Consider the following 72,089-nt stretch of genomic DNA (forward strand, 5'->3'; position numbering starts at 1 on the left):
GCTCTCCAGCTTGTATAAATACCACATAATGGAATGAAGCCCACACTCTTTGGGGCATTGTGTTGAGTTCTACTTTGGTATTCCAAGCAATTGTCTCAAGTGTCCATGCTTCCTTGCACTCCACTTCCAAAAGCATGTCCTAACCTTGCAACTCCTCCTCCCCTCTCCTCCAACCTTGCAATCCATATCCTCTCCTCCTCCCTCCTCCTCCTCCCTTCTCCTCCTCCCTCTTCCTTCTCCTCCTCCCTCCTCCTCCTCCTCCTCTCTCCTCCTCCCTTCTCCTCCTCCTCCTCTCTCCTCCTCCCTCCTCCTCCTTGCCGTCCTCCTCCCTCCTCTCTCTTCTTTTTGCCATGCTCTTACACCTTCTTCCTCTCCCACTCCTATGCTCCCCCTAAATCCTTTGTTCCTCAACCCTTAAACTCCATGATCTACGAGGGAGACAAGTTCTCCACCATGTAGTCTACCCTAAACCTTGGAACTCCTTCTAACCCTGGAACCTCATTCTAAACCCTGGAACCTCCTCCTAAACCTTTGAACTCCTTCTAACCCTGGAACCTCCTTCTAAACCCTGGAACCTCCTTCTAACCTTGGAACCTCCTTCTAACCTTGGAACCTCCTTCGAACCCTTAAACTCCTCCTAAACCCTAATGAAGGCGAAAGCCTTCATTATCTCAATCATGATGATACACGTTCCTTTTACACATGCATGCACTTTGTTTGCTTACCACACTTAAGCCTACGCTCTCACCGAAACATGACTCGAGGTCCTAAGCTACACATATACTACAACCAACAACACCGATATATTTATAGGTGACAAAAAGCTTCGAAACCCTGCATACTGAGTATACCCTGCTCTTCCTACGAAAGCTGTAGGAAAAAACAATAGTGCCATCTTGATAGAGAGTGCCAATGTCTCAAAAATGTTATGCATAAATGTTCCCACATCTATTTTGATCTTCCCTATTTGTATGGCACTGTTGCCAATCTACTTAACACGGACATAGACATAGAATGAGAGTGGTAAACTAATTGAGATTGTGGAGATTGGCACCAGTGCCATTCTCCACAAACTCTCATGGATTAGGATAGCTCCCAGGGTCCAAGGTAAAATAATTCTTATGCATCCTGCTTAAGGTCATTCTGATAGAGAATGGCACTAGTGTGATTCTAATAGAGAGTTCCATCTTGATAGAGAGTGCTATCCTAATAGAGAATGCCAATGTCTCAAAAATTTAATGCATAAATGTTCACACATGTTTCCATCTTCCCTATTAGCATGGCACTGCTGCCAATCTACTTAACACTGACATAAACATAGAATGAGAGTGGCAAACTAATTGAGATTGTGGAGATTGGCACCAGTGCCATTCTTCACAAACTCTCATGGATTAGGATGGCTCCCAGGGTCCAAGGTAAAATAATTCCTATGCATCCCATTACCAAAGCTCAAGGTCTAGTAGTTATGTTATAAATCCTAAAACAAAGGACAGGACTAGTTACAAAATAACAAGGAGGTACATTAACAATTATATCAATTACCACTGTCAATCTCCATTTTAATATAGATCATAGCCAGTCTCACTAGTGCCATTCTTTCAGTTTAGCATGGCGGTGTTGCCAATCTACTCTTGCAATGTTTTAATCCAAAATATTTGATTACATTTAAAAAAAAAAAATAAGTGACAACTTGTCACATGATTTCTCCTTGCAATCTCCATTTCAATATATATCATAACCAACTTGTCACATGAGAGGGAAAAGAAAATGAGAGGTGAGGAGTTCTCTCATTTAGATGAGGTGAGGAGTTCTCTCATGTGTGCGTGACATGTTTCTTTAAGAATCGATTAGCTATTCTAATATGTGTTTAGCTATACATTCTAATTGTTCCATATCCTAGCACTAGGGAACAAATTTAAATCAACAGACCTTGATAAGAATAATGCACCATGGTAATGAGTGCTTCTATGTGCAGTTGCTAAAGTAGATGAAAGCAAATTTCAAAGACATCCCTATAGTTTCATTTAACTATTTCTTTTTATATTTTTATAAAATTTTATATTTTCATATATATATATGTGTGTGTGTGTGTGTGTGTGTGTGTGTGTGTACATATGTATATATATATATATATATATATATACATATATACATGTATATATATATATATATATATACATATATATATGTATATATATATTTTTTCTTTTATCGATAATCATTAAATTCAAACAACATCAATTAAATTTAAAAACACACACACACACATGTATATATATATATATTTTATTTTTATTTATGAATATATATTCATATTATTTTTTTTACACATACAAATATTCATATTTTTAAACATACATATATTTCTATTTTTATATATATACTTTAAAATTCTAAAATTTAAAAATTTTGAATTTTGAAATTTGAAATTTGAAGCAAAGTACAAAAAGAAATTCTAATTTAAAATCTGAAAGCCATTGAGAAAGAGAGGGAGAGGGGGAGAGAGAGAGAGAGAGAGAGAGAGAGAGAGAGAGAGAGGCACCTCGTTAGTGAAGAGAGAGAGAGACAGAGGCACCTAGTTCTTAGGTTCATGCAACAATTCGTGGCACGGGCCACATGACAGATGGGGACCTATGGTTCACTGTAGAGAGGGCACGGTCATGATCATGACGATTGCTCATGGCCCACGGCATGGCAACAGAGGGTGCAGGGCATGACAGCATAGGCTCAGGAGTCAATGAGGCATGGCACCAGAGGCTGCAAGGCACAACAGCAGAGGTTGCAAAGCTCAAGGAAAAATGGCAATGGCGATGGTGATTTGAAGGGGCATGGTCTTTGCGCAAGGTTCTAATTTCCTAAGTTCATGCAGAGGTCCAACGGGAGGTCCAAGGTATCCAAAGCTCTATTGTTCCACAGATTGCGAGGTGGCATGGTGGACGAAGCAAATAATGGAACCAGATTGCGAGGTCCTGAGGTGGCACAGTGGAGTATGCAAGAAGGAAAAGGAGCATAGGTCTACCATCTGCGATGCTGCATGAGGGCTTCCAAGAAGAGGGCTCCAAGTAGGGTTTCTTTTTGGCTATTAGTTTATTAGTTCCTAGTTTAGGATTAGTCTATGAGTTCCTAGTTTAGGATTAGTCGATTAGATCCTAGTTTAGGATTAATCTACTAGTTTAGGATTAGTCTATTAGATCCGATTAGTCTATTACTCTAGTATTAATCTATTAGATCCGATTAGTCTATTAGTTTAGGATTAGTCTATTAGTTTAGGATTAGTCTATTATTTTAGGAGTAGTCTATTAGATCCTAGTTTAGGATAATTCTACTAGTTTAGGATTAGTCTACCAGTTTAGGATTGGTTTGTTAGTTTAGGATTATTCTATTAGATCCTAGTTTAGGATTAGTCTACTAGTTTAGGATTAGTCATGTTTAGGATTAGTCTATTAGATCCTAGTTTAGGATTAGTGTATTAGATCCTAGTTTAGGATTAGTCTATAAGATCCTAGTTTAGGATTAGTGTATTAGATCCTAGTTTAGGATTAGTCTATTAGATCCTAATTTAGGATTAGTCTATTAGTCTATTAAATCCTAGTTTAACATTAGTCTTTATCTATTAAATCCTAGTCTAGGTAGGGTTAGATCTAGCCCACTATTATCATTGTCACATGGTGCTAGTCATTCAAAATATATGACTAATGTGTGGGGTCTATAGATCGAAAAATACTAGCTAGATCTAGCCCAATATTGTCATTGACACATGGTAGTAGTCATCCAAAATATTTGACTAATGTGTGGGAGCATTGACACATGGCAGTAGTCATCCAAAATATTTGACTAATGTATGGGATCTATAGATCTAAACCCTAGAATTAGGACTTTAAAATGAGTGCATGTAGGGCTTATAATAAAAAAATGAAAAAATGTCCCCAAGATAGGATTATTTGAATCTAGGCCCTTGGCCAAAGAATTTGAATCTAGTATCTAGATTGAATAGATCTAAAATAGTCCAAAAAAGCATTACTTGGACATGGATCCTTGAACTAAGGATCTCAATCTAGTATTTGGATTATATGAATATACAACTCTTAATGATAAGATCAAGATTTGTATCAAAAACTTATAGCTCTCAAACCCTAGATAAGTAAAGCTTGGAACATGATACATAATGCTTTCATGCTTTCAATCCCCATACAATTGACTAGCATATGAGATCTATAGATCTAGCACCTCGAGCGTGACTGTAAAAAGAAGTGCTCTAGAGCCTAAAATGGATACCACTTAAAAATTGGATTTTAAAAACCCTCATCGAAGGATTAATTGGACTAGAAGCACACATATGTAGGATATGTGCTACTTGGATCAAGGTCTAACATCTAGAATAGACCAACTGAAAACCTAGTCAATCATACATCCACAATCTAGAACCCAAAGCAAATAGCTAAAACTACAATAAACATTGATAATTCCAAATAAATACACTAGAAACCTAAAGCACATAGTTGAAACAACCGTAAACATTGATAATTCAAAATAAATACACTAGAAACCCAAAACCATTTAGAATAGGGTACCTCACATTATGTGCCAGTACTATTGGTATGGTCTCCCCACTATAATTTATGGGTACTACGTCTCTCTCTCTCTCTCTCTCTCTCTTCTATAACAAAAGATAATCCATCGGCCATAATCTTTTATTTTTTATTTTTTCCCAAATTACCAAAAATTTTAGAAAAATGATTTCAGGGAAATTTTATCTAGCCTATTCTCTCCATGAGGATTCTGGAGATGGGCACCAGTGCCATGCTCCAAAATCCCATATGCCAAGGAGTAGCTACTATGACATTGTCACCACCCTCACCTTTGGCCTACATCCAAAAGGTAAAGCAAGGGAAGAGTATTGATAATGGGAGAGTACATGTCCCATGAATTCTCTGATTCTTTGGCAAGTCCGGGTATTATTCATCAGTGCACTATGCTTTGTAGTCCACAACAAATGTTGGCTTATGATCATGTGCCATCTCAGTTGAGGACAAATCTTGAAGACAAAGTTATAAAATGCATATTGATTGGTTATGTCACAGAGAGCAAGGGATACAGGTTGTATCAGCCCAACACGGGCAAGGTAATTATTAGTAGGGATGTTATATTTGTTGAAAATGTGCCTTCCTTAGTTGGAATGCAAAAGATACCCTATTGTTCTCCAGAATGTCTCTTATTGCATGGGAGGTTTCCTTGAAAATCATTATAAAATTTTAGAAAACTAATTTTATGTAAATTCTGTCTAGATTCGTTCCCCACAAGGTTTTTGGAGATTCCACATGGATTTATGGAGAATGGCACCAGTGCCATTCTTCACAACCCCACATGGAGAATGGAACTGGTGCCAATCTACATGTGGGTCTAGCAAATTTGATCCTAACCTAACAATTGGATTGCTCTCAATTTGGTTTCCAAATTACCTACCTATTCTCCACGAGGATTCTGAAGATTGGCACAAGTGCCATTCTCCACAATCCCATATGGAGATTGTCATCATTGCTAATCTACTTGGTTGTGAGATTGTGGAGCATGGCAATGGTGCCAATCTCCATGGGTTTTTTGAGCATGGCACTGGTGCCAATCTCCAGAATGTCTCTTATTGCATGGGAGGTTTCTATGAAAATCATTAGCATGGGAGGTTTCCTTCAAAATCATTAGAAAATTTTAGAAAAATAATTTCATGTAAATTTTGTCTAGATCCATTCCCCACAAGGTTTTTGGAGATTCCACGTGGATTTATGGAGAATGGCACCAGTGCCATTCTTCACAACCCCACATGGAGAATGGCACTGGTGCCAATCTCCATGTGGGTCTAGCAAATTTTAAATTTCCCTATGTGGAATAGCTTTGGTGCCACTCTCCAATGTTGGTTTATGGATATCGGCACCAATGCCATGCTCCACAAACCCAAAGCCATTCCGCATGGGGAGATTTAAAATTTGCTAGACTCACATGGAGATTGGCAATAGTGCCATTCTCCATGTGGGATTGTGGAGAATGGCACTGGTGCCAATCTCTATGTTTGGAATTTAGAGAAAGATTTATCAAATTGCTAAATTTTATAGGGAAATAATTCATGCTTTCATGGAAATTTTGATTAGACCCATTCATGGATTCTAGAGATTGGCACCAGTGCCATTCTCCAAAAACCCACATGGAGATTGGCACCAGTGCCATTCTCCGTAAGAAATCTAGGCTCACAAGGAGAATGGCACTAGCTCTATTCTCCACAATCCCACATGTAGAATGGCACTGGTGCCATTCTTCCCATTGCAAGGACACACTGGCACAATTCTTTGTTGGTCTTATGAAATTCTTTGGTTGTAATTTTTTCAAAATCTCATTTCTTGTAATCATAATGGCAGGGGATGACTACCAGATGTGGGGACAAGATCATGATGGTGGGGAATGGTGGTTGCAATTGGTGCAGTGTGTGTAATAGATCCAAAGGGCTACTGTAGTGGTGTGAATATTGGGCCAGAAAATGTATCGATGATAGTGGAGACGTCTATCAACAGTGACATTCTCTTGCCATTTCCCACTATGGATGCAATGCTTATTGGTGATGCACTTTGGAGCATTGTCAAGTGGCCTAAGGCCTCTCTAAAACATGTTGGTGATTCTTTAAATGATGCGGTAACTCAAGAAGCCACACCAAGTGAGCCTGAGCAATCTTATGTTGAGGCAATACTAGTTTCTTGATTGGAAACTAACAATTGCATTTGTGAATCTTGGAAAGAAAAAGGTTGTCTTGTGGGATGACAACAAAACAAAGACCATGGGGGAAGGTGTGATCTTGTATGTTTTCCCAAGTGACTCTATAAACTTTGATTTATTGGGTAGCGATTGCATTGGTGTGGGTATTAAAAAGAAATAAAAAATTATAGGAAGTGACTTAGGGTCTTCTATGCAAGTTGTCGGATCTCTCAGCCTAGTTAGTGGCCCATCAAGCAGATTACCTTACTTGATGGAAGCCCATTGCAACAATATGTGCCAATGAGCTAGGTTGGTGGCACAGATGAAGTGATCAACAATTGAATGTAGGATGCTCCACCTTCAAAGAAAAGAAGGTAAACTTTCATTAGCAGGGTGCCTAAGCAAAGGGAGCCTCCAATGCCAATGTACAAAATGTCACTAGAGTTGGTGCAGCAAGTTTCATCCATCGATAATTATGGCAGTAGGTGCTTCCAACATGCTGAGCAAGACCTCTTAATGTCTATAAGGAAGAATTTTTGGGGCATGTCCTTAGAGTCTGGTACAAACTTTGTATACGATGTGTTGTCAAGGGCTTGGCATCGTGACTGTGCTAGGAGGATACACTACAACTTTAGGGTAAATGGTCTCGAGGTGTGTGTTCTAGAGCATGGTACGAGATTCATGGAATCCCAAGGACATCATTTTATTGATACAGGGAGCAATTTGAGACTGGTGTGCAATGATATGTGCATGGGAATTTAATGATTGTGAGGAGGAGCAAGGTGCACACATGTATGGGGAGGACTCTCATTCAACACTTTGTTGGATAATAGCACAGAGCATATGCCTCACAAGAGTAGAACCATGCAAGATGGTTCTAGAGAGACACATCAAGTGATACCTGAAGTGTATAAGAAGATAGATGTTATGCGTGAGGTCAACACTTCGATTAATCAACGTGGTTATCAAAGCCTATCCACATCCACATTTGGCAGGATTTGGAAATCAGACTTAAAAAATGTAACCCTTGCTAAGACAAGTGAATTCTCTAAATGTAGCTTGTGCAGTCAGGGACCAAGGCTCAATTGGCAACCACAAAAATTCAAGATGAGTGCAATTCATCGATGGAGGAGAGAAAGATGCATATGATATAGCAACTGAGTTGCAAAAACTTGTACTATGCATGGTGTAGGTACTCAGAGATGGATCCAAAAAATTATGTATGCATAATCCATGATAAGATGGACCAAAAAAAGACTTCAGGTGAGGTCCAAGGACACCGATTCTGCATGGCAATTACAACTTTCACTCATTGGAATGATTACCCATAGGCATACCATTGCGAGGGATGCAGACACATGTAGGAATCTGTTGCCATCAGCTACTCATGAAAATTCACCGTCTTCAGATGGATGTGTTTCTATTGAGCCAACATACCAAAAGTTGCCAAAGAACTTACTACTCCAGCTAGATAATTGTGGGTTTGAGAACAAAAATAGATACTTGTTTGCGTACCTTTCTCTTCTTGTAGTAGCAAGGGGCATTTTCAAGATAGTTCAATCTTCTTGATGGTAGGGCACACACATGAGGACATTGATGCAATGTTTAGTAGGTTCTCTGAGAGTTTGCGAGTCAGAAAAACATTCACTTTCCCTCATCTGATGGTTACATTCAGAAAATTTACATCAGCTTCTCTAGCACCATTTCTTCTTACACAGGTTCCTAACTTGAAGGATTATGTGGATGGCTACCTATGTGATGGGGGCAAGAAATCTTGGTTGGTCATGCAAAGCCATTACAATTTCAATTTTTCATGCAAGGTGAGAGACCTATGATGCAGTACAAGGTGCACCCAAAATCACCGAACTAGATGCCCATTGAAGGGGGAATTGAGTTGTGGAAGAAAGATAGTGAGGGTCGACCATTATTGCCTATAGGTTGCCTGGATATACTGCCAATGGCTGCATTTGTGAGAGATCACTTGCAAGTAATATCAGGGATAAAGAATTACATTAAGTTTTGGGAGAGATGTGCAAGTGGAAAGAATTCATCATATGAGTTCTACATGAAGCCAGTGATAAACTACTGGAAAACCAAGGTCGGTGTGAGCTTGAACAGGAAAACATATCAGAGATAGGAGTGTACAAAGATTTTTGGCCAAGAACACAATCGCTTGATGAGGAGGACGATATAGATGCTTGCATTAATGAGTTCCAAGGCTATGAGTAATGGAATGATCACTATTGCAAGCCTCTAAAAGGTAAGCCAAGGGAAGAGTTTAGACCAATGGTGGATGTTAAGGGCTGATAGGGAAGATGGAAACAGATGTGGCACATTTATGCATAACATTTTTGAGACATTGGTATCCACAAACTTTCATTGATTAGAATGGCACTGGTGCCAATCTCATTTGTGTTAGTCACATAGAGAATCAGATTAGTGCCCACTCAAGTTAGATTGTAGAGAATTTTCCATGTGAGTTTGTACAGAATGGGAGTTGTGCCAATCTCATGCAATTCATATACCTCCTTCTTATTCTATCACTAGTCTAGTCCTTTGTTTTAGGATTTAGAACATAACTATTAGACCTTGCACTTTGGTAATGGGATGCATAGGAATTATTTTACCTTGAACCATGGGAGCCATCCAAATCCATGAGACTTTGTTGAGAATGGTACTGGTGCTAATCTCCACGATCTCAATTAGTTTGCCTCTCTCATTCTACATCTATGTTAGTGTTAAGTAGAATGGCAGCAATGCCATGCTAATAGGGAAGATGGAAACAGATGTGGGAACATTTATGCATAACATTTTTGACACATAAGCACTCTCTATTATGGAACTCTTTATCAAAATGACATTGGTGCCATTCTCTATGATAATGACCTTGAGCTTTGGTAATGGGATGCATAGGAATTATTTTGCCTTGGATTGTGAGAGCCATCGTAATCCATGAGAGTTTGTGGAGAATGGCACTAGTGCCAATCTCCACAAATTCAATTAGTTTGCCACTCTCATTCTATGTCTATGTTAGTGTTAAGTAGATTGGCAGCAGTGCCATGCTAACAGGGAAGATGGAAACAGATGTGGGAACATTTATGCATAACATTTTTGAGACATTGGCAACTCTCTATTAGGATGGCACTCTCTATCAGAATGGCACTGGTGCCATTCTCTATCAGAATGACCTTGAGCTAGGATGCATACGAATTATTTTACCTTGGACCCTAGGAGCCATCCCAATCCATGGGTATTTGTGGAGAATGGTACTGGTGCCAATCTCCATAGTCTCAATTAGTTTGCCACTCTCATTGTATGTCTATGTTAGTGTTAAGTAGATTGGTAGTAGTGCCATGCTAACAGGGAAGATGGAAACAGATGTGGGAACATTTATGTCTAACATTTTTGAGAAATTGGAACTCTCTATTAGGATGGCACTCTCTATCAGAATGGCACTGGTGCCACTCTCATTCTATGTCTATGTCAGTGTCAAGTAGATTGGCAGTAGTGCCATGCTGATAGGAAAGATGGAAATAGATATGGGACATTTATGCGTACCATTTATGAGACATTGGAATGTGCCACTATCCACAAACTCTCATGGATTAGAATGCTATTGGTGCCAATCTCAGTGTCAGTCACAAAGAGAATCAAATCGGTGCTGTGACATGAAGTTGGGGGTAATAAACTTCACGCACCTCTTCACTTCCTGTTGCTTTCGAACTGACTGACAAAGATATTCATGATTGAGAAAAGGACATTAAAAAGAAGCTTTTATGCCAAGATACCACACCATACTTTCCTCCCTCAGATGAGAATGAAGATGGTAACATCCCAGGTGATGTTGTATTGAAGCATAGGGAGAAGGAAAGGATCAGCAGAGGCCATAATCTCAGCAAGCCGATGTGCACCAAAGAGAAGAGCGATATGTTGTTGAAAGAAGATCTTGCAGCTCAACATGATAGGAATTGATATATATCAAGGAGTTTGAAGAGGCTGATTGGGTTCAATGGGTAGGTTCTGAGGAAACACTGCACCTCCTTCATAGACACCTTTACACTTAGCTCAAAACACTCTTTAAAATATCATTAGACACAGAGTCCTATAACTTGTAGTAGAGATATGATATCAAAGATTGAAACACATAAAGAGATGCCTTGAGATAGGCTTCACGCTGATATACATTTCGTAAGAAACAAAGAAGCGGCTAAAAAGTTATGGGCAGTTTACTAGACGGGGGTAAAAACTATCATGAAAATAGACTGTCAGACATAGAGACCCATAACCTTTTGCAAAGATATTTGATTCAAGATCTAAGAAGACATAAACATGCGCCTTGAAGAGAGCTTTGTGCTAATTTATGTTTTGTAAGAAACAGAGAAGCGGTTAGAAAGTTATGGGTAGTTTACTAGATAGGGGTAAAAACTATCATGAAAATAGACTATTAAACACAGAGACTGATAAATTTTTACAGCAGTATTTGATTCAAGATCTAAGAATATACAGACATGCATCTTGAAGAGAGCTTTGCGATGATATATGTTTCGTAAGAAAGGGAGAAGTAGCCAAAAAGTTATGGGTAGTTTACTAGATGGGAGTAAAAACTATCATAAAAACAGACTATCAAACACAGACTCATAAATTTTTGCAACAGTATTTGATTCAAGATCTAAGAATTTAGAGAAATGCGCCTTGAAGAGAGCCTTGCGTTGACATAAGTTTCATGAAAATCGGACTACCGAGTAGAAAGTTATGAGCCAAATACTAACAGGGGGTCAAACTGTCATAAAAACTGCCCTCCACCCATGCTAATTTTGCTTGAGCAGGATGCTCCCTCAAGACTCCACCTTCATCAATGATCCACCACTCATAGATTTTGCCTAGAAGAGAGTAGGTAATTCCCTTGGTGGCTCGGGAAATGGACATGAGAGAGAACTTGAAGTGACCTTCATTACCAACAGAGTGAGACTCCACTCCAATGCAACTCAAACCCTTTGCTTCATCAATCCTAACTAAGGCCATCTTTACTTCGAGATCCATGTGATCTATGCACTAAGAATAAATGCAAAAATCATCCAAAAACACCCTTATGAACTTTCCTAAGTAAGGCTCAAGGACTTGACTCATGAACCTTTGAAATGTAGCTGGTACATTGGCCAACCCAAAAGGCATCACTCTATATGCAAAAACTCCCCAAGGTGTGACAAATGATGTTTTCTTTTGATCTTCCTCCCGAATATGGATTTGAAAGTACCCAGAATACCCATCACATACAGAATACATCTCATGCCCTGCTACTAGGTCTAGTATTTCATCTTGGGATGGCAAAGGAAAATGATCCCTCTTAGTGCATGCATTCAAAGGATGAAAGTCCACACAAACCCGCCACTTATTTCCTTTCTTTGGTGTGATAACTATAGGGGATATCCATTCTGAATCATCAATAGGAAAGATGAATCCTGCCTCAAGTAGTTGTGTTACCTCTTTCTTTAGTGCCTCAGCTTGGATCACCCCCAATCGCCTTAAGTGTTGCACAACTGGCTTGCTTTCTGGCTTCAACTCAATCTTGTGCTCCATAAGAGAGACTGGTTGAACCTGTGAATAGCGTGTTGCAAAGAGACATGGAAGTTCATCTAACATATCTCACTACTTGATAGAAAATCACAAGAAGCTCTTCATTGCATTGGTGTCGTTTAGTGTGCTCCACATCCTCCACATGAAGTGTCTCTACAGGATCAACTTGTACCACCACCTTGCACCAAGACAAAGACAAAAGGCCACTCCTTCTACCTCACCCTCTAAGCTGGACTCCTCAGAGCTACACCCTAGCTCTTCTTCTTCATCGATTAAGTCAGAGCTCGAACTCTCTGATGTTGAAGACTCCTCCTTAACAACTTCCTTTTTGCGGCTTCTGATGTTGTAGCACACCTTCTTATCATTTCCCTGCAAAATCAATTATCCAGTATCCCACTTTTGAATAGCTTTCACCTTGTGTAGCCAATGCCTTCCCAAAATCAATGGATAGGCATGTGCATCTGGCTTGGTAGGGATCACGTGAAAAGTAGTTGGCATAGAAATTCCACATACATCCACTTCTAGATTCTTCACAACTCCCAAGGTCTTAACCCTAGTGTTGTCAGCCAATTTGATGCGATAGGGAGAGATAGTACTAGAGTATTTTAAATCAGCATCTATCATGGTCTTCTCACTCATGACATTGATTGATGCACCTCCATCAATGTACACATTAGAAATCACTTGACCATCAATGATGACATCAACCATAGGTACATCATCACCAACATCTATATCTACCTTTTGAACAATAGGGATGGAACTTTTCTTCTTTTTCTTCTTTGACACTCGTGCTTGCTAGCTTTCCCCATTCTTTCTGTAGTTTTGGAGACAAAGCAAGTAATTGACCAAAGGTGATATGAGCTTCCTTTTCTTTAATGTCAGACAACAAGTCATAGCTTCCAATGCTTTGTTCTAAAGGAAAGTCTGACTAGCTAATTCTCCTTCTAGATGCCTTCTTTTTCTTACTACGGTGTTCCTCTTCTTGATGTTCCTCATCTACTTCTTCCTTGCTTTCTTCTTCTTCTTTTGCTTCACCACCCCCATTTAGCCATCATTACCTCTCTTTCCTCATCCTCTGAAGAAGTTTCTAACAAGAATACTTGTTTTTCTTCTTTCTTTCTCAATCTAGCACACTCAGGTTTATAGTGACCTTTTTCATTACATTCGTAGCAAGTGACACCACTCTTATCTCGAGGCCTATCTTCACTCTTTGGTGCTATAGTTTGTCGTGCATTGACCAAATGCAATTTCAAATTAGCAAACTCTCCCATCAATTGGGAGATATTATGATTTAACTCAGAGGACTTTGGTACTTGAGGAGTGCCCGTTACCTCCACCTTAGAAGTTGAAGCTATTGAAGACACAAAAGAGGATTCGACCTTTAGAGAAGCTTCTTTCTTGGTTGCAATGCGAAGTGCCTCCACGTATGTTGTTGGATCTTTACTCATTACTTTTGAGCGAAGACGAGGCTCCAAAGCCATAACAAATTTGCTCATCTTTAAGTGCTCCATCCTTGAGAGACTTTGAGGGGTCGATGATGCAGATGCCACAGCTCGCAAGGCTGCCCTTTCATACTTTGTCCATAATGTTTCATATCGGATTGCCAACGCAGAGACCATCTCACCCTCTCCTTGATAGAACCGGTCTAATTGCAACATCAAAGCATTTGGCGACTCCACTGCCCCAAATCTCTGCTTCATTACTGCCACCACTTGGTCCCAGTCCTCCTTGGTAGAGTCCGGCAAGGCCTCATGCCAACCCAAGGCTACACCTTCAAGAAAATCAGGCAAAATCTCCACTTGAGCTTTCATGGACCATCCAGAAATCCGGCATCCTCGAACAAAATCCCAAAGATAAGACTCCGGGTCTTCCCCTTGGGTCCCTCGAAACACTGGAATCTTCAATATGATGAAACATAAAAAGGAAATACCAAGATCCAAATAATATCCCAAACAACATCCAAACAAGATCACATAGAGCCTTAGGATACCAAGACCAACTGATTATGCATAACCACTTGTTGAAAACCCTCCACAATGTGATCCTCAACAAAATCTTAAAAAATAGTGACCAACCAGCACCATGAAAACATTGTGTATACATGCATTCAAGAATCATCTTTCTCACAATTGGAAGTGCACATAACAGTTTCAAGATATTGTACTCTTCATCATTTGCATAGCAAAAGAAGTTGAAAGCATTGAGAATCACCACTCCACTGTTATAGTTAAAAACTACCCAAAGACTCAACTCTTCTTCACACCAAGCTACCAGTGCATGAAACAATCCCCAATCTATCATTGTGCATGCTGACGGCGTTTTTGCTTCACCAACATATTCAAGAGTTCAAATATAAAGGATATGATCATGATGACCATGCGAATAGCTTGAGCATCACCTTCAGAATCTTGTAGTTCTCTTAAATGGGCCACAATCTCTTCTAACGGAGTTCTTCTAGGCATCTTCTTTATCACATCAAAAAACACATGCCTCTTCTAGGCATAACATGCAATCAAGTACTCCCGAGACCACCGTTTAGTAAGGCAAGATGAATCCAATACCCAACGTACTCGGCGTCTCCACCAAAAGATGTGACATGAAGTTGGGGGTAATAAACTTCACGCACCTCTTCACTTCCTGTAGTTTTTGAACTGACTGACAAAGATATTTATTGAGAAAAGGACATTAAAAAGAAGCTTTTATGCCAAGATACCACACCATACTTTCCTCCCTCAGATGAGAATGAAGATGGTAACATCCCAAGTGATGTTGTACTCAAGCGTACGGAGAAGGAAAGGATCAGTAGAGGCCATAATCTCAGCGAGCCGATCTACACCAAAGAGAAGAGTGATATGTTGTTGAAAGAAGATCTTGCAGCTCAACACGATATGAATTGATATATATCGAGGAGTTTGAAGGGGTTGATTGGGTCAGATGGGTAGGTTTTGAGGAAACATTGCACCTCCTTCATAGACACATTTACACTTAGCTTAGAATACTCTTCAAACTATCATTAGACATAGAGGCCTATAAATTTTAAGAGAGATATGATATCAAAGATTCAAACACATAAAGAGATGCATGTTGAGATAATCTTCGGGTTAATATACATTTCATAAGAAATAAAAGAAGCAACTAAAAAGTTATGGGCAGTTTACTAAACGGGGATAAAAACTATCATAAAAATAGACTTTCAGACATAGAGACCCATAAATTTTTGCAACAATATCTGATTTAAGATCTAAGAACACATAAACATGTGCCTTGAAGAGAGCTTCGCATTGATATATGTTTCATAAGAAACAAAGAAGCGGCCAGAGAGTTATGGGCAGTTTACTAGACGAGGGTAAAAACTATTATGAAAATAGACTGTCAAACACAGAGAGGCATAACTTTTTGCAGCAGTATTTGATTTAAGATCTAAGAATATAGACATGCTTCTTGAAAAGAGCTTCGCATTGATATATGTTTCGTAAGAAATAGAGAAGCGACCAAAAAGTTATGGGCAGTTTACTAGACGGGGGTAAAAACTATGATAAAAACAGATTATCAAGCATAGAAACTCATAACTTTTTGCAGCAGTATTTGATTCAAGACATAATAATATATAGTTGTGCGGCTTGAAGAGAGCTTTGCATTGATATAAGTTTTATCAAAATTGGACTATCGAGCAGAAAGTTATGTGCAAAATACTAACAGGGGGTCAAACTATCATAAAAACTACCTTCCACCCATGCTAATTTCACATGAGTAGGATGCTCCCTCAAGAATCCACTTTCTTCAATGACCCATCACTCATAGATTTTGCCTAGAAGAGAGTAAGTAATTCCCTCGGTGGCTCAAGAAATGGATGGACCATGTGTGTGTAATGAGCGGCCGAATAGAAAGAACTTTTAAGGCTTTGAAAGAAAGAAAAGGGAAGAGACACTCATGAGAGTGAACCTGAAGTGACCTTCATTACCAATAGAGTGAGACTCCACTCCAATGCAACTCAAAACTCTACAAATACAAGGGAGAAGAAGAGGGTTGATACATACAAGAGGGAGCAGAAGCTCCAAGACTACTCATAGAGAGAGAACGTTAAGAGTCTACATAAGAGAATATCTACAAGAGGGAGATAAGGCTCATGGAAGAGGCTTGAGGAGACTAGAGCTACAGTTTCATGAGGCCTAATGGTGGAGAGATTGACGAAAAAGGGAGAGGAGGGCTCCTTTTTTTATCACCCTCCTTCACCCATTTACAATTGCTGCATGTAGATTCCTTTCCCCATCAATCGCATAAGCCCATATGTCACCATCCATGTCATTTTTGGCTACTCTTGCCATGTGTTCTATCAAAAGATGCTCAAAACTCTTAAAATATTGAGAAATTCAAGAGTCTTTCCACATGGAGCCCATAGGGACCCTCTCTTTTCCATATGTCCACATCCTCCTTATTCCACATAGGAATTTCAAAAGGATTCCTCTTGACTCCACACTCCTCCACATGCCTTCCACACGCTTGGCATGTGGCCTCTCTTATATTATTGGAACACGTGGACATGAGCCCACCTCTTTATATGACTCACTCTTCCTATTTTCTAAAAACCCCATAATATCCCATACACAAATAACTCTTACCCCATACCAAGGTCTTTATAATTCATACCTATGGTATTTACAATGATCCATTCCACTCATCCTCTCAATCCCATACAATATCTTAGAAAATAGAAATAAGTGAGAGCTGCTAGGCTATCACTTGCTACTCAAACTCTTATCAAACATAGAAGAAAACAATACCAATGCCAAATAAAAAATATCAATTTTTGGTGTCACAGTGCCCACTGAAGTTAGATTGTAGAGAATTCTCCATGTGAGTTTGTACAGAATGGCACTTGTGCCAATCTCATGCAATTCATGTACCTCCTTCTTATTTTGTCACTAGTCTAGTGCTTTGTTTTAGGATTTATAACATAACTACTAGATCTGAGCTTTGGTAATGGGATGCATATGAATTATTTTACCTTGTACCCTTGGAGCCATTTTAATCCATGAGAGTTTGAAGAATGGCACTGGTGCCAATATCCACAATCTCAACTAGTTTGCCACTCTAATTCTATGTCTATGTTAGTGTTAAGTAGATTGGAAGTAGTGCCATGCTAACAGGGAAGATGGAAACAGATGTGGGAACATTTAATGCAGTAAATTTTGAAAAATTGGCACGCTCTATTAGAATGAGCACTCTCTATTAGGATGGCACTCTCTATCAGAAGCATAGGAATTATTTTATCTTGGACCTTGGGAGCATCCTAATCCATGAGAGTTTGTACTCGTGCCAATCTCCATAATCTCAATTAGTTTGCCACTCTCATTCTATGTCTATGTCAGTGTCAAGTAGATTTGCAGTAGTACCATGCTAATAGGGAAGATGGAAACAGATGTGGGATCATTTATGCATTAAAATTTTGAGACATTGGCAGTCTCTATCAGGGTGGCACTTTCTATCAGGATGGCACCCTCTATTAGAATGGCATTGGTGCCATTCTCTATTAGAATGGCACTAATGCCACTCTCATTCTATGTCTATGCCAGTGTTAAGTAGATTGGCAGTAGTGTTATGCTGTTAGGGAAGATGGAAAGAGATGTGGGACATTTATGCATAATATTTTTGAGACATTGGCATAGTGCCACTATCCACAAACTCTCATGGATTAGAATGGCACTCTCTATTAGAATGGCATTAGTGCCAATCTCATTTGTGTCAGTCACAAAGAGAATCACATCAGTGCCCCCACTGAAGTTAGATTGTAGAGAATTCTCCATGTGAGTTTGTACAAAAGGGCACTTGTGCTAATCTCATGCAATTCATGTACCTCCTTCGTATTTTGTCACTAGTCTAGTTGTTTATTTTAGGATTTATAAAACAACTACTAGACCTTGAGCTTTGGTAATGGGGGGATGCATAGGAATTATTTTACCTTAGAGCTTGGGAGCCATCCTAATCCATGAGAGTTTGTCGAGAATGGCACTGGTGCCAATCTCCACAATCTCAATTAGTTTGCCACTCTCATTGTATGTCTATGTCAGTTTTAAGTAGATTGGCAGTAGTGCCATGCTAACAGGGAAGATGGGAACAAATGTGGGAACATTTATGCATAACATTTTTGAGACATTGGCACTCTCTATCAGGATGGTACTGGTGCCACTCTCATTATATGTCTATGTCAGTGTAAAGTAGATTGGCAGCAGTGCCATACTGATAGGGAAGATGGAAATAGATGTGGGACATTTATGCATAACATTTTTGAGACATTCGCACATTGCCACTGTCCACAAATTATCATGGATTGGAATGGCACTCTCTATTAGAATGGTAGTACTGGTAATCTCATTTGTGTCAGTCACAAAGAGAATCAGATAAGTGCCCACTCAAGTTATATTGTAGAGAATTCTTCATGTGAGTTTGTACAGAATGGCACCTGTGCCAATCTCATGCAATTCATGTACCTCCTTATTTTATCACTAGTCCAGTCCTTTGTTTTAGGATTTATAACATAACTACTAGACCTTGAGCTTTGGTAATGGAATACATAGGAATTATTTTACCTTAGACCCTGGGAGCCATCCTAATCCATGAGAGTTTGTGTAGAGTGGCATTGGTGCTATGACGCCAAAAATTGATATTTTTAACTTGGCATTGATATTGTTTTTCTCTATGTTTGATAAAGGTTGGAGTATCAAGTGATAGCCTAGCGGCTCTCACTTATTTCTATTTTGTATGACATTGTATGGGATGGAGAGGATGAGTGGAATGGCTCATTGTAAATACCATAGGTATGAATTATAAATACCTTGGTATGGGGTGAGAGTTATTTGTGTATGGGATATTATGAGTTTTCTAGAAAATAGGAAGAGTGAGTCATATAAAGAGGTGGGCTCATGTCCATGTGTTCCAATAATATAAGAGAGGCCACATGCCAAGCGTGTGGAAGGCATGTGGAGGAGTGTGAAGTCAAGAGGAATCCTTCTAGAACTCCTATGTGGAACAAGGAGGATGTGGACATGTGGAAAAGAGAGGGTCCCTATGGGCTCCATGTGAGGAGACTCTTGACTTTCTCAATATTTTAAGAGTCTTGAGCATCTTTTGATGGGACACATGGCAAGAGTAGCCAAAAAGGACATGGATGGTGACATACGTGCTTATGTGATTGATGGGGAAAGGAATCTACAGGCAACAATTGTAAATGGGTGAAGGAGGGTAACAAAATCTCTATAAAAGGAGCCCTCCTCTCCCTTGTTCATGAGAATCTCTTCCACCATTAGGCCTCATGTTGCTGTAGCTCTAGTCTCCCCAAGCCTCTTCCATGAGCCTTCTCTTCCTCTTGTAGATATTCTCTTATGTAGACTATTGAGTCCTTCTCTCTCTAGTTTATTCTCTCTCTATGAGTAGTCTTGGAGCTTCCGCTCCCTCTTGTATGTATGAAACCTCTTCTTCTCCCTTGTGTTTGTAGTGTTGAGGTGGATTCTCACTCTATTTGTAATGGTGGTCACTTCAGGTTTTCTCTCTCTCTTGAGTATCTCTTCCCTTTTCTTTCTTTCAAAGCCTTAAAACTTCTTTCTATTCGGCTGCTCACTGTGCATACATGGTCTATTTGTTTCTCGAGCTACCATGCAAACTTCTTCCCCTCTTCTAGGCGAAATCTATGAGGGCTGGATCGTTGATGAAAGTGGAGTCTTGAGGGAGCATCCTGCTCAGGCGAAATTAGCCTGGGTGGAGAATAGTTTTCATAATAGTTTGACCCCCTGTTAGTGTTTTGGTCATAACTTTCTGCTCGATAGTCCGATTGTAATGAAATTTATATCAGCGCGAAGCTCTCTTCAAGGCGCATGTTTCCATGTTATCAGATCTTGAATCAGATATTGTTGCAAAAAGTTATGAGTCTTTGTGTTTGATAGTCTATTTTCATGACAGTTTTTACCCCCGTCTAGTAAACTGTCCATAACTTTTTGGCCACTTCTCTGTTTCTTACGAAACATATATCAGCACGAAGCTCTCTTTAAGGCGCATGTCTTAATATACTTAGATCTTGAATAAGATACTGCTGCAAAATGTTATGAGTCTCTGTGTTTGATAGTCTGTTTTCATGACAGTTTTTACCCCCGTCTGGTAAACTGTCCATAACTTTTTGGCCACTTCTCTGTTTCTTACGAAACATATATCAGCGCGAAGCTCTCTTTAAGGTGCATGTCTTCATATACTTAGATCTTGAATAAGATACTGCTGCAAAATGTTATGAGTCTCTGTGTTTGATAGTCTGTTTTCATGATAGTTTTTACCCCCTTCCAGTAAACTATCCATATCTCTTCAACCGTCTGTCTGTTTTCAATGAAACTTATATCAGCGCGAAGCCCATCTCAAGGCGCATATCTTTATGTGCTTGATTCCCTGATATCTCTATTGAAAGTTATAGGCCTCTGTGTCTAATGACAGTTCGTAGAGTGTTTTGAGCTAAGTGTAAAGGTGTCTATGAAGGAGGTGCAATGTTTCCTCGGAATCTACCCATCCGACCTAATCAGCCCCTTCAAACTCCTCGATATATATCAGTTCATGTCATGTTGAGCCGCAAGATCTTCTTTCAACAACGTATCGCTCTTCTCTTTGGTGCAGACCAGCTCGCTGAGATTATGGCCTCTACTGATCCTTTCCTTCTCCCTATGCTTGACTACAACATCACTTGGGATGTTACCATCTTCATTCTCATCTAAGGGAGGAAAGTATGGTGTGGTATCTTGGCATAAAAGCTTCTTTCTAATGTCTCATTCTCAATGATAAGTATCTTTGGCAGTCAGTCCGAATGCTGCAGGAAGTGAAGAGGTGCGTGAAGTTTATTACCCCCAACTTCATGTCACATCTTTTAGTGGAGACGCCGGGTACGTTTGGTATTGGATTCATCCCACCTTACTAAACGGTCTCGGGTGTACTTGATTGCATGTTATGCCTAGAAGAGGCATGTGTTTTTATGAGATAAAGAAGATGCCTGGAAGAACTCCGTTAGAAGAGATTGCAACCCGTTTAAGAGAACTTGAAGATTGTGAAGGTGATGCTCAAGCTATTCGCACCTTCACCATGATCATATCCTTTATGTTTGCATTGTTGAATATGTTGGTAAAGGAAATAAGTGGCGAGTTTGTGTGGACTTTCGTCCTTTGAATGCATGCACTAAGAGGGATCATTTTCCTTTGCCATTCCAAGATGAAATACTAGACCAAGTAGCAGGGCATGAGATGTATTCTGTATGTGATGGGTATTCTGGGTACTTTCAAATTCGTATTCGGGAGGAAGATCAAAAGAAAACATCATTTGTCACACCGTGGGGAGTTTTTGCTTACAGAGTGATGCCTTTTGGGTTGACCAATGCACCAGCTACATTTCAAAGGTTCATGAGTCAAGTCCTAGAGCCTTACTTGGGAAAGCTCATACGGGTGTTTTTGGATGATTTTTGCATTTATTCTCGGTGCATAGATCACATGGAGAAGTTAAAGATGGCCTTAGCTAGGATTGCTGAAGCAAAAGGGTGTCTAAATCCTAGCAAGTGTCATTTGGCTCAAACAAAAGTAGTCTTGTTGGGGCATATTGTGTCTCAAGAAGGCTTGCAAATGGATCCTGACAAGGTTCAAGCAATCATGGCATTGCCAAGTCCTGAGAGTGTCACTGGTGTTCGCAGAATTCTAGGAAAGAGCAAGTATTATCAACGCTTTTGTGATGATTTCACATAGATAGTGCATCCCATGAACTTGTTGACAAGAAAAGGAGTTTCTTTCCAATGGGATATGGAGCAACAAGAGTCTTTCCAGCAACTTAAGGAGGCCATGAGTAAGGGACCAATATTGAAGCCCCCTGATTGGTCTCAAGACTTTTATGTAAATCCAAGTGTATCTTTGCATTCAGTTGGTGCTGTATTGCTACAAAAAGGAGAGGCAGGTAGAATGCAACCCATCTATTATGCCAGCCGACAGCTTACAGATGTGGAAACAAGGTATGAAGAAATGGAGCAGCAAGCTCTCTCTTTGGTGTTTTTCGTCAGAAAGTTTCGCTCCTATTTATTACCTCGACTATTTTTCTTCCTTACCTCTCAGTCTGTATTAGCATATCTAGTTCGCAAGCCTAATCTTGGGGGGAGATTTGCAAAATGGTTGTCAGAGCTTCAAGAGTTCTCTTTCTCTTTTATCACTAAAAATACCACTAGGTCCATTATGGCAGATTTGCTCACAGGGCGGGAGGATCTAGGAGAAGAAAAGAAATGTAAGGAGAACATTAAAGATGAAAGGGATACACCACCAATAGCTTTTGTCTTGTATTTTGATGGGGCTTTTAGTCCTTCATGCCAACAAGGAGCCGGGGGGATAGTCTTGACGAATCCTGAAGGTCAAGAGGTATGGGCAAGAGGACAAGAGCTTCCAGGTATCACAACTAACAAGGTAGCTGAGTATAATGCTTTGATTCTTGGTTTGGAGGGTTGTCTTCAAAGTCAAGTTAAAGAATTGGAAGTAAGAGGAGATTCTCAGCTTATTATAAAGCAAATGCAAGGGCATTACAAGACAAGAAGTCCTCATTTAAAGGAGCTTAATCCAAAAGGCTATGGCACAATGTAGTCGGTTTGGTTTTTGCAGGTTTGTTCATATAAACAAAAAAGAAAATCAAAGGGCAGATGAGTTAGCTAAAGCCATTGTAGTGCCAGACCGGGGGGTGGTTTTTTGGGTAGACACTGGATGGCCAAAACTACAAGATGTTCAGGAATATGTGAAAGAAGGCATGTTGCCTCGAGGGTTAACTCCACAACAGAAGTAGAGATTGGTTACTTTTGGCCACGCCTTCATAAGGATGTATATGAATGTCACAAATGGAACCTATCAGCTTGAGGATGTTGATGGCATGGTGATACCCGGATGCACCAATGAGTATCGCCTTAAATTCTTCTATGCTCGACCACCTTGAGGGCCAGCAGACCCTCTCTGTACTAGAGAGGATCTGCTGGGGGGGGAAAGATGTGACGCCAAAAATTGATATTTTGAACTTGGCATTGATATTGTTTTTCTCTATGTTTGATAAGGGTTTGAGTATCAAGTGATAGCCTAGCGGCTCTCACTTATTTCTATTTTGTATGATATTGTATGGGATGGAGAGGATGAGTGGAATGGCTCATTGTAAATACCATAGGTATGAATTATAAATACCTTGGTATGGGGTGAGAGTTATTTGTGTATGGGATATTATGAGTTTTCTAGAAAATAGGAAGAGTGAGTCATATAAAGAGATAGGCTCATGTCCATGTGTTCCAATAATATAAGAGAGGCCACATGCAAGCGTGTGGAAGGCATGTGGAAGAGTGTGAAGTCAAGAGGAATCCTTCTAGAACTCCTATGTGGAACAAGGAGGATGTGGACATGTGGAAAAGAGAGGGTCCCTATGGGCTCCATGTGAGGAGACTCTTGACTTTCTCAATATTTTAAGAGTCTTGAGCATCTTTTGATGGGACACATGGCAAGAGTAGCCAAAAAGGACATGGATGGTGACATACGTGCTTATGTGATTGATGGGGAAAGGAATCTACAGGCAGCAATTGTAAATGGGTGAAAGAGGGTGACAAAATCTCTATAAAAGGAGCCCTCCTCTCCCTTGTTCATGAGAATCTCTTCCACCATTAGGCCTCATGTTGCTGTAGCTCTAGTCTCCCTAAGCCTCTTCCATGAGCCTTCTCTTCCTCTTGTAGATATTCTCTTATGTAGACTCTTGAGTCCTTCTCTCTCTAGTTTATTCTCTCTCTATGAGTAGTCTTGGAGCTTCCGCTCCCTCTTGTATGCATGAAACCTCTTCTTCTCCCTTGTGTTTGTAGTGTTGAGGTGGATTCTCACTCTATTTGTAATGAAGGTCACTTCAGGTTCTCTCTCTCTCTTGAGTGTCTCTTCCCTTTTCTTTCTTTCAAAGCCTTAAAACTTCTTTCTATTCGGCTGCTCACTATGCATACATGGTCTATTTGTTTCTCGAGCCACCATGAAAACTTCTTCCCCTCTTCTGGGCAAAATCTATGAGGGCTGGATCGTTGATGAAGGTGGAGTCTTGAGGGAGCATCCTGCTCAGGCGAAATTAGCCTGGGTGGAGGGTAGTTTTCATGATAGTTTGACCCCCTGTTAGTGTTTTGCTCATAACTTTCTGCTCGGTAGTCCGATTGTAATGAAATTTATATCAACGCAAATCTCTCTTCAAGGCGCATGTTTCTATGTATCAGATCTTGAATCAGATATTGTTGCAAAAAGTTATGAGTCTCTGTGTTTGACAGTCTGTTTTCATAACAGTTTTTACCCCCGTCTAGTAAACTGTCCATAACTTTTTGGCCACTTCTCTGTTTCTTACGAAACATATATCAGCACGAAGCTCTCTTAAGGCGCATGTCTTTATATACTTAGATCTTGAATCAGATACTGCTGCAAAATGTTATGAGTCTCTGTGTTTGACAGTCTATTTTCATGATAGTTTTTACCCCCTTCCAGTAAACTATCCATATCTCTTCAACTGTCTGTCTGTTTTCAATGAAACTTATATCAGCGCAAAGCCCATCTCAAGGCGCATATCTTTATATGATTGATTCCCTGATATCTCTACTGAAAGTTATAGGCCTCTGTGTCTAATGACAGTTCGTAGAGTGTTTTGAGCTAAGTGTAAAGGTGTCTATGAAGGAGGTGCAATGTTTCCTCGGAATCTACCCATCCGACCTAATCAGCCCCTTCAAACTCCTCGATATATATCAGTTCATCTCATGTTGAGCCGCAAGATCTTCTTTCAACAACGTATCGCTCTTCTCTTTGGTGCAGACCGGCTCGCTGAGATTATGGCCTCTACTGATCCTTTCCTTCTCCCTATGCTTGAGTACAACATCACTTGGGATGTTACCATCTTCATTCTCATCTAAGGGAGGAAAGTATGGTTTGGTATCTTGGCATAAAAGCTTCTTTCTAATGTCTCATTCTCAATGATAAGTATCTTTGGCAGTCAGTGCGAATGCTGCAGGAAGTGAAGATGTGCGTGAAGTTTATTACCCCCAACTTCATGTCACAGTGCCAATCTCCATAATCTCAAAATTAGTTTGCCACTTTCATTCTATGTCTATGTTAGTGTTAAGTAGATTGGCAGGAGTGCCATGCTAACAGGGAAGATGGAAACAGATGTGGGAACATTGATGCATCCAAAGTGACATTCTCCTTTACTTCATAGGGAGAATGGCGCTAGTACCATTCTCCATATTCTTAGAGGGAGAATGCCATGAAAATTACATTTTATATAATGAATGCATTTCTTGGAATTATACTCCACAAGAATTATCGATGCATGGAAGGAGAGAGGGACAAACACTACAAATAAAGACATGACACCAAAATGTGTACATTGTTGGAAGTGGTATCAGGAGAGAGCAACTTTGAGGTCGATAAGGATGTTTTAATGAATGATGCAAGGAAGGAGAAAGAGATAATTAATACACAAGAGAACATGCCATTGGAAATGGGGACAACTACAAGCAACCCCATTGGCAATATATTTTTGGAAGTGGTGTCAAGAGCTAGCGAGTGTGACGTTCAACTCAGATCTTGGTGATGTTGGAATCGGTGATGTTTTGAAGAAAATAGAGACAACTAGTAGACAAGAAAACATGCTATCATAATTGTGGACAACTGCAAGCAACCTCAATAGCAATGCACTTTTGGAAGTGGTGTCAAGAGCTAGCAAATATGAGGTAAAATCGCATCTTCGTGATGTGCCAAACATAAGTAAACACAGTGCACAAGGGAGCTTGGAGGAGTCAAGGTGTAGAAACTTTGCGGATAGTCTAGATGTAATCCTTCCAATTCCATCATCCTGGGATAAGCCAAGGATGTCTGCAATATTGGACTTGAATGGCTTACTATTAACACGTTATGTTGAGAGTTCACGCTCAGCATCATGTGATCATGTGTGCATAGCACCATCAGGTGATCATATGTGCATAGCACTAACCTTATAGAGTGCTATAAAGGAAAGGGCTAGATCCCCTAACCCTAACCCTAAATGGGTTTGTATATATTCTATTTTTTCAACTAAATCTAGTGTACAGTTAGTCATTTGTGGTGTGCTCTCTAGCTGTGCCCTCTCTCCTCATCTCCACTCTTCTCCTCTCCCCTCTTCATATTTTGTCATGGTATCAGAGCACCCTTGCCTTCCATTGAGGCATTGTGATCCACGTGAGAGAGAGTGATAGATCGAGATTGATTGAGAGTGATTGAGTAAGCATCCTTTCATTCTGTTGATGAAAGAGAGAATTCCGTCCATTTGAGTAATTTCCATCCATAGGATTTCTGCTCATTTGAAAGAAGAATTTCCGTTCATTCTTCTTCCTTTATGTGAGAAAGAGAGACTTTGATTGTGTGAGTGAGAGTCCTTGTTCTTGGTTTGTGTTAAAAATTCCCATTGTGAGAGAGTCTTAGAGTTGTGAGAATTTCTTGAGAACTTTGTGAGTGTTTGAGAGAGAGGAACCACTTTAGTCCTTTTCTAGACTCTATTTTAGAGAAAAAGAGAGAGGGATTGTACCCAAAACCCCATGCAAGCTTGCTGAAGAGACTCCAATTGAAAGCAACATCTACTACAAGCTTACGGCCTAAAGTCCTATACTCATTATCGCCAAGAAGCAAAGCACATGGGCTCCTTTCCTCCATGGGCTCATGCTGCAGATTTTGACTACTAACAAACCTGAGCCTGGCAACGCCTCCCTATATGGTTGCTTCTCACAATGACCTGAGATCTTTAAAGCATTGCATTGACTGGCTTCTTCAACCAGCCGGCTCGAGCCTCCACGCCTCCAAGCTAAGGCTCCAAGCTAAGGCTTCTTTCCTTCAAGGTGAAGATCAGGAACCGACTTCACCTATGGCCTTCAGATCATAGGTAGACAAAGGCATCAACAGTTCGCAACAAGGACGGACTATGAGCTTCCACCCTAGTAGACAACAATCGGCTCAGTGCCACAACCTACAGTGGCTCTGCACTGCAACCTCCAGGCGGTAGCCCTCCAACAACGAACTCTGCCTGAGATTGCAGTAAGTGCTCTAGCGATGCAACCTCTCCAGTGAAGCTCCATCAACGGGCTCACAAGTACTACATCCAGACTGCATCCTCGCGGAGCATAGAGCCTTCTACTCCAGCCTTAATAGTGAGGAACGCCTTGACTACCAGGCTCCTATGACTACCTTCAGCCATGACCAACTGGCTTAGGTCTTCACAACTCATCATCCACCACCGATAAGTGCTCCAACGCCTACATTTAATGAACTATGCAAATGACTCATAGCCAAGCGCATCTCCCATCGACAGATCCAGTAGTAGCTCCTAGTCTTCACGGCCTTGACGGACACGAAGACATAATCTTCATAGATTCCATCAAAATCTTCAAAAGATTCTATCAAGTGACATTACGACATGTGGCAACCCTATCTGAGGGTAACCACTCAACTCAGGAGTGGTCAACGATTTGACACGTGGCAGATAATTTGATGCATCAACAAGCACGCTTATCTGCCACATCATCACTCCACTCAGCTTGCCATGTCAGCAGTCTCCCGTGCTTACCACATGGCAACTTATCCATTGCCACATCAGCAAGTGCCACGACAACCTTATCTGATGCATTAGTAGCCTCGTGAGGTTGCCATGTCACCTGTGCCATGCCAGCATAGACACATCATCTGCCACGTCAGTAGTCCATGTCACTTGTGCCATGTTAGTAGTCCACGTCACCTACTACGTCATCAGTGCCATGTCATCATTGCCATGTCACCTTACTAACATCATCATTTGTGCCACCTCAGCTGTCCAGTCAACACTGACCCCTGCAGGCATAGTTACCTCTTCACAATCATTGAATGTGACCACTCCTGCCACCTCAGCACAAGGCTCCATTGGCACACCTCTTGCTAGGCACAGTGCCACATCATCATTGCATGTGAGCCACAATGGCACCATCATTGAGTACCATTTTCACTCCTTTTGACCCTCCACCTAGATCAAGTCATATCTCTTGATTCAGGAAGAATTTGAGGGCGCTCCAAAAAGGAAAGTCACTCGTTTTTTTGTGCTCTACGTGCTCGTTACATCATGCGCACATTTTGGCGCAAGTTAAACTCATATTTGAGCCTCGCCAATAAAACCACTTCCTTCATGCACATTTGCCTCTACATCGACGCATCTGACCCAGCACTTAAAAAGAACAAAAGAAAAGGAATTATTTACTGTTCTTTCATCGATCAATGGTTGGTATAGATCTAGATTAGAGTAGACTAGATCGCCATAGAGGGGACGCTTTGAATTTCCCCAAGTTGCCAATCTAAGCCATGCCCGAAATTCTCGACTAGTACCTACTCGGAGTCAGTCCATATGCTCACATATGGTTTCACATCATTACATTACCTGAAACCTTATGTTCATCAGTTCAGTGAGCAGACTTCAGCGTTCAAAGGCATTGCAGATTGTTTCAGTGGGTAGATAGCATTTGATTTCACACACACATGCCACCATTGTAAAGCCTATTCGGCTATCTCATAGCATTGTGCACATCATTTCAGCCTTGTAAAGCCTCTTGTCTATTCTCGGCATCATTGCCTTAAGCCTTGTAGTATAGATCAGATTTTATATATTATAGTTCTATCTTCACCGACAGTTTGGAGATTTCACTTGGCATAGACAATGTATTTGTAGTTGATTCATACAAATATTTTCACGACACTTTTGAGTACATTTCTTGCATCATGTTGACTAGCAACCTCAATCTGGAGCTCGGGGGGTCCACCTTACATAAGCCAGCTATACAACGTGCGTTCGAAAGGTATTTAAAAAACCCCTCTGTAACCACATTTTATCTATTTATATACCCCTACTATGAATTTTTGGATCAATAATTATATCCCTTCCATAAATTCAAAATTTAAGAAGCCTATATTTTTTGCCCTCCTCTTGTACATTTCAGTGTAAGTTGAAACAAACGCTACTTCTGAGAAATTGTATTGTATAATTAAATAAAACCATTTAAATTGTATGTCGCTGAGATGCATGCTTTACATCCATACTAGTACCTAATAGAACGTATTTTCAACTTTTGATCTTTTCAATTCTCAAATTCTCATGTATTTACTTGACCTTATCCAATTTTGTTTCCCTTGCATGGTCCCAAACTGTCACCACCTACTAGAGATTTGCATGAAGTAACTTGAATTGAACAATTAATAAAATGGCACAAACTTATAAGAAGATGGCTTAAACTTTAACCTTGTGTTAATCTATTGTATAATTGAATAAAACCATTTTAATTGTATGTCACCTAGATGCATGCTTTACATCCATACTAGTACCTAATAGAACGTATTTTCAACTTTTGATCTTTTCAATTCTCAAATTCTCATGTATTTACTCCACCTTATCCAATTTTGTTTCTCTTGCATGCTCCAAAATTGTCACTACCTACTAGAGATTTGCATGAAGTTACTTGAATTGAACTATGAATAAAATGGCACAAACTTATAAGAAGATGGCTTAAACTTTAACCTTGTGTTAATCTAATGGGAGTTTTTATATTAAATATGATGCATGTAGTAGCATTATGTTGATGTAGTGCAAGCTATAGCCAAATTTCATCAAAAGTACCAAATGAAAAGGTAGAGTTGAATCCAAAGTACAAGCATATTGATATCTAAAAATAGATACAAGTTACAACCAAGACTTGTCATCAAGAGTTTAATCAAAACCTTAAACTTAGACGTGGCAAAAAATCAGCTAGAGATAGCTAGACTAAAGGTTGTTACACAGACTTCTCCTCCTCATCGATGGATCCTTGAATGACCTCAGCTGGATAACACGGAGGATGTGGAATTGTCTTGTTTATAGTGTAAAGATTATAGCCAAGGGAGGGCCCTAAAACAGGCCACTTGGCTTCCAAATTCGACCCTCCATCCAGTATTGCCCTGTTTATTCACCAATAAGAATCAAGAATTTTGCATGATTAATGTTAGATATAGCTAGAAAACGTTTGCACTCAAGTTTATCTAAATTACTTGACTTACAAAAAATATAGAATTATATCTGAAGAAAAGTTTGTATTCAAGTTTATCTTAAGGTATTTGACTTACAAAAAAATGTAGAATTTTGCCTCAAGAACTAGCCAACTCCTTATGCGATACATGTGACATATCATTATCTGAAACCAAAATTAGCCAAGGATGATCCTTAGATGATGTAGCTCATTATAAAACATTATGGAAAGTTTTACCTTGCATGAAAAATGCAAAGTAAACTTACCTAGCACTTTTCAAAAAGTCATTAAAAACTTTGTAGTCATTCTCATCTAGTTGGTACTTGTCTGTTCTTACAATATATGTCAAATTTGCTAATGCAATAATTGTTTCAATGTCCACCATGTTTAAGTCTGTCAAATCATAAGTAAACATTTGTGCTCCTTTTGCCCTTTGATACCATCCAAGCTAAACTTCCAAACCTTGGGGCCTATCTGCTAAATCAAAGCCATGCTTATAATCCACGTACCTCCCTCCGACTTTCTTCCTCATCTTTTGAACTCTTCCTAAGTACCATGTACCATGAGTTGCATCCATCTTCCTCGTGTTTGTAGCTTTGCCATTTCTTTTCATGTGTTGATTTCCTTGTCCTTTTGTGTCATCATGAAAGTATACAGCACAGTCACAACCTATGCCAAATAAATTTCCATTTGATGATTGTGCTTTTGCTTCATGGTTGAAGTAAACACCTTGCTTTACCCTTGTGAGTCTATCTTTTGACAAGGTTGGACATCCATTGAGTTGGCTCACCAATGTTGACTTGAAAATAAACTTTCCGTCCACCTCTACAATGGGGCTAATGTTTTTCTTAGGGGGCATGTTTCTTGTTTCCTTCAAAATGTCATCAATTTCATGTCTAATCTCACTAAGTGCAATAACCTCTTCACTTTCATTGCTATTCTCGTCCATAGATTCTTCTTCACCACATGGCTCCACAAAGTCATCATTCTCATCAGCTTCTCCCATTTCAGCATCTAGCTTACACCATGTAGACCCTGCATCCAGCCAAGGTTGAAACCACCATTTCAAGTCTTCAGCCTTGCTAGGTTTCAAATCCAAAGACTCGCATAGTATGTGAGCTTGTTGTAAGCCCTCCTTCAATGCATCAATCATCTTTTCATCAGAAGAAACACTCTCATAGTCACCTAGATTTTCTTCAATCATCCCTTCTTGTTTATTCAAATGTTTCCATATATGCTCTTGCTTTTTATGAGCCCTAGAGAAAGTTAGACCATTTTGAGCACACTCATGCATGGCAATTTTATTCAAGCTACCAATGCTATGTAGAAGATCTCCAAGATCAAATGCTCTTTCTTGCCCAATCATGCCTCCAACTTTACTAAAATAGATTTCAGCAGCATCAGAACCGGTAAGATGTAGTGGACACTTCAGATTAGGATAAAAATCTCGAAACATCTTTATGAGCAATACAACAAAATGACAAGAAAGTATGCAGTCCGTATAAGCCTCCTTACTGATGAAATTTTTCTTCAAGGTGTAGGTTGGATGGTGATGAATCCATAGTCGCCAAATTTTGAAAAAGAAGACTACCTTGGCTGCAAGCACCACACGCTCCTTCAAGATCAAATATGGTGACAAGAAAATATCAATATAATCAGCAACAATCATCAAATAGGCCTCAGTCCCCTTCATACTTCTTTCTTTTTTTTGAAGTTTTCTCAAACATTTCTGTACTTGTCTACTTGCAATCCTTTGAGTTGCTCCCCAATTTTGTCGATCATTCCTTTGAATATCTCCATCTCGTAGCTTGTGCTCCTCAATTGAAAAAGAATTGTAAACAATAGATACATGATTTAGTGTGATCCAAACACATCCAATTGCTAGTTGTCGAGTAGGACTATCAAGTGGGCTTGTAAGTTTCTTTCCACAGTGTACAAAGTCTTGATCATGAAGGCCATACACATTTCCTCCTACAATTTTTACTCTCATATTCCATCCACACCAATTGATAGCAAAAGGTTGTTCGCTTTTCTCCAAATAGTCTTCAAGCATCAACTTTCGTCTTCTACTATCTCCATCTGAAGCATGTCCAATTATGGGTCCAACTTTATCTTTCAGGTTTGCATTCCACATGGTCTCCAAAAGATTCCATTGGTTCCTTACAAAATCACTATCAAAACGATTGCATGTGCAATGCACAATCAAAGCCAAACGTGGAAGAAGATCATGAAGAGGATTAACAATCAAAAGTCTAGCATAATGACCTATGATATGATTTTGAAAAGCATCTATAATATTCGAGTATCCTTGTGAGCCTTCACCAACAACAATGGAGTCATTTGATGAGCATTGATGATATTCTCCTTTCTTTCCACAAAACCCAATAAGAGTGTCATCTTTTGCATTCCATCTACACAACACGATTATAGAGTTTAATAACTTCCTCATCTTTTTGAGAGATTTCCAAACATAGCAATTATAAATATCTTGATGATATAGATAAAAGTAGAATGCATAGAGAGCTGAAATTACCTTATTCGATGCTTAATGGTTGTCTCATCTTCCACTATGATAACTGGAACTATAGAAATGACTCCATATCTTTTTTTTGCATCCATATAGATCTTCCCAACAGCATCGAATATGTATTCGTGCTCACCACAAATAAATTCAATTTCTTTTCTTCCTTGCCTTCTGGTGGTAGACAAAGATGGACCTCCAAGGTTTATACTCAAGAACTCATGTAGTCTTGGACCACCCCATAGCTTAATAACTTCATATATGATTTTTGTAGAGTCACTAAACCTGTGTCCTTGCTTTGACCGTAACATGTTCTGTGCCACTTCTTGAAAAAACTCCCACAAGGCTGATTTTCCACCAAACTTTCCTTGTCTATGAGCTTCAATTATGTTGTTACAAAAGCGTCGAACATCTTTCCTATCTATACATTCAAAACTTGATTCTTTCAAAGTTTTGACTCTGACTGACAGCATTACAATTTTTGATGTTGCCCACCACAGCCTTCTTTTTTCTTCATTCAAACTTTTCCTACACTCAAAAGTGGCATTTTTTAGCTCTTCAATTGTCAGGTAGTCTACCCGCCTTCCTTTGCCTCTTTTCCTGGTTCCTCTCTTCTGAACGGCAAGATTCTCCCTATATAATCTCATACGAAAATCAGAACAACCTGAAATTTTCTTACAGTGTTCACATGAGAAACCTTGAAATGGAACTCCAATGATTGATATACGAAGACAATTTATGTGCCTGAAGCATCCATCTATCTTGTATTCCATATTCCCATCATGTAAAGTGGCCTTTGTATATGGTTCACAAAACCATTCATGCCCCATCTTTTGATCCATAAAAAATGACTTAATATTAATTTCACAACCATTGACATGAACATTAGCTTGCCATAATCCCCAACATAACAAATTTATATTTGATGATGAAGAAAAGAATGACTCAGTCAAGGAATCAGAAAGAGATTCTGTCTCACCACATTTTGGTTGCAACACTTTAAACTCCTTTGTTTGTACAAGGAACCTTCCCAACGATGTTTGTCGTGGATCTTTGTCAAAATGCTTCCTAGGTCGGCCAACAACCCTTGATAATACTGGACATGGCTCCATTGATTTCTTGCTGGAAGAAGTGATGTGAGCTTTTCCTTTGATATGTTCTGATAAAATTGTTTGTAGATCTGAACCTCGAGGGCACAAAAACAACCATTTTCCATCATATCCACATGCCACTCTTACAGCATTTTTATCCTTGTAGTCATTCAAAGTTGCTTCAACTATCTCAAACTTTGCTCCTGCAACATACTCGATAATGAAAAATTTCAGAAGAATATTTTTTTGACCCTATTTATGAAAATTTTAACAAAAGAAAGATTTTTGTCATCTCTACATGCTTCTAGTGGAGATTACCTTCATGAGAATTATTGAAAGTGTGCATTTCCTCAATAGCATCAAGAATTATTGTTGCATCATCAACATCGTCCTGAGCGTCCTTCATGCTATCTTTTCGAAGACATGCTTCTTCAGTGATAAATCCTCGATTGGCAGCATATCTTTTTTGATGTTTCTGGCTTTCTAGAATATGGGTTCTTAGAAAATTAGACAAGCAAGTGTAAGCTGATTGCTTGCCTTCAATGGACCCTGATCCATATGGCATTCCACATTCAACACACCAAATTCGAACTTTAGGCTTTCCATTAAGATCCTCTGTGAGGAGCTCAAATTTATCATCTCTAGGTGTCTTACGCTGCCTCAATTTTTTGCGAACTTTTTCACAATGACTATCCCAATCTTCAAGAATAGACGTTGCTAAAAGTTTACTTTTGTGCATGTTTAAACCATGACTACAAGAAACATGATCACGTCTTTCATCAACATTTACAATATCAACTTCTTTATGAATATTATCTGATGTTCTGCAAACACGTTTTGATGGTGTGATCTCATCGACAATCGTACTTAGAGACCTCTTTATACCAACACACCTATCCTCTTCAACAATCCAACGTTCTTCTTGTATTGTATTTAGTATGCAACCTTCATCATCATTGTCATCTTTGATAACAAAGTGAAAAGGAACATTAATGATTCCATCTTGCATAATCTCCTTACGTATCATGCTATAGGTAGAGTCACCAAGCACTCTAACATATCCCAAAAGCTTCTTCTCAGATGATCCATAGTCAAACACCTTTATGTGAGTCTTTGAAGCCATGATATGATCAATAGTATACCTAATCAAAATAAGAGAAAAATATAAATAAACTCATAACTTTTAAATTCTAAATGGTATGCCATAGTCTAAATCACTAATGATATTTATTGAAGATCAATATTCTAGCTTAAGAGGAGAGAAAAATAAAGTATTTCACAAACGCTATATCAAAACAAAAAAGTTGAAATGTTTTTTATATACATAAATAGATCATGTACTAGAAAGAAAACCTTCAATCTTTGGAATATTATGTAGAAACTGTAGTGCTACAAAAGGTTACAATGCATCATGTCGTAATGCACTTTCACATGTGACTTTGAATATAACTTCAAATGTATGAGTAACATCTGTTGCAGTAGGTCTAGCTTTAGGAATAGGATTTCTCATTTCCTCTATTCTCTTCCACCAACGCTTTAAGTGATCTAACTTAGTTGTATCTTGGATGTGAAGAAAGTACTTGTAAGCTAGCCGATACAACTTTTCCAATGAAAAGGCTGCAGCATAAATATCAGTTTCCTTGGAAAACTTTGCATATGGAAAAGTATACAACTCAGGAGCCAACCACTTTCTTCGCATGCATCGCTCTTTGAATTGAGGGTCACATCGATCCTTGCCATCATTGACATATTTATCACTCTTGCTTAATCCCCAATCGATAATTCCTATGAAGACCTTATCAGACTCACTATCAAAGTGAAGCATAATGTTCGAAGGATGCAAGTCATTATGCAAAAGGTCTTTTCCATGCATGTATTTTAACGTCCCCATCAAAGTACCAGCTAGATTTACGGCATGAGTACGGACACGAGATAAATGGTCTAGCTCCTCTCCCACATAGACTGAGTTCATAGCATTTAACCTTGACCATTTGTCCAATGTCTCCCCATTCCAATACTGGTATACCAATCTTGGAGGATTTATCACACGAGCAATCGTGCGAACAAGTCCTTTATGAGGTAATTGGGCTTGCATTGTTTCCATATTTGCCATTAACTCTCGCATGGACCTTCTCTCTTCCCTTTCACTTGGCTTTTGAGATACCTTAAGTTTCTTAATGGCAAAGGTCTCTTTTGGATCAAAGCAGTCTACACCAATGATGTTACCTTTCACCACTCTTCCATATGAGCCTTCACCCAGCACATAATCTTTCTCTTGTACCTGAATCTGTTGCTTCTCAAGAAAAAACAAAGATGGCATTTTCAATCCTGTGGGATTGACACATTCTTTTGAAGAATTGGCATTGAATGCTTCCCTCTTTGAACTCATAACTGCCTTCCACTTTAAGGAAAACCAATCAATCAACTCTTCTTTATTATTTGTATCTCTGAGATTGAATGTGCTTGTCCGCTTTTCATAAACACTTTTAACTCTCCCTAGTTCTATGCGAATACTCACACAAAAATTATCTTGAAATTCATATTGCATATTCCATTGTGGATCTTCATTCTTCATCATGGTAATGACATCAGAGGAAAGATCCACACAAAGCTTATCCATCCCTCTTTCCCCTAAGTCAAAATACTTTTCCAAATCTTCCTGCGTTTTTGATAACAAGCTCATGCAAAGACACTTTGAGAATATTTTTCGCATTCCTTCCTTGAATCTATATTCATATAACACGCGTTTTTTATGACTCTTCATCTTGTCCATGTTACCTTCTGCGCATAAAACAAAATTAGTTGCTTTTGTAAGATTATCCTCTCTCTCTCTCTCTCTCTCTCTCTCTCTCTCTCTCTCTCTCTCCCTCTCTCTCTCTCTATCCCTTCCTCTCTCTCTCACACACAACTAAACGGTTTGATTCTTGTGAGCATGTAGATGCATTTCCAATTATTGACTTGATTTTATAAGCATTCTTCCAAGGGAACTGCAGACCGTGTCAGGAGACCGGAGTACTCCCAAGGTTACATTGCTTACATACTTTACGTTGCATGACTTGATTCTCTAAGCATTCTGCCAGGGGAATTGCAGACCGTGTCAAGAGACCGGAGTGCTCCCGAGACTAGATTGCTTACATACTATATATTGCGTGACTTGATTCTATAAGCATTCTACTAGGGGAATTGTAGACCGTGTCAAGAGACCGGGGAGTGCTCCTGAGGCTAGATTGCTTACATACTATACATTGCACGACTTGATTCTGTAAGCATTTTGCCAGGGGAATTGCAGACCGTGTCAAGAGACCGGAGTGCTCCCGAGGCTAGATTGCTTACATACTATACATTGCACGACTTGATTCTGTAAGCATTCTGCCAGGGGAATTGCAGACCGTGTCAAGAGACCAGAGTGCTCCCGAGGCTAGATTGCTTACATACTATACATTGCACGACTTGATTCTGTAAACATTCATCCAGGGGAATTGCAGACCGTGTCAAGAGACCAGAGTGCTCCCGAGGCTAGATTGCTTACATACTATATATTGCATGACTTGATTCTATAAGCATTCTACTAGGGGAATTGCAGACTGTGTCAAGAGTGCTCCCGAGACTAGATTGCTACATACTATACATTGCACGACTTGATTCTGTAAGCATTTTGCCAGGGGAATTGCAGATTGTGTCAAGAGACCGGAGTGCTCCCGAGGCTAGATTGCTTACATACTATACATTGCACGACTTGATTCTGTAAGCATTCTGCCAGGGGAATTGCAGACCGTGTCAAGAGACCGGAGTGCTCCCGAGGCTAGATTGCTTACATACTATACATTGCAGAACTTGATTCTCTAAGCATTCTGCCAGGGGAATTGCAGACCGTGTCAAGAGACCGGAGTGCTCCCGAGGCTAGATTGCTTACATACTATACATTGCATGACTTGATTCTGTAAACATTCATCCAGGGGAATTGCAGACCGTGTCAAGAGACCAGAGTGCTCCCGAGGCTAGATTGCTTACACACTATACATTGCACGACTTGATTCTATAAGCATTCTGCTAGGGGAATTGCAGACCGTGTCAAGAGACCGGAGTGCTCCCGAGGCTAGATTGCTTACATACTATACATTGCATGACTTGATTGCTTAATACATACTAAGACTATAGAAATATTAAAGCATAAAGCGTAAATGGCATAGAAGCAGAGGCATATATAAACATGAAATTATTTGTTGCATGCTATATGCTCCAACAATCATCCTCATCTTCCAAAAGATGAGGTGGTAGCTTAAGTCATCATTGCATTTGAAAAGAGGGACAGGCTCGCTATCATCCAGATCATTCTGTAGGAGAGAGGGAGGTGCAAAACAAGAGCACCTGCTCCTTTCCTCCAACCTGATTCAAGAAAGTCTCACTGTGCAGTGGACAGTCTTGCGAAGAACTCTTGCAGTGGACAGTCTTGCGAAGAACTCTTGCAGTGGACAGTCTTGCGAAGAACTCTTGCAGCTACAGTAGGCCTGGACTGCATTGCATATTGTAACATTTGGAGAGGTTCCCGTATAATTATACCCAGCCACATATCGAGGGACCGGAAGTCTTGAGGGTAATGTTCACCAGCACTACCTAGCTTGTTGACGTATCAATGCCACCCACGAACATATCCTAGCATGATGATGCCTGTATCGCAAGAAAATGGACGAACAATCCTGAACCAACATAACCAGTCACGCTTAGACGAGCTTGCAAAAGAGAAGGGACTTGATTTAATCCTGTATCTCTGTTGTATCGTGCCCTAGACCATCACCGACAAGGCATCGACCTTTTTGCTCCATCACTTCTTACGCTATAAGTTATTGTCGTGATGGACAAGACCAACAAGAATGGAGACCTTGAGCTCTTTGATAGCTGCATAGGCATGTGGCAGACAAGGCCATACTCCTCCAAAGTTACGCTAGCCAAGGCTACTTACTCATTGCTTGCCTCGAAAGTCCACTAACAAATTTTTTGCCTGACCAAGTTGCCGGCAAGCCGCAACAGTGCATTCTTTTCTACGTAATTTGCCCAGAAGCGAGCTCATAGAGATCCTTGCGAAGCATTCGTTGTGACGGCGCCCATATCTCATCAATATACTAGAGGTTGATCACTGGCTCACGAACAGGCTTCTCGCTGTGGATCAACACAGGAGACTGTCTTGTGAATCGGGTTGGAGAAAAGAATCGGCTGGGTCTTGTTCGGCAAGTTGTGCCCCATGTTCTTGAACCCAATTCGCTTTTGGAGGCCTCAGGATGATCTCTACCGTGGTGCCTTTGGCGTTTCTGAAGGATCCCACCCCTAGCAACCGCATGGCTCAAGCGCACTTCCAATATCTTGGAGGCTGCCGCTGCCGAGTTGCTGCTAATGCGTCTTACGCACAGTTCCGCCTTACCTTTGGTCGAGCTGCGGTCGCCTCTACTCACCAGTACAATATCACAAGATAGCTCTTCTTTGCTTGTCGATTGCAAGCTTTGCAGCTCTGCATGGCCACCAGCAACCGCCACCCTCTCCCATTGCGCTCCACCATCAACTCTACAACCCTTTCCTCCTTTCCCATTGTGCATTTCCTCGCTGTTGCCCAACCTATCATACCCACGTAGCCTCTCAATCCGTGCACTTGTTCGCCCCTTCACTGCCGCAAACATATCGCTCGATCCGGATGTGGCGCTACAGGACCAGCTCCTTCTCTGGTCCTCTCCCTCCTCAGCTCCTCCTCCTTCCCCATCTCCGCTTCCTCTACCTCTCCTCCAATTCCTTCTCTCATACCATCTCCTCCCAGACCTTCTCCTCCCCCTCCTCCTCCCTCTTCTCCCTCGACCTCTCCGATAACCACCTCTCTGGCCCTCTCCCTCCCAACCTCGCTTCCCTTCTTCACCTCTCTTCCCTTAACTTCTCCAGGAACTCGCTCACCGGTCAGCTCCCCTCCCAGCTCTCCAACCTGCTTAGCCTCTTCTCCCTCGACCTCTCTTCAACCACACCAACCTTTTACGAAACTTCAGAAGATGCATGAAACTCAAGCGCACGCACCCTCAGCCTTTTACGAAACTTTAAATAGCGACGAGCAAGCGACAACCTCAAAGTACCTGGAGTTCAGAATCCTGAAGTCTAGACTGGTCACTGGAGTTCGCAAATGGAAACGTTATTTTCAGCTTCAACTTTCTTTCGTTTGAAGTTTGCACTCTGCTTGCAGCTCGAAGAAGTCGGCTGTTGGAGACTGTGCTGTGTGCACTGTGGAGCACTAACTACGAAGTGGATAGTACAAAGTGGGCTATGGAGTACGAACTACGAGAAGCGAAGAAGGTCTGTGGATTGAACATGGAGCCTTGTCTTGAACAACGAAATGTTCAAGAATCAAGAAAGGCCTTAGAAGTTTCTAAACCCTAAGAGAAGATAAGGTGGCTTAATCTACGACTACAAAGATATTAGATCTATGGCTATAAATTAATCTACTTTTTAGTGTTAAGTTATTTTAAATATTACATATATCTCTTTTATATTTTATCATATATTACTAATTTTCAAAGTCCCTAGGCAATCTTAACGTATTCTATAGGAAACTTTAATTGTAGCTTAAATTTTAAAGGTTAATATTTCAAATACCTTTAAAATACATTTTGCCATTAAATTTAGCCCTTATAAATAACCTACTTGGCACAACTTATACCAGTTTTTTTCAATTTTAACCGGTGCAAAATACACTAAAGGGAGGTTTTTTCTAACACTGGTTCATACACATGAAAGACCAACCATCAACACTCCCTCATCACTCAATGGTGTACATCATACAAAGAAAGTTTCAATATTCTCACAAGGCAAGGCTTTTAGGAATAGGTCTAATGTATTCTCCAAGAAATAGTTAACAATCCCAATTCCATAATGTTTTGATGTTGAATCCTTGGGTTCTTTCCAATGTAATGGAAATTTGATCATCAAAAAATATCATCACGGGATCTACTCTAAGATCTAGCATCGAATTTGCATACTCCAAGATTTGTCACAAACCATCTCATCCATGTAGCCTCACATCCAATTTCAAAAATCTTGAATACTATACTATCACCTTCAACAATCTCCATCGAAAACTTTATAGCATTAAATGCCATTGATTTGAGTATCTAGGTCCTTTAGGATTTTGATCGAGCAATTTAAACATCAAATCTCTTAGCTCTTGTAGTATAACCCTTGCTCAAAGAGTGAATTTCGTTCAATAATATTATTCCATCCATTCTTCAAAGTATGATTAGCCATATGCTTGATAGCAGTGCACTTTAGATGGAGAAGAACTAGCATGCTCATCAATATTTTGAACCTCAGCATTCACCATAAAAACTTGTTGAGCCTATATCAAGAGCATTGCTCAATGTATTATAGTGAACTTCATATGCTATATCTTTGCTTGAACTTTGAAGGATCACCAACATTATAATCGCTTGAAGGATCACAACAACATCACAAGTTTCAAGAGCATCACTCAACACATCATGGTGAACTTGATATGTTGCATCTTTGATTGAAGGATCATAAACATGACAATCACTTGATGGAACTAGTGTGATATGTTCCCAACATGAAAGGGGTGCTTTGTTAGAACACATCTTCCACATACCTTGAAAGCATGCATTATAGTAGCATGATCTAAGTGGTGCTAAGTGTTAAAGAGTACCCATTAACAAAATGAAGGGAAAGAGTGTTAGGAATGGAATCATAGCTCCATAAGACATCTCTATTCACATTTTGTCTCCATTTTGTTCTTCAACTTCCTAGAAAAAGCATTCAAAATATATGTCTTTCAGGAGATATAAAGTGTGAGCCTACATTTTATGCTAGCCTGTAGGAATGTCACAACATCACTAGCATGTTATAGCTTTACACCACCTTGCTTTATATTTTTATGAGTCAGCATTCTATTTATAATGGCCCTTGCACTATCGTGCTCTCCCTTGCCATGTCCAGGTCTAAGAAAGTTCCAAATCATGCACAAGCTAGTGAGACTAATAGACATGGACATGAATAGTGAACTACAAAGGTCTACGTGCTTTGAACTGGGAGGCTATGCCATCAAACTAGAAACTCAATGTTTCTTTACAAGTAATTACAATCATTCGTGGTGTAACATAAAGCAATGTTATATGAACAAATTTTTGTGCTTCTTATCATTTGAAATGTAGAAGGTTATAAATATAGGAAAAGGTTATGTAGAAGGTTATATATAGGGTAAGGTGGTACTCTTTTTCCACTTTAAAGTGGTCAAGTTTGTCGGGCCCAAAAGATACATAAGTGGGAGAACTTTTGGATATTCAAACTGTACATGCTCGCAATGTAGTAGAAGCTTGCAATAACATCCTATAGTAGAATTTTCCTTAAGCCCATTCCACATTCAAATGTTCTTTCAAACACAATTTATCCACTTTGCAGAGCTTGACATTAGGTTACTAAATTTCCACTATCTCAAAGCATAGCTTAAAAGATACAATTTGAGTCCTCTCTCTCTCTCTCTATGTGTGTGTGCGTGTGTGTGTCCTGTGTGTGTGTGTGTGTGTGTGTGTGTGTGTGTGTGTGTGTGTGTGTGTGTGTGTGTCTCGCTGAATCCAATACTAATATCTACTTATTATAACTGTGGGGGCTAGTCATACATTAAAACTTTCAGCTACCCAACAACAAATTGTGACTGCTCTTAAACATCATCCTAGTTCAGACAATATTTAAAAAATAACTTTTAATTTAAATCTGAGAATAAACACACCCTACCTGTTAATTTAAAAATGGTGTATAAAATTACCCCTGCTATAAATATATTTATGTAAGTCTTGAGAATTAAAATACCCCTCATTTTGAACTCTCATAGTATACTTACATTTCCCAGATGGACCCCCCGAGATCTGGAGGCATCTGCTAAGTTAGACAACTCCAATTATGGTACATGGAAATACCGAATGGAGACCATTCTTGTACTTCAGGACAAATGGAAGTATGTTGATGGGTCTACACCTAGACCATTGGATAATCTAGCCACTAGTAGCTCCACTCCATCTACGGGATCTACAGCTACACAAACAATTTTCGCACCAGTAGCTGATCCTGCCATTGCCCAAGCTCAAGCAGAATGGGATAAGAAAGACAAGTACGACTATCACCCGATCAAGAAGAATGTGCAAGATGTCATGCTAGGATAGGTCAATACAGTCAAGACATCAAAAGAAGCATGGGATATGTTCGCAGCTCTCTAGAGTCCAAGAACACATCTAGGATTCTCACCCTGAGAAACCAGATCAACCAGAGTTTCTGCAACAACAGTGAAACCGGTCATGCTTATGTACTCCACATAAAAGACTACAACAATTAATTTGCAGCAGCAGGAGAGACTATGAACCCCACAGAAATGGTTTAAGTCATTCTGAATGGACTAGGAGAGGGATACGAGAATCTAGTCTAGAGTATTGCCATTCAATGGCAAATTCCGACACTAGAAGAACTTCAGTTAGTCCTACTTGGTGAAGAACTCAGAACTTAGGCAATTCAAGCACATAAAGGTCATTCTAATGATAAGGCATTCATAGCTTCAGACAGAAGTAGAGGCAAAGGCAGAGGCAGAGGTAGATCATATCAGAAGAGTGGTCATCATCAGCAATAAAATCAAAGTCAGCATCAACATCAGCATTAGCATCATCCTCAGCAACATCAAAATCAGCAAAGAGGCAATCATTCCAACCGAGGAAGATTTCAAACATGAGGGAATGCATCTACCAATGTGTCAAACATCAGTGCAACTACTGTCACAAGTTTGGACACTATGAAAGAGATTGCCGCAAGAAGCAGTACGACCAAGGCAGTCAATCTAGCAGTAATCGAGGGAATTCCTGAGGTAGAGGAAATCATCGTGGTGGACATTTTAGTCATAGTCATTTTGCAGTTGTGCAAGCACACTCAAACCCTTTCCACAAACAGGACAAGCATGGTACCCACTTATTGCACGTCCTGCATGCGTGCATGAATGTGTTAGTATAAGACATGAGCTAGAAAGAGAGCCATTAAAAGTATCATTATACATGTAAAGACACAACCACGTACGTGCGCACTCTTGATATCTTGGGTAGTCATGCATGGTCCACATCAAGATTCCCATGATCAAAGTGTTAAATAACAAATATACTTTTGTCAATATAGATACATGCAGGCATCTAGTTTTTGCATTATTTGATGGGCGACTTTGGAATACTCTCTAAACTTGTCCATTGTTGCACTTTGGAATGATCTTCGGTTGCATTAAGGTATGTAATGCTGCCCAAGTGGATGGCTTCATGCGATTTTAAAGTTGCTTCCATAGAAATTTGATTACTTCGCCTTGTTAAACTTGTCCATTGTTTTTTAAGAGACCTTATTCTTTCTTGTCTGTTAGACGTGTGTAGATTGCTTGCTTCTGTACAACAGCTCAAGATCATGATTGCTGCAATGAGCTCTATCGCCTCCTCCCTCACCATAACGCTTGTTGTGGCCTTTCACGTGCATTGTATGATTCAACTTCCTGCAAATCGATCGCTTCTAATATAACGTTTGCATCGATCGTCTCACTCTTTCATTTCTCGAAAAATGCAGATCATCTCGGTGCTGTCCTTGCCTCCCCTCCGACGTCTATGTTTATCTTCGGCGACTCTTATGCAGATACTGGCAACCGAGACCCTAACAATCCTCGGCTCAATCTGCCATGGCTGTATCCTTATGGTAAAACTACTCCCGGAAATCCAACCGGCAGATTTTCAGATGGGGCAGTCTTAACAGATTACGTAGGTGAGTGCAAAGAGATCGATTTATGAATACGAGTGATTCCTAATTTTGACATGCTGTGAACGCCTCAAATTCTCAAGTGTTTTAGCTGCAGTAACATGTTACACCGTACAACAGATTCCTAACACAACATAATTAATTATTCTGTGCAGCCAGCGTTGCCAAGCTTAAAGTGCCATCGGCTTACAGGGATACGGCTTCTTGGAATGCGACAGCGGGGATGAATTTCGCGTTTGCAGGCAGCGGCGTCTTTGAGACGTACGGCCCCGATTTCACTCCCATACCAATTCAGGTTAAGCAACTTGATGCTCTCGTTTATCAAGAAGGGATGTGGACGGAAGAAGATCTGGCTTCTGGTCTGGTGCTTTATGTACTTTCTGGTAACGACTATGCTGTGTACTATAAGAGTCCTAATGCCACCGAGGAGGTATGCAATCACTCGATCTATTTTGTTTTGATTCGTTTATTATGTGGAGAAGCTGCATAGATTATGATCAATTTCAAAAAGGAGATGCATCATGACTAAGAACGAAGCAACTTATTCACACATCTGTTTCATCTCATCTAGGGTCTCATCCAGCTTGTGCCAAAGGTGGTCAATCAGATGGCGAACGATATTCAGAATCTGCATATCCTCGGCCTCCGGAAATTTGCAGTGACGTATTTGGAGCCCATGGGTTGCCTGCCTTTCATCATGTCAATGCAAGATTATGCGGGCTGTAATGACGATCTTAATAAGATTGTGCAATTTCATAACACGCTCCTTTATAGCGCAGCTTCTTCCCTTTCCACACTGCCAGCCATCCAACTCGTGCTCCTTGACCAATACGATGCCTTCACGACCATAATACACAATCCCAATCAGTATGGTGAGCCCAGTCTATCTTTCTATCATGGTTGTCCACTCGCTTCGTGTATAACTGGGTGTATGAAACGAGGGTCATCTCATTTTACCTTATACCTTGGATTTTGTTTTACAAAAAAACCTCTCAATCATGTTTTGCTTTCCCTTATACCTAGATTTTCCTTTAAAATTATCAATGTTTCTTTCTCGGATGCCTCTAAAGAAAATCTCAAGATTGAGCAATAAAATTCACCTTGTATAGCTTTGTACATTTAATGTGGAGCACTAGTCTTGTATTAACTAAATTGCATGGTGGATAGGGTTTGAAGAACCTTATCGGGCATGCTGTGCCCCCGCATCTACGGATGGAGATTGTGCATTCATAGACACATCTGGGAACCCCATGTACACATTGTGCAACGATGCGAGTGCCAACTTTTGGTGGGACAACAACCACCCATCACACAAAGGATGGAGCAATGTGATCAACTTCTTTATAAATGCACTAGAAGGTGTCCTGACCTAGGATGCCTTCACCCAAGCGACTACACTACATTCTTTCCCCTTGAATGGACTTTGATATCGCACCTTTCACGAAGCTCATGCCTATTTTTAAATATACCTTTTGGCCCTTAATAGTTATTATAGCTATATATAGCTCGCCTTTATTATACTAAGGCCTCAACTATATAATTCGATGTAGTAATGCAATACTTAGTCCTTTGGGAGCATATCTTGTCTCTTTCTTTCCCTCTCAACATGGTATCAGAGCCGTGGCCAATCAGCACATGCTTGATCATTGATCTCCATCCATGTTATGAATTTCTCGTTGTGTCCAACTAGCACACGCTTTATACATGTTGAATTTTATTAGATGTTTTTCTTCTCTGGTGATTTTACATGATATGGTATTCTCATAGTTACAATGAATTGCAAGTTTAAAGATTTGTCTTACGAGCTTTTAGATATTTCTATGAATTTGACATTTTGCACTCGTCTCGCAACACTAATGGATTGTGATTTTCAACATTTTCTTTGTGCATTTTTATGTTGAGCATTGGTTGCAAGTAAACATGAAAAGTATGGTGACTTGTGTGTAGCATGAGTATGGCAAATTGATAGAGAATGAGACAGTCTAGACAAAATAGCATCCCACCACTGTGCTTTAAGAGAGGATGATATTCTTTGATTATAAATAGTAGGATTTTCAATAGTGGATCATGCATGTGTCATAGAATCATTAGGAGTAGAATCTTCAACAGAATCCTATTGCATTCATCATCACTATACTGTTGCCTACATTCTATAATGCATGAATACACTCACTACTTCTGAGAGTAATGTTGTGTCTCACTCGTCTCTTCCTCTTCTTCTAACATGGTATTAAAGCTATGACTTCCTCCCTCATAGTACATCGACTTTTGTATATGATACTATTTACCAAATATTACCATGTTGCCTTGCAAACTAAGCTTATTCCAAGAATTTTAAGACCCAACATTAGGGTATTCCATCATGAGATGAAAAAGATATGGCTCGCTACCTGATTTTGGCTACAATAGTTAGAGACTATCTACATCATATCACCATTGACTTTTGCATATAATGCTTTTTGCTGAATCTACCCAAATTGCCTTGCAAAATAGGCTTGTTCCAAGAATTTTAAGACCCAACATAAGAATATTCCATCGCGAGATGAAAAAGATATGGCTCGCTCTCTGGTTTTGGCTATACGAGATAAGCATTGTCTCCGTTAGAGTATAATGATTTTTGTATATGATGCTTTTTTACAAATCTTCCCATGAAACCTTGCAGAACAGGCCTATTCCAAGAATTTTAAGACCCAATATGAGGGTATTCCATCTTAAGATGCAAAAGATATGGCTCACTCTTTGATTTTGGCTATACTAGACAAGGACCATCTCCATCATAGCATGTCGCCTTTTTTGCATGATGCATTTTGCCAAATCTTCTCACATTGCCTTGTAGATCAAGCCTGCTCCAAGAATTTTAAGACCCAACATGAGGGTATTTCTATGTAAGATGCAAAAGATATGGCTTGCTCACCGGTTTTGGCTACATCGAACAGGGAGTGCCTCCATCATAGCCTTGTGAAAGCAATTGAAAATGAAATTGTTGCTTCTCTCCTATTCGACATTGAAATCAAGTTTGCGATTGATGGATTTAAAAGTAGGTGCATGTTTTCTATTCATCAAATTTGCTTTTATGTATTGCTGAATTCTATTTATGCCTTCTTAGTGAAAATTTTATGTTTGTTTTAGGCCTTTTGACAAGGAAGAATTTTAACAAACACCAGTTTTGTTAATCTCTTATTATTATCATAAATTATTACACCAAGATAACAATATATTTGACATTAGACCTTGACTTTTGGTGTGTCTTTTAGATTGAGACTTGTACTTGGTTTGAGAGTTTTTTTAGTACGGTTGTGTTTGTTTCCATGGTTTAACTATCAAATGTTCTAAGACGGATTGTTTTCTGTCAAGTCACCAAAATTTTTAGAACTTTGGCTTGTTGGATCTTTGATTATCATATTTTGTTACTATTTTTGTGTATGGCTTTTTGCTTTTGATGTGTGTGTGTGTGTGTTTGAGGGGGTTGTCTTGTTGTCTTAATGATAGCCTAGAGTATGAGTTCTTAGATGGTGCTTCAGTAGTTAGTCTAGATTTGGTGCTTACTTGGAGTTGGGAGCTAAGAAGCTCCATGTGACTTTCTTGGTCTCATCGGTGAGTTGTTGCACGGTTTGTAGTCATCATTGGCATGGCCTCACATCGGCAACTACCTTTGCCTCTTACTATTAGGAGGGTTGTACATAACCATAGGCAAGCAATTGTTTTGCTTATGCTGCTCATCTTGTGCTTTCATAGATGGAAATATCAAAGGATTTTGTGCATGCCAACCTATGCATTTACCAATGAGAGAGAAAATTTCCCCAATGATATGCGAGAAAGATGGACATTCAGGTGCTAGATCCCTTAATGCAACTGATGTTGCTAGTTATCAAGGTTCAGCATGAATCTTTTATGGTGACAATTTCCAATTTGATTGCCGTTGCCAAGATTTTTTTGTCCCCTAAACAATAGCAAGGGAGTGTAGAGTGCAAAGGAGGTGATTCACGAGACTTGGAACACACTAATGTGGTAGTTGGTGTGGTCTTGAAGAATTTTTAAGGCCTTCTAGTAAGGGGCCGCTTCTTTGTTTCTTGGTTGGTGGTTTCAATGAAACTACATTCGGACATTCATTATGTAGCCATGTCCTTGCACGACATGGTCTTCGCCATGTTGAGATCTGTACAGGTAGAGATCATTATTCTTGATCTAGAAAATTTGCCATGTTTTTTTTCATTGCAATGTCATGTTAGAATGATTTTTGCATGTGCACACTATAGATTCCACCTCCCGCAGATGAGCGTGATGCACGTATTGCTGATTTAGAGGCGTGGTTGGTAGAGTCTACTAGCGAGGTTAGGCATTCATTGTCTTTTACTATATTTTGGTGCAGCATGAGTTACTCATGTGCTATGCTCCTTTCTCTCCTCATGATGTGTGTTTGTTTGGCAGATGGAGACTGAGTACAATAGCTAGAGGCAGAGTTGTAGGAGCAGAGGGTCTCGGCACGCATTGCATACCATCGAGTTGAGCACTATTTGTATCAGTTGAGGCACATCTCACGTGACGAGAGTCGCCATAGGATACACCCTAGTGTGGCCTTGTATCCCACCCCTCTTGTAGATGTTCCCACTAGACATCCCATAGACCCAACTGTACTCTCTAGGATCCCCATGTCTACGTGTGTCCTTTGCTAGGAGGATTTTGATAGCGTAGGATTTTTTGGCCTAGGATTCAGCCACCTCGCTCATCTCCACTACCTGACCCACCATATGGTTTCACGGGCACGCTGCCCAGTTTGTTTTGCTGATATAGGAGTGCCTACCTATTGTGGTCTAGGCATGGATGACCTATACCCTGGACGTGGCCAAGCTATTGACCCCATTGCCCGCACAATCTTGACAGAGCATTATAGGATAGTGGCACATAGGGATTTGCTTAAGCAGGAGGGATTTGATGCTGTAATGATTGCCACATGTATCCCCGAGCAGTTCTTGTATGCAAACTTCATGCCTGATGATGAGGCATGAGCAAAGGAGGCATGATGCATCAAGCGAGAGGCACACCTAGAGATATCCTTGTAGGATTGGTTGTAGCTGAATATTGGGGAGGATATGGACTAGTGGCTTAGACGTGAGGAGGAGCTTACTCGTGTTGGATTTGAGGCACGAATCCGTGTAGATCAATGACTTTGGGAGTTTAGGCATGCATATGTGTAGGACGCGAGGATTATGGAGATACAGGCAGTGGCTCAACATACTGCTGCATCCCATGGAGACAAGGCTGAACCTTCTACACAGTGGACAATCAGGCAGTGTGATGTGCAGGAGCCTCATCAGAGGGTGATTAGAGGCACCTATGTCAAGTTGTTAGATTCCTCCGATGATAGTTGATGTAGATGGCACATACTTTGGTGATCCTGTATGTGTACTTTGATGTGCATGACATACTTTGATGACCATGCATGTACTATGAGTTATCTACTTTGATGATGCTATATGTACATTGATGATGATGATTGATGACTATAAATGACATGCGTGTTGTGCGATATATGATGATTATGGTGTTATGTTATTTTCAGCATGTGATTCTATTGTATCTTTGTTTATCATGATACTCTCTCTCTCTCTCTCTCTCTCCAATCTTATCTCGCATAAAGTGTGAATAATGCAATGGATTTAATCCAAACACCTTAATGGAAATTTTGTTAGTGGTGTGAGATCAATCTTGTCAATTTCATTTGATAGACCCTGGTCGATTGGAAACCTTATAGCAGTCTTTGCTATAGCATCCCATTTTCTTGGATTGCTGGAATCCATGGTGGTTGTGTGAGATCAAACTCTTCATCTTCACTTGATTGTCCTAAAGTCAACCAGTGTCCTTTGAAGTGCTAGGGAGATCCTCCATTGAGGCTAATTTCTTTGTATAGTACTGCATATAGCAATCTCATCCACCAAATGCACTATGAGATGTAGTTGGCTTGTGAGAATAGAATGTGGAAATGTCTCCTCCACTAAACAAACCGCCTCCACTGACATAACTTGAGCATTCTCAAGCATGGTGGGATCTATTTCCTTTGAGCTCACATACCTCACAAGCTCGCCCATCTTGTAAATACAATCTTTCACGTCCTTCGATGCACTACGTGAAATGCTAGTAGGTAGTATGAACTAAACCCGCGAGGAGGTGGTTGATTAGTTGCTTATAGCTATTCACTCACAAATTTGAAAGGAAAAAGATATTATGCACATAAAATACTTACTTGGAGCATCTTGTGCCAATCATGAGATTTCAAGCCATATAATTGCTCTACACCTCTTTTCTTGCTCTTTGTAAAGGCTCCCTTCAAACACCTCATGCATCCAGTGGAAGTACGAATTGTAGTAATAGCGCGCTTCACCGTCACCATCTCTAGCTTTGATAACGTCCACGGTGCACGAGGTAAGAAAACACGGCTTCATGAGGTAATGGCGGAGGGCTACTATCACCATCACTCCATGCATCCGTAACGGTCCCTCCTAAAGATCCCACCTCATATCGCCGATGCTTCGCCTCCTCACGGTGAGCATAGGGTAGCATATGCGGGTGTGGCACTGCATCCTGTATCAAATTAAAACGGGATCATAACTCAAACATATGAGCACCCATAGGTATCTCAATCAACCTTAACTTACAAACCCTTACCCTGTTTACGGTCACATCCCCTTCTCCATACTTTGAGATATGATTGAGTGTAATCCTGCGTGCACGTTACATGTTTCCTCGACATCGATCACACAGACATTTGATTTTTTGCTCCAATCACATTTCGCGATGGTGGATACGGAGGGATTCATCCTCACTGGAGCTACTTGTTGAAGATGAAGACATCCTACAAACAAACAACCCACCAAATTTGCCCTTCTTCAAATGTTTAATTTAAACTCTGTGGCGCATCTAAAGGTGCATCTAAAAGCACGTCTAAAATTGCGTCTAAAGGCGTGTCTACAGGCACGTCTACTCTGTGTATTTAGATGCACCTGTAGACGTGACTATAGATGCGACTTTTAAACCTGCTTTTTAGTGCACCGCTCGCTTTGCTTTTCTTCACCTTACTTATACTTCGCGCGGCTTGCTTCCTTCCTTATTAGTAGATCCATAGTTTCGACGCTTAAGAGGAAGGCTCCCATACTTCCTTCCAAGCTTACACTCAAGAGAGGCACCCACACTTACTTCTAAGCTTAAAGGAGAGGAGGACGAACAAGGAGGAGAAGCAACTTTGGAAAAGAAAGAAGAACCTTCCATACCTCTATCCAAGTAAGTCTTTTTGCAGTTGATCTTGTTTGGAAGTTTGCTCTCTCTAGATTTGTACTTTCTCGTATCCAAGAAGCACATGATCTGGGTATCAGTGTCACGTTTTTGTGTCGGGCGCAATGTCCTTTTCTACTTTTTAGAAATCCCGTCTGTCGGAGTGCATCCATAGGCGCGTCTCAGAGCGCGTCTAAACGCACATCTACAAGCGCGTCTAAATGCGCGTCTGGCTTGTTTGCAAACACAGACAGACGCGTTGATAGATGCTCTATTAGACGCTCTGTTCGATGCTCTGTTAGACGCTCTATTAAATGCTCTATTAGATGCTCTGTTAGACGAGCTATTAGACGCTCTGTTAGATGTGTCTATAGACACGCAAATCAAACGTGTCTATAGACGCACTCTGATAGTAAGCCTCTCTTTTCTTCCCCTTTCTTCTCAGCTCATCAGTAATAGATTTTTTTCCTTTTTTCCAGTTCAACATGTGGCCAGGAAGCGCTTCCAGCTCACCTGATCCCCAGGAATCTATTTGGAAGGACTTATATAACCTTTTAGGGCACCCTCCTAGTCCTGCGAAGTTATATGGGTATATGACAGGTACTCTAAACACTCCCCAGGAGTCGGCACTACAGACTCCAAGCCACCCCACACCGCCTGAGATCACCCTAGCGGAGTCAGCACAGCCGTCTTATGCCCCTTCTTACGCCCCTTCCCCCGTACTATCTTATGCCCCTTCCCCCATGCCGTCTTATGTCCCTTTTGCCATCCCGTCTTATGCCCCTTTCCCCATGCCGTCAGGAGGTCCTTCTGTCTCGCAGAGCCATCGACGTACTCCTGTGCCATCGAGACTCGGTTCTTCAGCTACGAGTGGTCAGCATAGTCCTGTGCAGTCTCCAGCTACGAGTGGCCACTGTACGAGCTCAACATGACAGGGTAGCAGGCATGTTAGCAGGGAGAGCGGTGGGGGATACATGGCACAGTGCTTTGGGCCATGTGGCGGTGGGGAGGATGATGATTCAGATGATTTAGATGTGCCTCTGGGTGACGGTATGATTTATTATGACATCACTCAGACAGGAGGCATCTTGATGGATGCGCGGGGGAAGGACATCATGGCCTTCATGCGCTCTGTAATTGCTAACAATTACAGAGATTGCTTTATCCACTACAAAGATCACCCAAAGAGGTTGGCTGATGAGACCCTCGCTACTGTTCGGTCTAGGTATCCTAACCCCCCCAATCGCCAGTTCACAGATAAATGGGCCAAGTCAAAGATTGTTACGATACTTGGCAATAAAAGATCTTCGCTGAAGAGGCTGGCGCTAGCAGAGCTTGCCAGGCTTGAGGCAGGTCAACCACCAAGGGGCCCGCCCCACACCACTCACAAGCGTGAGTGGAAGAAGGCAATGAAGTCAGCGAGGGAGGACCCCAATCTGTAGCACATGGAGGCACGGAGGATCAAGATGGAGGAATATGGAAGCGCGCATTTTGGAGCAGGGGGTGTTGAATCATGGGAGGCCCAATTTGTAAGTATCGATCTCAAATTATATTGCTTATGTAGTTTATTAGGAGGTTGTTTCTTTGTACTAATCCCTCCGCAAAGTGTGTCGCGGTCATGCAGCTTGAGATCGTGGGCAGACACCCTACTCCTGTGGAGACAGGCTATCACCGCCACCATCGCAAAGGAGATACATGGAGGCACTTCTATGATGACGGGTTGATTACTGAGGAGCAGTATACCCGAGCTACTGGAGTGGCCCCCCAGGTATTTGAAAGTAATTAAATAATGCCAAAATTATAAGTAAAGATTTGATTTTTCATACATTGATATATGTTATCCCTTGTTTACAGGTCCATGCACAAGACGATGAGGAAGAGGAGGAAGGAGGCGCAGAAGGGAGCGTACAAGGGAGCGTGGAAGGGAGCGAGGACCTGGAGAACATAGATTAGTTCTACAAGTAGTGCTAGCTACTCTTTTTTGTACTTAAAGCCATTGGCTTGGCTTTGTGCCTCTTGTATATACACTCCTCTTATTTTTTGTACTTGAAGCCACATGACATGGCTTAGCTTCGTGCTATATGTATAGACAAGCACTTTTTGAGCTTTCAATTTTATTGTGTTTTGGAGTTGTAATGTTTTATTTGGAATTGTATTACACAATGTTTTATTACAAGAATTGAATTACACAATGTGGATATGGGATTCTTGTAACTATATAGCATACACAACATACACAGCATTCTGTAAAATTAAAAAAAAAAAATAAAGCGCGTCTATCAGTGCGTTTAAAAGTGCGTTTATATATGCGTCAATTTGTTCGACCTGCGTCTATATGAGCATCTATAAAGGTGTTTATAAGCGCGTCTATTTATGTGTCTAACTGCGCGTCTATACGCGCATGTGTCTGATATATAGACGCGCAATTAGACGCGGGTCTCCAGACGCAAAAATAGACGCACAAATAGACGCGCCCGTAAGTTTTTTATTTAGTTCATGAAACGCGTCTGTGCGTGCGTCTATGGGTACTTTGTCTTGTTGTGTCGGTCACGCAAGGTCCTCTCTCCATGCTCTGCCATTGTCCTAACCAAATTCTATATTCGCTTTCACCATTATTGAAAGCTTTCTCCATGATGTCCTAATTGACATTCATTAAGAAGTGTACCTTCTCATTTTTCAGCACCTTCCTTTGAGTCTTACTAAGGTCAGGCTACTGAAACTTCCTCTTCTAACCCGCGTGAGCCATCTAATAATGCAATAAGCTACAACATAGAATTCAAAAAAGAATTCAGTGCTAGGTGCGATATGAAACTCATTAGCCCATAACAATTCACAATGCAAGACATCTAAAAAATAACCTAGGTATGACCTCTCAACTCAAGATCACATCATGTAACAGACTACAAAAAATCAAAACACAAAAAATAAGTGTGTAACTTGCATAAAAAATGACCTAGGTATAACCCTAACCATGGAATTCACTATCTAATACTAGGCTTCAACTGTAACACACAATTATCAATGGACAGTTGAGTGGCATACTAAGTGTCTAAGAGCACATCGCATGATATCTAAGTTAGATTGCAACACACAACTATCAAGGGACTCTTGGGGGGTGTTTATAGTACTCGTCATGTATGTGTATAACTCTTGAGGAGTGGGAGGCTATCCGAAAATGTTATAAAACTCCCGAAAGATGGCATCACGAACATCAAGCGAGGTTGAAGAGCTTCTTAGCCACATAATGAACTACAGAAAAGAAGAGAAGAAGATTTCCATCATGCATGCCCTCTTTCCATCATGCATGCAATCATTGGGGCAAAAGAAAAAATAGGAAAAGGTAAGAGAGAAAAAGATAGCCTAACATTGAGCAAGCATTTATAGACTCCTGCATTCTTTGGGTTACAGTGACAGAAGTATGTATTTGCTTGCTCAATGTCAGGCTATTGAAGCTTCATGTGGGTGGAAAAGAGTTGGATGACAAGTGGTTTAAGGACGTGGTGGAAAGAGGCCCTATTGCAATAATCAAACGCCATGCAAGTGGCTTTGTAACTATTGACTCCACAAAGTTTTGGCAAAGCAAGAAGGACACACTAGTACTAACACAACAATGTGAACAGGTACTGTACACATATATAAAAATACTCACTTTTAAATATTTGATAGCTTCGATGTAAGGAAAATAACATGATTGTATTTGTGTTTGAATTAGGTTGTCTATCAACCAATGGTGGATAATAATAGGTGGTGGCATGCCATACCTATTATGTCATGTTCCAAAGTGATGTATAATACATTTACTAATATGAAGCATATGGAGGATGATCATGGCCATGGAGGTGATGATGATCATGATATGAGAGAGGAGGATGATCATGTGATAGGAGATAGAGATATTCAGGCCATTACCCATGAGGACGAGCCTGCCATTAGTGATGCTGATTTCTATGAGCACATGAATAGCACAAGTAGTAGTGGGCTGAATGTATTTGTAGATCTCAACATTGGTTTGGATTTTGAAGTAGATAGTTTGGTAAGGGTTGATCTCATTGAGGATGAGATCAAATTGTAGCCCATCATTGATATTGACAAAACTATTTTATATATTGTCTCACTCTCCTCACCTCACTTAAGTTTTGTATATGTGAGTTTGCCAAAAAGCATTGACATTTTTATTAAAATTATGTGCTTTGGTAATCATGGGAAATGTTTGAAAAGCAGTGATGCACATTTATCAACCTACAGCAAAATATCACTCTGGATTCTATGTTGTGCGTTTATAAAGGCATCTAAATTCGTGTCTAAAAGATAGTGCAAATGCGCTATTAGATGCATTAATAACCATGCTAATAGATGCGCTCATAGACGCGCTCGTATTTTCACTATTCTATCTGCGCTTATAGGCGCGCCCACTATTTTGCGCATCTATCCTCCATTCCAAACATACATTGCCCAAATGAAGCACAAAAAATAAAATCATAAATGCATGCATGAAAAGAGAATGCAAAAGAGAACGACAAATGGAGGGAGAAGAAGAGATCAAAGAGGAGGCCTCGTCTTCTCTCCCTCTCCTCCCTAAAACGGTGTAAAAACTCCCTCTTCTCCTCCCTAAAACTTTGTAAAAACTCCTCCGATGAAACTTAATTCACTACAAGGCATAGGCCCTTTTCTGACGAAAATACCGATGTTTTTTACACTATATATTTTTTAAAACGGGCGCAAAGGTCGTTATTAACATCGTTATAAGTGTCAAAAAAGAACGGTCGCTATATAAGCGTCGCTATATAGCGATGCCAATAAACGTCACTATATAGCGACACTGGTAGACGTTGCTATATAGCGACGATTAACAGAACTTTAAAAAAAGCATTAGTGGGGCTAAACAGGGCCATAGCAAGCCCTGTTTTGCCCCACTAATGTTTTTTTCTTTTGTAATTACAAAAAAAAGTTTTTAATTACAAAATTTCCCTTACGAAAAGGGTGACACAAAATCGCTCAAATGAAATGATCGAGCAACAAAAGCATATACATGTCGAAGATATACAACATTGTTTGTTACAAAATTACCCTTTCGAAAAGGGTGATACAAAATTGCTCAAACGAGCTGATATACAAAAGGATATACATGGTGAAGTATATGCAAACTACTACTACTACTACTCATTTGAATCGCCATCGTCCTCATCTTGTTGGCCTGATCCTTGGTCCTCATGAGCTGCGCTTGCTCCTTGACCCTCATGAGCTGCGCCTGATCCCTAGCCCTCCTGATCGCTCACCTTTGGTGATCGGACGCTCGAGCTTTGACCCTAAGAGTGAAAACATATTAATTGAAAATTAGATTGGAACTTAAAGAATAAAACAATTTAAAAAGTGAGATTACAAGTAGTAGACTTACACCGTGCGAGCAGCCATCTCAGCCTAATCGACCATCGCTCCCATTACCTCCTACTCAATAAACCACGGCTTTGTTCCTATACGAAACATGCGTCGTGTCTCTGCATTTGTAGGAAGACGATCCATCGCAGCTTGCTGTGGACCCAATTTATGAGAGAGAGATAAAGTGCATGTAATATGTAGTAAAACAAATAGAACTATACATTAAATGAGAAGAAGTAGACTTACCACGGCTGCCTCAAACACCAACCGTCCGCTTGCACCAAAGTGTGAAGTACCTACGGCGTCCAGTTGTCTCCTCACAGCCCTCCTCTGACCCTCGAACATTTCGGGATGGTCCCTATTCTGCTTCTTGAAGAACTTCCAATCAGCTTTGTCTGCCCGACTAGGTTTAGCCATCCCCTTTGTGATGGAAGTACGCAAGGTTGATCTACGATGCTTCAAGACCAAACCCATGTGCTCTCGCATGTAATTCTCATTGAACTCCCAATTTGGTGGGTTAGGGTATTTTTCTTTTAATTCATCGATGACCGCCTGCTTCTTTTGGTCATCTTAATACCGTCAATCAGTAGCAATGCCGCTCTTGAAGTGGTGGCTCATCAACTGCCTCATGGTGGCCATCACTGCTTTGCCCTTTCTATCTTCTATTATCTCTCCAATAGCCATGATTTGATAGGAGAGGTCCTCGACTAGGTAAGGAGGACTCATGGTACTGGTAGAGTCAGAGCGAGTGGAAGCTGTGCGAGCGCCTTCGGAGCGAGGAGTAGCAGTCAAAGTAGGAGAGGGCAAGGGATCTGACTGATACTATGTCTCGGGACCAAGTGGAGATCAGTAGGAATGTGAGTGTGCTGACTCGTCTGCATCTCCCGAGTCAGCACAACATAAGAGGCCCCTCCTACTCTTCCTTTCCTTATGATAGGCACGCGTAGGTGATGACCCCTCAGTCGAAGGGGCATGAGGGGACGGCTGGGCAGTAGGTGTAGGAGAGGGAATTGCTGAGGTCCTCTGAGATAGCAAAGACAAGAATCTCGCTGCCTCCTCATTCGCCATCTGTGCTACAAACTCGTCGGGACTCCCGACAAAGCCATGGGCTGCTAGCAAAGGAGTTCCCTGAGGGGTAGTCACAGTGCTACATCCGAGAGGAGTCAGGCCAGGGGTAGGCCCCTGAGGTGTTGCCTGAGAGGAATCAAAATCCTCTGGAGAATAGAGATCATGATGTCTCCTCTTGCGAGGCTATCCGTACTCATTGGATGTGCGACGTGATCCCATGTCTAACATAGACACAAACACGAAAACAAAAAACAAAAAACAAACATAAGCATAGGCATAGGCATATGCTTATGAAAAGAAGACAAAAAGAGAGGATGAGAGAAGAGAAAGAAGAGAGGAGGAAAAAAGAAGAGAAAGAATAGAGAAGGAGAAGGAGAAGGAAAAGGGAAAGAAGAGATAAGGAGAAGGAGAAGAGAAAGAAGAGAGAAAAAAAGAATAGAGAAGGAGGACATGCATAAGCATATGCTTATGAAAAGAAGAGAAAGAGGGGGAAGAGGGGGAGAAAGGGAGAGGAAAAGAGGAAAATGAGACATGCTCATGAGAGAAGGAAAGGAGGAAGAGGGGAAAAAGAGATTGAAAGAAGGAGAAGAAGAAGAAGGAGAAGGAGAAGGAGAGAAGGAGAAGGAGAAGGAGAAGGAGAAGGAGAGCGAGAGAGGAGAAGAGGAGAAGAAGACATATGCTCATGCATAAGCATAAGCATAAGAGAAGGAAGAGAGAAGGAGACTTATGCTCAAGCATAAGCATAAGCATAAGAGAAGAAAGAGGGGAAAATAGCATAAGCATAAGAGAAAGAGAAGGAAAGGAAAGGATATGCTTATTCTTATGCATAAGCATAAGAGAAAGAAGAGAGAAGGAAAAGGAGAAGGAGAAGGAGAAGGAGAAGGACATGCAAGGAAAAGGAGAAGGAGAAGGAGAAGGAAACAAAGCATATGCTTATTCTTATGCATAAGCATAAGAGAAAGAAGAGAGAAGAAAAAGGAGAAGGAGGACATGCAAGGAAAAGGAGAAGGAAAAGCATATGCTTATGCTTATGCATGAGCATATAAGCATAAAAGAAAAACAGAGAAAGCTTAAGCATAGGCATAAGAGGGAAAAAGAGCATAAGCATAAGAGAAAAGGAAAGAAAGCATATGCTTATGCTTATGCATGAGCATATGAGCATAAAAGAAAAACAGAGAAAGCATAATCTTGTGCTTATGCATGAGCATATCAGCATAAGCATATGTATTTGCCTATGCTTATGCTTATGCATGAGCATATGAGCATATGCTCATGCATAAGCATAAGCATAGGCAAATACATATGCTTATGAAAAGAGATTGAAAGAGGGAAAAGAGGGGGGGAAAGAGAGAGGAAAAGAGGAAAAGAGGAAAAGAGGAGGAGAAGGAGAAGGAGAAGGAGACATACGCTCATCCATAAGCGTAAGCATAAGAGAAAGAAGAGGGAAAAAGAGCATAAGCATAAGAGAAAAGGAAACAAAGCATATGCTTATGCTTATGCATGAGCATATAAGCATAAAAGAAAAAGAGAGAAAGCTTAAGCATAGGCAAATACATATGCTTATGAAAAGAGATTGAAAGAGGGGAAAAAGAAGAGAAGGAAAGGAGGGAAAAGGAGATTGAAAGAGGGGAAAAAAGAAGAGGGGAAAAGAGATTGAAAGAGGGAAAAAAGAAGAGAAGGAAAGGAGGGAAAAAGAGATTGAAAGAGGGGGAAAAAGAAGAGGGGAAAAGAGATTGAAAGAGGGACAAAAGAAGAGGGAAAAAGAAGAGAAGGAAGAGGAGAAAAGAAGGAAAGAAGAGGGAATAGGGGAAGAGAGGGAAAGAGAGGGTTCCTACACCCATCACTGTAGCTAGCGCTAGCTGCAAGCCAATGCAAATAACAAAAATAACAAAAGGGAAAAAGAGGAAGCACTTTCTTACCTGGAATAGTCCCGCTCGGTGTTTTGTGGACTGGCCCTACAAAAGAGAGGAAACATATCATTTTTCAAATAACTAGTTAGAGGAAGGAGGAGTTTAAAGAAGCATTTTCTCAAACGGATTGGATTGAGGAGACAAGCATAAACCTACAAACATGGAGAAAGCATAAGCTTACAACCAAGGAGAAAGAGGAGGAAGAGAAATAAAAAAAAGACTAGAAGAGGTGAGTCTTCTTTCTTTCACGAAATCTCGTTTTTTGTCTTTAACCCTTGAAAATCAAGCATGAAAACTAGCACATAGCCTTAGTAATACAAGGAAAAACATGCTTCAACACTCATAAAATGAAATCTCACAAAAAACAAACCTACATTGCTTAAAGAGACTCACCTTCTTAAAAAACTTCTTTTCACACAAGCAAAGAGGGAGAAGGGTGGAGAGGGAGCATAAGTGTTAGGAGAGGGGTTGAGTAGTGGTGAGAAGTGGAGATTAGAGAGGAGGAAAGTGAGGACGTCGCATATAGGTGGGAGCAGAGATTGCTTTTCTCACAATAGAGATTGCTAAAGAAAGCACCGTGCTGTAGGGTTTCGGGTTTTAATCCACAGCTCCTGCATTAATTTGACTCATTATTTTTGGATATTGTTTGTTTTGAGAATCATCATGTATGGATTAGTGTACTGAATCATCATTATTTGAAGCCTATGTATGTTTGAATTGTGATAGGTTGCTCCAGAAGATGTTGCCTACACCAAATACCATGCCCACATCAAGAGATGAAGCGAAGAAGATGCTAACAACGGTGGGTATGGATTATGATACCATCCATGCTAGTTGTCCGAAATGTGGGGAACAACAATATAGAGATGACTTGTAGGGTGAGCAGATACCAGTAAAGGTCTTGAGACACTTTCCCATCATTGCAAGAATACAGCACATGTTGCGATGCAAATCCATAGCGGAGTTAATGACATGGCATGCATCTCATCGGTCCACTGATGACACATTGAGGATTCCCACAGATTGTGCAGCTTGGAAGCACATAGACAATCAGTGGCTGGACTTTGCGAGGGAGCCACGCAACTTACATCTTGGGCTCACCATGGACGGCGTGAATCCTTTCAGGTTACGCTCGACATCTTGGTCATCATGGCCCATAGTCATGGTTAATTACAATATCCCACCATGGCTAACAATAAAAGAGGGGCACCTCATGCTTGCACTACTTGTGCCAGGTAAGTACAAGGCAAAAAATATGGGCGTGTACATGGCACCTTTGATAGAGGAGTTACAAATATTATGGAGAGGAGTGCGGGTCTTTGATATTTCCAAAGCTCCTAGACATACCAATGATATTTTGGTCAGGGGTATCTTGATGTGGACCATGCATGACTACCCAGGATATGGAGAGTGCGCAGGTACGTGGTTGTGTCTCTACATGCATAATATAGGATTATGCTTTTATGACTCTCTTTCGCATGCATGTCTTATACTAACACATTCATGCACGTGTGCAGGACTTGTTACAAGTAGGTACCATGCTTGTCCTATTTGTGGACCGGGTTTGAAATTGCTTGCACGATACTCCAAACATATGAGGAAAAATGTTTATAAAGGTCATGCTCGATACCTCGGGGGGGTCACTCATCATATGTAACCCTATCACGTGAGTTCGACAGAAGGATATTTTCTATTCCTCAAATTTACAGAAATAAATATACATAAGGGACTATTTAAAATAGTTTTGGAAAAAATTTACAGATTTGTATAGAAAAGGGGTACATTTTATTAATGAAAAAATTTACAGATAAGGGATTTTAAATATAGGCCTTGAACGCACGTGATATAGAGGGTTTATACATAGTGACCCCCCCGAGCTCGATACCTTCCACTGGACCATCTTGCGCGTGGAGGTCAGCTTGATCCACCACCATCATATTTGAAGGCAAGTGACTAGATTAAGGCTTTGAGGGCAAATGGAGAGGAACCTCCTCTTGGTATGAAGAGGCTATTGATCTTTCATGAGCTTCCTTATTGAGGTCAGTTACAAATCAATCATCTCTTGGATCCCATGCATATCTTCAAGAATGTGGGGGCTACTATTTGGGCACACTTGGTTGGTTCCAAAGACTCGAGAGGAGTGCGAGAAGACTTGCGTGCTATGAATAGGATGTCTCGTTTGTGGCCCCAAGTGCATGCCTCGGGAAAAGTTATCCTCCCGAAAGCAACGTGGATCCTCTTTGCGAGGGAGGACGCAGCGGTCAAGGCGGACATTGCCTCTTTTCAAACACCCATAGGATACATGCGCTGCTTGAAAGGAGCATTTTCAAAGGACAATAAGCTTAGTGGGCTCAAGTCCCGTGACTGGCACAAGGTCTTACAGGTATTCTAAGGTGTAGGATTAGTGTACTGATAATCGTGATGCATTAGTGTAATTATGATTATGTTATATTGTTGACATGACTTCTTTGTTGCTTTGATAGTTCATCCTCCCAATTACAATAAAAGGGTGCTTACAAGAAGATGTTAGAAATGCTATATTCAAGATCAGTGGTATTGTGAGGTATGCTTACTATCAAATTGCATTGATTGCATTTTCTTCAATTTAAGCTGAATAATCTCTGTAGACTGATTATGAAAATATCTTACATGGGCATGTGCAATAGGTGGATATCTCAAAAAGAGATCTCCATATTGAGCAGTGAGAAGGCTAGGGTGGAATCCATCGAAGCCGTATGCTTGCTTGAGAAGCACTTTCCCTCGACCATTATGACAACTCAAGTACACTTGCTTGTACAAGCACATAGTTGATGAGGTGGCTATTGCAGGTACCGTTCATAGTCAGTGGATGTTTTTTCTCGAGCAGTTTATGAAAACTTTGAAGGGATTTGTAAGACAAAGGGCAAGACCAGAAGCAAGCATGGTAGAGGGATGGCTTGTGCAAAAGTGATTAGTATATATCACAGAGTTTCTTGCATCCACGAATCCCGATATGCCACAAGCTTGGCATAACAAGGATGATGATCACATCGTTGGTGTGGTTCCCCAAGGAAAAGGGATTGAAAGAAAGATGAGCGAAGAGCAAATGGAGAAATTCAATAAGTTTTCTATCCTCAATAGCAAGGAGATGCAGAAGTGGATTGAGAGATATGAAGTGGCCAAAGCAGAAAGAATAATTGCAAGGACGAGATTCAGAGTAATGTACAGGCAATTGCAACCATATCCTGCACAGGATTCCTGCACAGGATCTGGCTCTTCTCCCCACTCACATGTCACTTGATTGGTTACAACTGGCTCTACGTAAAGCCGAATGCGATGGAGAGACAATAAATGAGCCCGAGCAAGAGTTATCATCTGGATGTATGATGCATGTAAGTTTCTTACCTCTTGACGTAATTAAGTAATTATTTGTGGCAATATATGCTATAAAATAGATGTATCTTCATTGTTTTAATGATGCTCTTTTATAGTACAAAAAGTACAGTGCATTATGGTCATATGGATGACATTTTCACGTGGAACGCATCGATTCAAAGAGAGTCACGTATGATTGTGGAGTCATGGCTAACTTCACACAAGATAGCCGAGTAAGTGCTTCGGATACCAATCTTCTCTCGTGACAGTTGGATTATTGTGTGGAACCATACACGAAATCTATGAAGTTGATTTCAGACGATTTAGTATTTTCATTCTTGATGTAAAATGGTTTAGAACTATTTACAACGGTCCCCATGCAACAGTGAGAAAAGATAGTAGTGGTTTCTTTGCAATAGACTCCACCAAACTTTGGACCGATGAAAATGATACTTTTGTTCTTCCAAAGCACTGTGAGCAGGTGCATACTAATGATTTAATTAATCGAAGCTTTCGTTTTTAACTCGGGGGGGTCACTATGTATAAACCCTCTATATCACGTGCGTTCAAGGCCTATATTTAAAGTCCCTTATCTGTAAAAAAATTCATTCATAAAATGTACCCCTTTTCTATAAAAATCTGTAAATTTTTCCCAAAACTATTTTAAATAGTCCCTTATGTATATTTATTTCTGTAAATTTTAAAAATAAAAAAAATCCTTTTGTTGAACTCACGTGATAGGGTTACATATGATGAGTGACCCCCCCGAGGTTTTTAAAGATCCATTGATACATGTACTTAAGCATAATATCATATATATAATTGACGACATTTGGTACCCATCTTCAATATAGGTGGTTTTTCATCTGGATCGTTTTGATCCAAGATGGTGGTACATGATCCAAGTTGCACCATGAAGTAAGCAAATTTTTTAAGATAGAGATGTGGATATGGAGATGCCACTACCAATGTCGGATCCAATTGATCCAGATTAATCTAGCAAAGAAGATGAAGATCACAATATGAGCCAAGAGGCAGATGCGCATAATGACATCACACGGGAGGAAGATGGAGATCACGATATTGAGAAAGAAGACAACGATCATCAAGAATCACCACACTTTATTGAATAAGATGATCAAGTACTTTTAGGTGAACGTACGATGCTAGAGTACGATGATGATATAGGAGATCAACTCGGTATAGAGTTAGAGATAGACTTGTTTGGCACATTAGACTTGGCTCAAGATGAAACCGTTGATGTAAATGCTCTTCATTGATTTCATTCATCTCAAACTTAGACATGAATATATGAGCTTCAAAGGCTTGATGTACATGCTGTCGTACTTTTATTCTCTCAAAAGATCAAACATGTATGAAAATTTAAAAAGAGTTGCCATTGGAGAAAACTAACTTTTAAGGTCGATATGAGAAAAAAAACTCTGTAAAACGTCGCTATAAAAAGTATCTTAGTACCACTATATAACGACACTTATAATTCTGATAAAAGTTGCTATATAGCGACTTTAGCAATGGTCACTATATAGCGACGTTTGACTAAAGTCGCTATATAGCGACCCTTGACGAGGCGCGCTTCCAATACCAATGATTAGCGTCCCGTGCATGCTAAATGTCGGTACTTAAACGTCGCAATAGGATCCGTGTGTAGTAGTGATTGTACACAACATTTGAAAAATATATCGAATGTTACAAAACAATTTGAAATACAAAGAGAGAGATAAGAGATATTTTGAAATCACCCATCAAATATTCTATATCTGGGGGTGGGGGCAATCACTATGTAAAAATTTCATATAGGATATGCAATCAAGGGGTATTAAAAGTAGTCCTTACAGATGAAAATGTTCACTTTTAGAATTTGAAAAAATATTATGTATTTATATTTTGTGTATCTCCATAAAAATATAAAACCCTTTCTATTGATAGCAAGTGCTATCTTACATATGGCTTAGTGACCACCCTATGGGGTCTAAAATTTAATTCTACAAAATACAAAGTGGTAGATAAGAGAAAATAACTTTAAATGAAAACTTTGTCAACATCATTATTGTGAAATCTATATTAGAAAGAGATTATAATGTCTCGCAAAAGTAGATAGACATCAAACTGTTGACTAGCATTGATATCACCACCATTAGGACTCTCATCCTCATCACTTGGATGGTCACTCTCAAGGTCCTCCTCTATGTCTTCATGGATCTAATTGTACTAATGTATCCTTGATCCATGAAGTCATCAACTTTGTCCATGATATCCTTTACGTAGGTTACTTGTCCATATCTTGAATTTGTCGATCTCTTCATAGGGTGTTGCAGCCTTTTAAATTATCTTTTGTCTATTGCGAAGTTTTTCTCTCAAAGCATATTCAATGTCCCCTAGACACATTGAAATCTATACAATATTTATCTTGTTCCGGTTTTTCTAAAACATGAGATAGTAGGAAACCATGTCTATTATTATCAGGACATTGGCAATAGGGGCGGGCGAAATTTGAGGAAGATTATATAGGGTTTGGATAATTCATTAATATAGGCATTAAAATAAAGCAATAGGGACAGATAGAAAATGTTATGAAACCAAGTAGTAAACATCATGAGATTTTATGCTATAAAACCTCCCAAATATATGAAGGGGAGGATGGGGAATAACAAAGGAGGGGAGAAAGAGGCAAGTGGCATCAATACAAGATTCAAAGTTTTGAATCTAATGATTATATTCTGAGTTTAAACATGTAAAAACTTCATTCTATTTAAGGAATTTTGAAATTTTCATTCAAGAGAAATAGCCAAGAGACATAGTATGTGAAAATCTTGTGAATAGCATTATGTCACTAAGCATTATAGGAGTACTATGCAAGATTGCTAAAAGAAAGAGTATATGAGGAGTAATATATTAGTAAGCATGAAGGATGGGCCGAGTTAATGACCAGAATAGGACATGATGAGATAAATAGGGGACGTAAGTTTTACATTAATATCGACAATACAACCTTGAAAGAAAAAACTAAGATAAAACTGTAGAAGGCAGCATTGATATTAGTGTGTATGGTAGTAGTGGTAGTGCCAAGTTTCTAGTAAGAGCCTGAAGGAATTGGTTATTGAGATTATTAGTTTTCTAACCCTTTGGAGTCCTAGTAGTTTGAAAAAATCCTTGTATAACTACTATTTTATTTTTAAAGGGAATCATTTTGAACGATAGCATGGCTAGTTTATTAAGAGACATAAATGACACTTTTCCGTAGATGAGTTGGAATGAACGATTAACTATATAGACACCCCATATAGCATGTGTGCATGTGTGAGCACTCAAGGCAAATTTATAAGCCCTTAAGGGTGTATATCTTCTGCAACTCCAGAAGAAAATAAAGCCCTTCTATGGCACGCACGCACTTACATATTGAGCTCGTTGGAAAAAAAATGTCACTATGCATGCCGGGTTATGCATAGAAGCTGGAGATTGGACTCTCTCCTTAGTGGCTACCGCTAGAATCACAATCGCCATGTCTGCACAAACAACCTTTTTCTTATGCCCATGGAAAAGAATGTGATCGATCACCTCATAGCTCTTCACAAAACTACTAAATTTGTCATACTCAACTATGAAAATATTCACAACAGTCGAGAATATTAAACGAAGAGCAAATACGGTCACAAAAAATAACACCACCTTGTTTACCTGCCATTGTTGCCCTTTTGATCACTCAACGCAAGCTCTTGCACGGAGGGATAACTTTGCTGTTGCACCTTCCTAATCTTCAGCAACTCTGTCACAACTAGTCTCATTGTTGGACGGTCGCTTGGCCTCTCTCGCGTACAGTGTACTGCCAGCGCTATGACTAGGGAAATCTCCTCCAGTCGTGATTCTACTGACGTCTCCAAAATGGCTTCATCGAGGACTGCGTTTGAGTTTGCAGGGAAATTCGCGAGCACCCATTGGCTCAAATTATACCCCACACTCGCATCCGTCGGGCGTTTCTTTGTCAGCAGCTCCAGGAGCACCACACCATAGCTGTACACGTCTCCTCTGATTGAAGCCCTTCTTGTGTAAGCGTATTCTGATACAAATCACAGAATCAGTCATTAGGTACTGTAATACATTCTTGAATGATGTTTATTAAGGAAAGGTTTCCATGATGTACCCGGAGCGATGTATCCGATAGAGCCTTTAAGCGTAGAAGAGACATCAGTTCCACTGTTTCTCGGATCGTTTATGACAGTGGAAACTCCGAAATCTGCGACATGGGCAACAAAATCTGCGTCTAGAAGGATGTTGCTGGGCTTCAAGTCCCCATGCACAATGGCCTGGCCATATTCATGGTGCAGATAGGCCATACCATATGCGACATCCGTTGCAATATTCAGGCGCTTCTCCCAGCTGAGCTCACAGACTTGGCATCCGTGCAAAAGGGCTTCCAAGCTACCATTGGGCATGAACTCCAACACTAGTGCTTTGATGTCGAGGTTGAAGCAATAGCCTAGAATTTTGACTACGTTTCTGTGTTTTATCTTTCCCAAAACCTCTATTTCTCTGATCAAGCTGCCTTGAGCCTTGTCATCATCCCAAACTTTTAGTCTTTTGACTGCGACAACCTTTCCCGGAGGTACGATGCCTTTATAGACTGTACTAGAACCACCCATTCCAACGATGTTCCGATCATCGAAACCTTCTGTGGCTCTAGAAATATCTTCATGTGTAAGCTTCAAATGTTCTCCCAACATTGCTTGTTCCCTAGGCCTTCCACTGATGACCTTAATGCGGTACCAACCAATGACGAAAAATGCTACACACGCAATCATGATAGCACCAATAACAGCTGATCCAACTACTGCTCCCTTGTGAAAAGTTTTCCCGGAAGAAGGGCTTGGGCAATGCTTATGAACGACGGGGCCACAGAGCTTTGCATTTCCAAGGAAAGAAGATGCATTCAGATGCCTAAAGGCACCCGAAGTCGGGATATAGCCTACGAAGTCATTGTTAGAGACATTTAAAAACCTGAGTTTTTTCATGTTTATTAGAAATGAAGGCAAAGTGCCGGACAAATTATTGGATGAAAGATCAAGCTCCGTAAGAAAAGTTGCAGCCGCTAGCTGCTTAGGAATAGTTCCTGTAAGCAGATTATTAGATAGATTGAGGATATTCAAACTCTTGAGATTTCCGAGAGATTCAGGGATTCCCCCGCTTAGCCTATTTCTCGAGACGTTCAGAAAGGTAAGGGCGTTGCAGCCGCCGAGACTTTGGGGAACAACCCCGAAGAAATCATTTGCAGCAAGATCGATTCCTAAAACTAATATCATGCCTCCTAGCTCAGAAGGTATGTGTCCCGAGAGCCGATTATGTGCCAATGAGAAAACAAATTGCAGATCACGAAGAGTTGCAATAGAAGTCGGTATTTTCCCACTTAAAAGGTTGTAGGATAAATCTATGTATTCCAGTTTCTGGCAGTTACCTAGACTAGAAGGTATGGCTCCAGTAAGCATATTATGTTGCAGCGTCAACCAAGTCAATCCGTGAAGCTGCCCTAAAGCTGTGGGAATGCTTCCATCCAATCTATTATTGTCCAGGGAAAGAGAGGTGAGGAAGCTGAGATTACCAATTTCCGGTGGGATGTTCCCGGAGAGGAGATTGAAGTCTAGATTTAATCCCTGAAGGTTTGTCAAACGGCCAAAGGCAGGCGGAACAAACCCCGATAGGGGATTCAATGCCGTTTCCAGGTCTATCAGACTTGTACAATTTCCAAGAGTAGCTGGAATTTGTCCAACGAATCTATTGTCAAAGAGCTCAATTTGTAGCATGTTGAACAACGCACCTAACTCAGCTGGAATAAGACCACTCAATCGGTTTCCACCCACTCCTAAGTACTTGATAGCCGTGCAATTTCCCAGCGTACCAGGAAGCTCGCCGCTCAGCATGTTGTAAAATATTGAAAGCACCTCTAAATTTGTGAGGTTCCCTATTTCAGCTGGTAGTGGGCCTACAATCCTGTTCACTGAAAGGTCGATGCGTGTAATAAGTGTGCAATTCATCAGGGAAGGTGCAAGTGTGCCCGTCAAACTATTATTATGGAGGTACAAATCTGTCAAGGCTTTGAGAGAGCTTAACTGGGGTGGGATTAAACCATCCAGCTGATTCTCTGCGAGAAGGATGCTTGTCAAAGCTGTGCAGTTACCTAGAGTAGCTGGTATCTGCTGGGTAAGGTTGTTCTGGACGAGCGCAATGTATTCCAAGTTCTTTAGCAGGCCAAATTCAGTTGGTATGGAGCCGGTCAGAAAATTGCTTGACATCTCCAAACTTCTGAGATCTGTGCAGTTACTTAACGCGAGAGGGATTCTCCCGCGCATTTCATTGGTGTCCAAATACAGTGCTCGAAGGCTCAAAAGGAGCCCGAGAGATCCCGGTACAGACCCTGATAAACCATTGGAGGAGAGGTCAACATGTCGGAGTCTCGTGCAGTTGCTCAGTGTTTCCGGTATAACTCCGAGCAACATATTTGATCTAACGATCAGCACCTCGAGCTGCTGAAGATTCACGACACTGAAAGGAATTCCGCCGGAGAGAGCGTTTTGGCCCAGATCAAGGGCGACAATCGAGGTGCAGGAACTAATATTGGCAGGAATAGAGCCCACGAAGTAGTTACTCGATAAGTTGAGAGTAATAAGACGGTGAAGGTCCCCGACGCTAGAAGGTATTTCTCCAGAGAGGGCATTTTGGCTGAGATCCAGAGCGGTGAGAGAGGTAAGAGAACCGATCTCAGCAGGAATGTTTCCAGAGAGATTGTTGTGGGAGAGGTTGAGCGACGTAAGGTAGACCAATCCCCCGAGGAGGGGCGTGATAGAACCTTGCAACTGGACGTGTGCCAAGCCGAGGGCGACGACTCGATGCGTTCCTCTCTCACAAGTTATGCCGGCCCAACGACAAAGTGTGGATTTGTGAGCTGCATCCCAGTTGCTCAATACGAACGAGGGGTCGTGTGTGATGAGCTTCTTAAACTCCATAAGGGATTGGATTTGGGGATGGAGATCGTCACTACTCTCGAAATTAGCTTTGAGGATAGCATTGTGGCCTCCTGCAAGTATTCGGGAGGATTGATTCTGAGCAAATACAGAAGTCATGACGGCCTGAATACTGAGAAAGGCGAGGAAGAGCTTAACTGACGAGTGGAAGAATGGGAATAGTTCCATAACGAGAAGGTTTGAGATCAGAAGGTGGTGGACTAATGCTAGAAACGATTGAGCAAGGGCTTTGGGCACTCTGGAATGCTCATGCTCAAGCAAGAGCTGATGAGGGATAGGAAGAGGCAATAATGAAGTCAAAGTGAACCAAGCGAGGGAGTAAACCTGCACAAGGCAATCATATGCAATCGAGTCGCGAATTAAGAAGACACTGAAAGTCTTGCGTGAATCGAACTGCTTACAGTCCATCTGTGGGTCTGCAGTGTCTTTTCCGAAAAGGCATTTTCAGCTCCTCCTTGATTTTTTCAGTGTATAGCCTCTTTCTAGTTTCCCTAGCGTTCCCTACCTCTGCACATGTGACATATCACGTGCTTAGGCTTGCTTTACCTTGTTCATTGCCGTAATTTGTCGTTGATTATGACTCAGTCTGTCCTATGATCGTGTGCAGCAAGCTCGATCTTCGTATACGCTAGTTTGTTTCGTGTCGACGTGTTCGACTGAACTTTGATCTTTGAAGACTCAAATTCAAGACACTGCCCTATGCGTCGCCTTAAGTCACACGTCCAACGTGCCGCTTCACGTGCATTACTTTTTCCGTCCCCCCTTTCTCACGCTTCACGCGCATTACTTATTGTTTTGTCAGTCCAAGTGGAGTCTCGCTAGACCGTGGACAGCAATGCCACTTTTCATGCTTTGGATAGGACAAACGATACACCCCTAGATTTATCCCCATGCAATCTATTCAGTTAGATTGGTATCGATTGGTATCATGGGCGCGCCTAATGCTTGAATCGGGTTGTTCCGCACTTATTGAATAGGAGAACTTCTTGAATCACGTAGAGGCTTTTAGGTCAGAGAGACTTCCTTGATTAGAGAACTTCTTGAATGACCTACCGGCGATGCGATCGTGGAGCATAGTGGCCAAAGTAAAGCAAACTCAGAGTTCTTGATCAATCTTTCTAGGTAGTTGCTTATCTTCATTTTGTTTCTAAATCCCGGGGTCTACTTTCCTCAGTACTTTTGTGCTTTCTACTTGTTTAGGCACTGTTTCGGTCGGCATTTGTAGCTTTTGGGATTTGGGATGCAGTTGTGAGATGGGTAAAGCCGGGATGCAGT

The 72,089-nt window shown here is 40.5% G+C and overlaps 2 protein-coding genes and 1 pseudogene across 2 annotated transcripts; 1 reads left to right on the top strand and 2 right to left on the bottom strand.

Annotated features, from left to right (window-relative positions):
- Nucleotides 1-30,656: 30,656 nt before the first annotated feature.
- LOC147884171 (uncharacterized) lies at nucleotides 30,657-36,131 on the bottom strand (annotated as a pseudogene).
- A 3,558-nt stretch (nucleotides 36,132-39,689) lies between these two features.
- Nucleotides 39,690-46,182, top strand: LOC147884172 (GDSL esterase/lipase At5g03610-like). The gene is made up of 7 exons (XM_087398157.1): nucleotides 39,690-39,942; nucleotides 40,221-40,330; nucleotides 44,459-44,537; nucleotides 44,624-44,815; nucleotides 44,953-45,239; nucleotides 45,381-45,681; nucleotides 45,977-46,182. The coding sequence occupies exons 1-7, from the start codon at nucleotides 39,690-39,692 to the stop codon at nucleotides 46,180-46,182; spliced, it is 1,428 nt and encodes a 475-aa protein (XP_087254283.1).
- Nucleotides 46,183-67,097: 20,915 nt separating this feature from the next.
- LOC147884173 (uncharacterized) lies at nucleotides 67,098-71,142 on the bottom strand. Its single transcript, XM_087399133.1, has 3 exons — nucleotides 67,943-71,142; nucleotides 67,480-67,858; nucleotides 67,098-67,307 (listed from the first exon to the last, which is right to left on the bottom strand). Exons 1-3 carry the CDS (start codon nucleotides 70,980-70,982, stop codon nucleotides 67,274-67,276), a joined length of 3,453 nt encoding a protein of 1,150 aa, XP_087255259.1. The 5' UTR covers nucleotides 70,983-71,142; the 3' UTR covers nucleotides 67,098-67,273.
- Nucleotides 71,143-72,089: the final 947 nt, after the last annotated feature.

The sequence above is a fragment of the Dipteris shenzhenensis genome, chromosome 27 (assembly GCF_047967505.1).
Source record: "Dipteris shenzhenensis isolate YYH24624 ecotype China chromosome 27, Dip_SZ_1.0, whole genome shotgun sequence".
NCBI lineage: Eukaryota > Viridiplantae > Streptophyta > Polypodiopsida > Gleicheniales > Dipteridaceae > Dipteris > Dipteris shenzhenensis.

Bases quoted from the DNA above. Each gene is read 5' to 3' on its own strand.
- LOC147884172 (XM_087398157.1), top strand. From the start codon at position 39,690: ATGTGGCGCTACAGGACCAGCTCCTTCTCTGGTCCTCTCCCTCCTCAG. The intron at 40,331-44,458 runs GTCTGTGGATTG...TCTGTACAACAG, and splicing joins AACTACGAGAAGCGAAGAAG to CTCAAGATCATGATTGCTGC. The intron at 45,240-45,380 runs GTATGCAATCAC...CATCTCATCTAG, and splicing joins GTCCTAATGCCACCGAGGAG to GGTCTCATCCAGCTTGTGCC.
- LOC147884173 (XM_087399133.1), bottom strand. From the start codon at position 70,982: ATGGAACTATTCCCATTCTTCCACTCGTCAGTTAAGCTCTTCCTCGCC. The intron at 67,859-67,942 runs GTACATCATGGA...GATTTGTATCAG, and splicing joins TATCGGATACATCGCTCCGG to AATACGCTTACACAAGAAGG. The intron at 67,308-67,479 runs GTAAACAAGGTG...TTGTTTGTGCAG, and splicing joins CAAAAGGGCAACAATGGCAG to ACATGGCGATTGTGATTCTA.